This window comes from Corylus avellana, chromosome 7, assembly GCF_965113065.1.
Source record: "Corylus avellana chromosome 7, dhCorAvel1.hap1.2, whole genome shotgun sequence".
Taxonomy (NCBI): domain Eukaryota; kingdom Viridiplantae; phylum Streptophyta; class Magnoliopsida; order Fagales; family Betulaceae; genus Corylus; species Corylus avellana.
This window is the reverse complement of record NC_142496.1, coordinates 15,957,200-16,022,776: the sequence shown is the minus strand read 5'-3', so window position 1 is coordinate 16,022,776 and position 65,577 is coordinate 15,957,200. Positions and strand designations below refer to the sequence as shown.

Genomic DNA, 65,577 nt, shown 5'->3' with positions numbered 1-65,577 from the left:
AAGCAAGCTAGGGCGCGTAGAGGGAAGAGAAAGCTCGACAATTGGGAGAAGTTGTTGGGAAAGATGCGACCCGCCTTTTTCCCTCACAATTATCTCCGAACCATGTATCAACGGCTGCAAAATTGGAGTTAAGGTTCGAAGTCCGTGGATGAGTACACGGAGGAGTTCTACAAGTTATTGACACGAGTTGATTTGTCTGAATCGGAGGAACAATTAGTGTCCCGGTATATTGGGGGTTTGTGGCCATAAATCCAAGATACATTGAACCCCTTTGACCCCGCCAAGGTGTCAGAGGCATACCAAAGGGTGTTGCTAATTGAAAAGGCGTCGGCACGAGGTTCTTTAAAAACATTCGGGCGTGGCGGCGGTGGAAGCTACAACCTATCAAGGGGTCCGTTCACAGCTCGAGAGACCTCTCCTCAATTTACCAGTCTAAGTAAAAACCTCGCAACCGTGGGGCAGCCAAGCCGACCTGAGGCTACGACTGGGCCCAAGATTGTCGCAAGGGAGAGAAGTATGGTAAGGGCCTACTTGTAGATTCGGGAGAAGCCTTTGATGAGTAAGGCGATGGAGAAGAGCAAGAAGCAAATTTCGACGACTTCGGTAGTGTCGACGAAGAATTTGCTACTAGGAATGACACTCCTCTATTGATGGTTAGGAGGATATGTTATACACCTCGGAAGGTGGAGGGAGACGATGCGCAGCGCCATAATCTTTTCCACACAATTTGTACGGTTGGATGATTTGTTGGACCAATTGAGCGGGCCAACGATATTCACCAAATTGGATCTACGAAGTGGGTATCATCAAATTCGAGTACGGCCAATTGATGAGTGGAAAACAGCGTTTAAGATGCGGGAGGGGCTCTTTGAATGGTTGGTGATGCCATTCGGATTGTCTAATGCACCTAGCACATTCATGATAGTGATGAACCAAGCTTTTCGGCCATTTATAGGGAGGTTCGTAGTGGTATACTTTGATAACATACTTATTTACAGCCCCGATAGAGCGACACACATTCAACACGTGAGGGAAGTACTTCAAGTGCTCCGGAAAGAGAAGTTCTATTCATCGCCGGCCAAGTGCTCATTTATGACAGATTCGGTGCTTTTTCTTGACTAAGTGGTGTCTAAAGACGGGTTGGCGGTGGACGAGTCAAAACCGGCGGCCATTCGTGATTGGCCCATTCCTACTACATTACATGAGGTGAGAAGTTTCCATGGATTGGTTTCATTTTATAGGCATTTCATTCATGATTTTAGCACCACCATGGCACCTATCACGGAGTGCATGAAGGCGGAAAAATTCTCTTGGAGTGAGGCAGCTACTAAAGCATTTGAGTTGATTAAGCTCAAGTTGACATCGGCCACATTGCTTGTCCTTCCGGATTTTGAATTGCCATTCGAGGTGCATTGTGATGCTTTCAAAGTCAGCATTGGAGCGGTCTTGAGTCAAGGTGGAAGACCGGTTGCATTTTTTAGTGAAAAGTCGAGTGGCTCAAGGCTCAACTATAGCACCTAAGACGTAGATTTTTACGCATTGGTGCAATCATTGAGGCATTGGAGCTCTTACCTAGCCTACAATGATTTTATCTTGTACTCGGATCATGAGGTGTTGAAGCACCTCAATAGTCAAGATAAACTATCCTCCCGACATGCAAAGTGGGCTGCATATGTGCAACAATTCTCCTTCACCATCAAACACAAGTCGAAAGCTTTGAACAAGGTGGCCGACGCCTTTAACCGGAAGTCGACACTCTTGACCACTATGGCGAATGAGGTAATTGGTTTTGACCTTTTAAAGGATTCTTTAACAATTGACCCTCTTTTTGGCCCTATTGTTGATGATGTATCTTCGGGAGCTTGGACTGATTTTGGGCTACATAATGGGTTCCTCTTCAAAGGCACTCAGTTATGCATTCCCGACGGCAGTCTCCAGTTGCAGATTATTCAAGAGCGCCATAATGAAGGGCACACGGGGCGAGACAAAACTTTCCAGTTGGTGGCGGAGAAGTTTTATTGGCCAAGCATTAGGAAGGAGGTGGAGAAGTTGGTGCGCTGTTGTAGGGTGTGCCAAGTATCAAAAGGAGCGGCTACAAATGCCGGTTTATATATGCAGCTAGGAGGGCCCATGGACTAATGTGAGTATGGACTTTGTGTTGGGTTTACCTCAGACCCAAAAAGGTAATGATTTCATCTTCGTGGTAGTTGATCGATTTTCTAAGATGATTCATTTTATTGCGTGTAAAACGACTACCGATGCCATGAATGTGGCGTAATTGTATTTTTGAGAGGTTTACCGCCTCCATGGCCTACCATTGTCCATAGTTTTAGACCGCGAGACGCGATTCCTTAGCCACTTTTGGCGGTGCTTGTGGCAGTTATTTCACACAAGGCTTGATTTCAGTAACGCTTACCACCCACAAACGGACAGGCAAACGGAGGTTGTTAATCGGTCATTGGGGGCTTTCCTTAGGAGTTTGGTGGGTGAGCACCTCAAGAAATGGGACTAGTAGTTGCACCAAGCTGAGTTTTCTTACAATCGGTCCATCAATCGGAGCATCGACCTTAGTCCATTCACCATCATCTATGGGAGTAATCTGCGGGCACCATTGGATTTAGCACCTCTCCCTTATTTAAAAAGGATACACACCAAGGAGGAGGACCTTATTGCATATATACAAGAGGGCCACAAGTTAACCATCAAGAACCTACAAGAATCAATGGCAAAGTACAAGGCGGATGCGGACAAGAAGCGGCGTGCTTTGGAATTTGAAGCGATTTTGTATGGGCAGTGCTAATTAAAGATAGATTTCCTATTGGTGAGTACAATAAGTTAGCGGCTCGCAAGATTGGTCTGGTAGAGATTATGAAGAAGATCAACCCCAATGCTTATCAGTTGAAATTCTCCAGCCACATTAAGACGTCCAATGTTTTCATTGTCAAGCATCTTGTGCCGTTTATGGAAGACTCATTGGAGGAGGATGCGAATTCGAGGGCGAATTCTGTTCAACTTGGGGAGGATGATGTAGACTACAATGCCTGGGAGTATATGAGGAAGACCCGAATGGATGATTGTGTGAAGACGCCCTGAAAGATGGTGACACGATCCCAAACTCGCGTAGCAACAGAGGTAGCCCCTGGAACTGCGATCGATCGCACCTTGACTACGATCGAGTGCAGTGCACCTGATATGGAGAAGGCCGTCTCTGGAACTGCGATCTATCTACCCTTGGATCTGCGATCGAGCACACAAGTCCTTGGAAGTGCGACTAAACCTGTGAACGAGTGCACGATCGAGTGCACAAGTCCCTAATAGTGCGATCGATCATACTATACCTACGATTGAGCGCACTCGGGGAATTCTATGTTAATTTTCCGTTGTTATTTGCTTTAAAACTGACTTTGTTTACTTGTTTTGCTAGGATTAGGGTTGTGGGAGCCCTATTTCCGTCCTTTATTAGTATTAGGGGTCTTGGGGTTATAAATGCATGATTATAGCCTCTTGAAAAGACAGTTTATGTTATTTGATTAGTTTTCTCTCAATAAGAATTACTCAGAGGATTTTTTTTTTAATAATTTTCCTTGAAACCTTAGATAGACTCTATAGTTTTGAGAAGAATTCTCAGATCCTTGATAGACTCAAGATCTAAGAATTATTTATTCTTCTTCTTGTATTGTTTATTCGCTTCCACTTAGACAAGCTGCATCACCAACCCTACTGAGAATGGGTAATATCCCGGGTAGACCATACATGATAGTTACGACCTATTACAACGTTAGTTTTTATGCATTAAAATTTATAGGTGATTGCTGCTGGAATTACACTACTTATTATCAAAATAAAACTTTACTTCTATGGTATAATAATAGAGACAACATCTCATTCAATTTCTTACTCGAAAATGTACGTTTATTTTCATTCATAATAACTGGCTCATTTCATACTCGACTGTGAGATTTACTTACTAAGTCTTTAGATTTATGCAGTTATTACAGCTTGTAGGTTACTAAATTTGAGGGAACCTCTTTCACAAAAGGGGTCTGTGGCATGTTCACCACATCAGGTTATTTAAGATAAGCCAAAGGCCTACTTTGTATAATCAAGTTTGACTAGAATATTCGCATCTTGATTAGTAACTCCCTATATTTGCTCGATGATAATACATGCTTATGTTATGATTTTTAGATTCCTCAGATTTATTAATTTCACATTCCTATGCATTTACTTTGATTATGCTAGAGATGAGCGATTCCTCTATTAGCTACCAATTAGTTTTATTGGGGTAATTGCTAATAATCCTACCAAACTGGTCAATGCCATTTTTGGGGGCGTTAGTGTTAGGGCTTACGTGTAAGGATTATGACTTTTAGTGTGTTTATGCCTAATATTAGAATGAGATTGTAGTGACTTGGAGTTGAGATGTCCGAGATTGTGGATGAGTGATTGAGGTATGTAATTGAGTATGAAACTATTCATTTTTAACATGCGATATGTCAGCAAATTGAGCTTGTTTTATTCTATGAGCATGTTCTATATTAATGATACATGATGTTATAGAAGGAAATATGGATAGTTGTCTCACATAATTTATTTTCGCTTTTCGCTTGTTTTTACTTTTATATGTAAGTTGACATTTAGGGTAATATCACCGGTTAGTTACCCGTTAATTGGCCTAGAAGAATTATTAATTCAGTTAGAAGCCATGGTCCGCTGTGAAATGAGGTGAGTTTGTGGTTTTAAAAATTAAAAGAATATATTTTTTTTAACTTGATAATGCTCATTTGCAAATGTCTCAAATGGTAGTAGCGCCATGTGAAAATTCAGACATTTTCTACTATGTGGCTTTATTTAGCCAGACTCTCTCTACCCCCACCTCATGGTCCAAATCCACCCACCTTCGTGGGGTGGGGGATTGCTCACGAAGGTGGGTTGTTGAGGAACCCTACCACTACCCACAAAGACGATTTCCTCATGCAACCCTTTTTTTTTTTTTTTTTTGTTTGGTTAAGAGAAATGCTGATAAGGCAAGAATATTCATATGGCAATGTTTTACCACGTCTTACATGGGTTTTTGTACACGGGAGAAAAAATTTTGTTAGTTTTTTAAACATAAAAAGCAAGTGCACCAAGTATATCACTTTTAAAAACCAAAAATATTTTTGATAAAATGGAAAATGTTAGACCTACAACTAGTGTATAATTATTTTATAGCTTGTTGGCATATGTTAACAAACTTTTTTGGTTACTAATATGATTCAATCACATAATAATACATGTCAACAAGTTATAAAAAAATTGTAAACTAGTCAAGGACAAATATTACTAGAAATCGCTTTATTTTTGCTTTTTTAGTGAATCGGAGATGAGAATGTAGACTTGGAATAATTTTTTTTTTTAATAGACGTTGGAATAAGTTGAATTCTCAAAGGGTAGTTCAATTGGTTAGGAGCCCAATCTCGTTAAACGGAAGTTATTAGTTAGAATTCTGAATTCGAATTTAACAAAAGAACAAAAAAAGTTGGGTTCTTGTGGGGATTGGACAATAGAAGAGCCTTTGGGTTGGGGGATGTGCGAGTGTGGATAAATGTAGTCGCTGTTTTTTTTACTTGGCCTCGCTATGGAACAATGCATGAACACCTGGCGACATACCCACATACACAAATGTCAGGATATGTGTTGGAGGTCGCCAAGTTGGGGCTTCGCCATGTTTTCAGCGAGGGGAAGAGAAATGGGTCTTCCACTTTTCGTCCCAACTCCTACAATTCAATTTCACAACATGTTTGGAGCTCTACATTCTGTGTCGTAAAACTAAAGGCCAAAGCAGCAAAGTGCCGTTGTGCTTCATCGGCCAGAGCCGCCCAGCAAGAAGATGACAAAGAAGAAGAAAAGGAAGAAGAATTTCAAGTACTGTCGGCTTTGAGAAGCAGTTTCAACGATATTTTAATCATTGAAACTCCGAATTCCAGAATGCTGCTTCTCGACTCTACTCGTATGCTCTCTCTCTCTATCTCTCTCTCTTTAGACGACTCCTTTTGAGCCAGCTATTTATATGTATTTTTCTTTGTCGATATATGCAGAAAATGTCCATAGCATTCTTTACAAGGACCGGAAATGGACTGGTTCCTATTGGGTATGTCAGCTTCTCTTTTTTTCTTTTTCTTTTTTTTTGTTCTGTTTTCTCCCCGGTATATTGTTCTTGGAAAGTTCGCTATCTTGTGCAATTCATCTATGTAACATGATACTTGAAAGCACATAATTGCTGCGAAATAGGTACATTACTCGAATGAATTGTGGAACTTATGAGGTTGTGTCTCTTTCTGGTTTTGGTTTTACTGCTGTCACAGAAATATCTATAATATAGTTTATACCAAAAAGAAAGATGTCTTTAATGTGAAATGAGTACGTCTTATGTTAGATTTCTACCTTTTCATAGCTCTCACAACATGCTTGATTGTAATATTTTTATTTGAAATGTTAGTCTTGAGGAATGAGGATGATAAGCTGGATCCTGAGGCTTTTAAGCTTGCTTTTCTTGAGGCTTTAGCGCTCAAAACATAAAAGAAAAGAAAGAGGAGAAAAGGACAAGGTCCACCACTAATGAAGTCCTATGTCTCTTCTAAGAGATTTTATAACAACTTAGAAAAAAGCTCTATACACATTTACGCTATTACACTAAAAGAACTAGTCAATTTGGAGCTTTTCTAAAATCACTTATATAGCATAGTTTCACATGGTAAATATGGGTGTCTTTATAACCCATCCACTTTGTGTGGGTTATTAATCTTTCCAATATGGAAACAGGGCGTTACAAACTCTTTCCTTAAACCCTTAACGTCTTCATTAGGGCCACGCCATGCGGTGTCAACAGTACCACATGGCATTACTAGTGTCTCTGATACCATTTGTAACAACGTAGGGAAAAGCGTTAGCCACATTTGCGCTATCACCCCAAAATGACTAGTCAATTTAGATTTATCTTAGAATCACTTATACAACCAGTTTCACCTAGTAAATAAGCAATGTGAGACTTACCGCCCATAAGTATCTTTATAAACCATCTACTCTATGTGAGCTACTCATCTTCCCAATATAAAACCAAGGTGTTACAGATTGGTACTTGGAGAAAGTGGAAGGTTCTAGTGGATTATGTATTGGTTTCTATTGTTTATGATATTCTTATTATAAGTTCTCTTAATTATACCAATGATGCTTTTAACTAGATAGAAGTGTACGTTCAATAACAACAAGAAACTAGTCAACTACTGTCACCAAGCAACCGCGTTTAGTTGTTTGCAAAACATAGATCCATCATGAGTTGATAACATCGTGGCGTTTGTTCAGTCGTTCAACTGATGATGGATCTGCATAGATCCATCATCAGTTGCTCTTGTATTCTCCATTTTGAAATAATCAGGTAGATATTGTTGTCTCCATTCTGTTGCCTCTTCCTAGCATTAAGGTAAAGTTTAATTTTTAATTTTTTTTTTAAAGTTTGTGTCAAGCCATGGTTGTGGGTAAAAAGCTTAAGCATAGTCTGGAGAAAATCTTCTAAGTTAGTTTTCTGCTGCTCATTTGAGAATCTCTTCGTAGGTGTGTGTCTTTTGTCCCTCAGGAACTTTTTGGTGTGGTTAATGACTTGGCTATCTTGAGTGATGACAAATATGCATGTTTATTTTGAGAACTGATTGTGACAGTTGTTATGTGAAAATAATTCCAAAGTCCATGGAAGGTACTCAGGTCAGATACCTCATGAAGATTATAAATTGGGTAAAAAGAGTGGAGGACATGGGGAAGGGAGAGAATTGATAATGACCTGTTAACCATTTTTAGGCAGAGTGTTCACACAACTTATGTTTCTTCCTCTTGACACAGGCATTGATGAGCCATCAATCTTTATACAAATCTGATTGTGAATTATTACTCAAAGATTCCTCTGTCATAGCTTTTAGAGCCAACTATGCTATAGTATGATGATTTCATGCTATATGCCAAAACTTTTGGTGGAATAACTTCTTGTGATATCCTCTAGCTATTTTCTTGTTAACAATATTTTTTTCTGTATTGGTGAGTGGCAAAAATGTTCACATCTGAAGGTTGAAGACATGTTTGTTTCTCTTGTACTGACAGCTGACCTAGGAGAGACAATAAAGTCAGACTTAATGAATTTTCTATATGAAAACACTGGTCAGATTGATCAACACAAATGACTTTATTATATATGAACCTATAGCTATTTTTGTCAATCACAATGTAAAGATTTCTGTCCTTACTAATCAACTATCACATGGTTCTATGGTCATGCTTTCCTTGTCTTGAAACTTTCGTGGTATTGCATTATGCTGCAGAGACTTTGACTTTGCCATGCAGATGATAAGTGACTGGTAAATTTACATGGTTTTCTGCCTTAACTAATATGCATTTTCCTAGGGAAGATGAGGAAAGTTTAGAGTATGACAAAATCTATGCTTTTTATGCATTTTGGAGAGAAATGGAAATATTATATCATACTACTGACCTCAGATGTCCATTCATCATTCAATTGATTAAATTTCAAAGTTAACATTAGTTAGTCATTTTTCTCAAATTCTTTGTATTTCGAGAAAGAAAGGATAGAACTGTAAGGAAGTCACATCTTGCTCATCTTCTCTCACTTGCTGTGTAGATATGTAAAATATTTGCGTGTCTGTGTGTGTACTTTTGTATGTCCACATACTTGTTTGAATTAAAAATTGAAAAAAAATTTCATCCCTTCCACTTGTTCTTTAATATGTTGCATCATACAGGATGAGTTCGCTAGCTTGCCAGCTATTGTTCCAAAAGGTCCCATCGCAATCTTAGGTTTGGTAAGTCTTTGGAATGACATGGAAATCTTCTTTGAAATTATAGTAATATAATATTTTCTGAACTACACTTGCAATTTCATCTGCGAAGTAATATTATTCTGTTTTAGGGTGGTGGAACTACTGCTCGTCTAATGCTCGACTTGTGGCCTTCATTGCAACTTGATGGCTGGGAGATTGATGCAATTGTAAGGGACATTAAGTATCTTTCCAAATACAGTTATATATATATATAATTTGAAAATATGATGGTTTCTATCATGATCTGTTTTCTTCATGATAAATTAACTTTCATCTTGGATTATGGTGGTGTTTCTTTCTTTTTCCTTTTTTCCCTTTAGGATGTAGAGATGGCGGGCTATTTAAATCAACAACATAGGACACTTGTCAAGCAGTTAGTCAGTTGCTGTCAGGAATGCACTTTAGATTTTTAGACTTCATGGACTAGTGACCATTCAACCTGTCAGTTAAAAGTTGAGATGTAAGTATAAAGATCCTGGACCTACTTCGTGCTTGAATATGCCTGAAATTACGTTGATTCTCAACTAATTTTCAAAAAGGAAGCCAATAAGAAATCTCTTGTATGCAGCCCAAAATTTGTGATAATTGAAAGGCATTGCATTGGCCAATGGAGACAAGTGGTAGTAACCATATAAAGTTTATAAAAGACATGGAAAAGATGCTTTCAATGACCAAACTTAAATTTGGCATATCCTTGATGATGTAGGGCCTACTTGGGAGCTTGCATAATTTAATTAAAGTATAATTTGGTTTTATTTTGTATTTTGACTCACTATAGTATTGGGTTTCATTAGTTATCTTGTTTTGGGTTTAGCAGTTAAAGCATAAGGACTCCCAGTCTATTAGGGTTAGGCATTAGATGCCTATAAATAAGGATCTTGAGGTTTTCTTATGCGATGATGACTGAAAAGGACAAAAATTTCAGCAACTATTGCTATATGGATTTCGCTAGTTATTGTTCATACAGTGTCGCGGGTACTGTTCACACAGCACTTGTTCTACATCACTGACATACTTCATATATGTATAAACCTCCAAAACTTACTACCAACTAGAACTACTGTCATGTGAAAACAGAAAAAGAAGTTGGGACTAAGAGGTCTAAGGACTGGAACTCAGAATGCGTGAGATTGATTTTTGTCCTCTATATTCTACAAACTAAACCACCTAGTTATTCCTTCTAGGGTATTTCTCTAAAACAGTGAACAAGATATCGTAGAACTTCTCTCAAGAAGTATATGCTCTATTTCCATTTTATGCACGTTGTACCGGGCTGCACTTATATTTTTTTCAACTTACTGTATAAAAGTAATCGGTTGCATGTGATGTTGTGGACCAATTTTGTTTAGCATTCTTAATGTGCAATTTATCAGCCGTGGGAATTTATTAGTCATAGGATTTGAAAACCCCTTTGTGTGGCAACATTAGGATTTAACAGGGCTTTTCATTTTTTGGATGGTTATAATTGTTTGGGTTGTCTAGTTTTCTGTCAGCTCGTAAGGGATATTTTGGGTTTCACTACAGGATCAAATAAGATCACAATTTGCTAATTTCCTAACTCTGTAAGATGGGTAGAAAAATATGTCAGGTATGACTCCGACATCAGATGTTATCTGTATTACAGTGATCTTAATTGTTTTAACAAAATCTAAATGTTTTATTGCAATGATATCATATTTGCATTTGTTAATTGCTTGAAAGCTTTTTTTATTCACAGGTGACTGCATCTTTACCTGATTTTTGCATTTCAGTTGATTGATAAAGCAAGAGAATATCTTTGGCTGTCGGATCTTGAGAAACGCACTGTAGCTGGTGGCATACTCAATGTGCGTATTGGTGATGCGTTTTCACAGTCAGTTAATGTGTCTGGAGGATATGCTGGTGAGATCCTTGTGTGCATTGCTTTTTGTATTACTTATTTCACCTCATGTTCCTTTTGAATGGTTTGAATGTAGGAAATAGAATTGTGTTTTAGGGTATTTTATTATATGCTTCTGGATGGGTTGTTTGCCTTGTGGTAGCTTAGTGGACCTCTTTACCATTCTCAAAAGAAGCAAAAATAAATCAAATTAAAAAAAAAAGGGTGAAGCAGGGTTTCTATTGCAATACCAGGAAGATTTTAGTTAGCTTTCCTTTGTTTCAATAACTTGTGCTTGCAATGATTATCAGGCATTGTTGTTGACTTGTTTTCTGACGGAAAAGTATTGCCACAGTTGCAAGAGGTATGCATCTCGTTTCATTACATGTATAGTTGGGCTTTGGCTTTTGATGTGCTGTCTTGGTCTTTGAGGTTTGATGTTTCTGGTTCAAACAAGCATTTGTGTTTTCCAACACAATATTAGTGCACTTCTTGATTTAACCTTGCTGAAAGTTTCAATCATATCTTCAACTGTTTGGTATACTCCACTGCAATCATTTTGCATTTTGAGTTGAGGTTGTACACTGCAGCATCCTCTGTTGTATGATGTATATGATTACCTATATGTAATAAGTCAAGGTTTTCATCTTGTCATCTACAACCATTGCTTGGCATACTTGAATATGTTTCCACATTTACTTCTTTATTGAGTTTTCCTTGCTTTCTGAGTGTTCTGAGTGCTTTGGCAGGTCACAACTTGGTTAGAATTGAAAGATAAATTGATGCCCAATGGTCGTATCATGGTGAACTGTGGTGGCATTGATGAAGCATCTGTTGTGATGGATGAAACACTTAATCCTGAGACTTCTTCAATTGATGGAACCTGGGTGCAAAATTCTACTGTGAAGGCACTATCAAAAGCATTTCTTGGACAAGTAGGGATTCCTCTGCTGAAAATTTATTTTGTTCATTTGATTGCCAATGTTGTTGCATTCGATCTTTCTTCAAGAGTTTTACAATAATCTTGCATTTTTCAAATTAATATTATCGACAGAATATATGATCTTTTTTTACAAGTCATCTAATATCTTTAATTATTGCTTATCCATATATCTTAAATATGGAAAAGGTCTTCTCCTATTGCAAAAGAAATTTAAAAGGTTGCGCTACTTTTGGAATGTCCAACAAATTATTTAATGAATTTATTATGATTAAGTAAAAATAAGTTAGATTAGTGTGGAAAAATTACACTTAAAAAATTTAATAGAGAAAGTCTATTAATTTAATTTTTAGTGAAAGAATATTATGGGGTTAGTGGGGTAAAATAATATAAGTTGGTAATTTCTTATATTATGGGTTATAGTGTAAAGTCCAAATAAAAAGAGAATTAAACTACCCATGTTGGCCCAAGTATGAATTTCAAGCTTATGGCCCATTTTTTCTCATCTTCATTAAACTAGAAGGGCATTTCCGGAATTTTACACATGCAACTTATTCCCTTCTCTTGGCTCACGTGTACCCCTCATTCCTTTCCCCTCTTCTCTCAATTTTTTCAGCATGCATCCGGTTCTTCCCAAGAGAAAAGTGAGACCAAACCTCACTCTTGCAAGGAGAAAAGAAGGAACTCGTGTCTCCCTCTCCTCTCCTCTCCCTCATATCACGCCCAAAGCAGCCATTTTCTTCAACATTCTCTTGCTCTTTTCACCTTTCTATGGCTTGGGCTCTAGAAAGGTGAAAATGGGAATGTAGGAAATAGTATATGCAAAATGGGAATGTGGGTGAAAATGGGAATTTTCGAACAACGAATGCCCATTTTTGCATTCGTTAATTGCTTGAGCTCTAGAAACTAGAGAAAGGTTGATACTTGATTATAACTGTGGAGTATCTCTTTAGAGAGTGAAGAATCAATGGTTGGCAAGGTTAAAAAACTAAATAAGTGTACTTTAATTTGTGGTTAACAAGAAAATGGGATTCAACCCTCTTAAGGCAGTTAGTTTTTTCTAACTAGGAAGACTTGCTTCCTAGTTCGAAAATGGGATTCAACCCTCTAAGGCAGTTAGTTTTTCTAATTTTTCAACTCATCTAATTGCAGTTGAGCAAGAATTGCCTATTTTGCTCACTCATTTGGCTAGTTTCTAGGGAAATCTATTTTGAAAACAAAATATCTAGGTTGGTAAGATGTTGGATTTGGTTTGGGCCACCTATTTGCCATCCTCATCCTAAACCATCCTTGGGTTTTACCAGGAGGCTCCGTTCTTGCCTTATGCATTAAACTCATCCTTGTCCAGTGGCGCTCTGCACTCACCTGAAAAACTTTCTAGAAGTAATCCCAAACAGCCTAAAAATGGAGCTTACTGAATTGAAATTTGAAACAGCCTTAAAAGAAATAGGAAAAAAGAAAAATTCAAACTAAATAATTTTAACAAAAATTTCAAGAAATCAAAATTACTTATTGGGGATGTAGAAGTTAAGTAGGTGATAAAGTAGGCATGGAAACAAAACTAACAAGGGTATCATTTCAAAAAAATTGCCTATACAAGATATGCCTTATTTGTAAGATGGAGGACCTGTTGATTTGATTTTCAACCCATTAGGAGTACCTTCGACTGATCAAAGATCTGGGGAGAAAAACAATTCAGGGAAAAGATACTAGTTTTAGTTTTAGTAGGGTACCTCATACCTGCCCATATGCTTAACGTGCCAGGGAAAACCTATCCCATTAGAGGTGGGGCAAGACGATACCTCCAAGTGGAAGAAAGTTCCAATCCTACATCTGAACTGAAGTGTATAAATGCCCTAGAAGTCTCAGAGGGATTTTTTTTTTTAAAAAAAGGTTTAGAAGCTGTTAAGATCCAAGAAATTTAAGGGATCAGAAACAGGACACACAATTAGGATTGTAGAAGACCCATAGGTAATTTCTAATAATTAGGACTCAACCTTGCAAACCAGAATCCCAAGCTTCAATGGGCTAGCTTGTGGAGGGAAGATATAAGAATGCAGGAGGGTTCTTCATACCACATAATTCTCCACATCATAATGCTTAACTTATAAAAGTTCCCCAAATGTTAATATTCCCTAGGATTGTTAATATCTATTATTAAGGTGCATGTATGTTTCTGATTTTGTAACTTATGATGTGCTTTTGTTGTTGGCATTGTTTTTCTTAGAGGTCCGCATCGACCCCCTCAGGTGGTGGGGATATGAGATGTTGAACCTGACAGCTAGATCTGACGGCAGGGTCCCACCAATCTGACCCTACCGGCACCTAGTCTAGCGGTGGGGGTACAAGATGTTGCACCTGACTGCTGGGTCTGACGGCGGCTATTTTGTCCACCCCTGGTTTTTGTTCTTTGATAGTTACTAAATGTGTGGTGCAGCTCTAAGACAGACGAAGAAAGCTCACTGTTTGAAATTTGACTAATGCAGTTAACCTGGAAGGGAATGCCAAAAAGCTGTGGTGAAAATTATCTAGCACTGACAGGGCCCTTTGCCCGATTTGAGTTCATGGTCTGCTGCAGTGCCAGGTCCTCTGAATGTTAGTGTAAAGCAATGGAAGGTTTGACCCTAGAAAAAAAAGGTTGGCTGCCCAGAAAAACATTGATTTGTATTTGTTAGTGCATCTCCAGCAATGTTATTGATTTTAGCTAACAAAAAAGCACTCATCTTTATTTTATCTTTTAGTTTTTTCAATACAAACTCCAACAAGTTTTTTATGCAAATAGAGAGTAGTACATGGTAAAGGATCGATTAAATGATTAAATTTCATCTTCTTATTAGTTTAAGCTTTTCAGACAAGTGGTGGTTTAACATAATATCAAAGTCAAAGGTTTTGGGCTCAAACCTTTACTTCATTAATTCACTCAATTTCAATTAAATATTCTACTTGTTGTGCAGAAGTTTGAGCATACAAGTGAGGAAGAGTGTTAAAGCATTACTTATTAATTAAATGATTAAATTTGTCTCCTTTTTTTCAGCTTAAACTTTTTAGACAAGTGGTTGTTTAACAGTAAAAGTATCCTCAATGGTTTAGCCATTTTACTAAAATGGCAAATGAATAGGCCAAAATATACAGCTATCAGCTTATCTAAAAGCAAATGCAAAATATGTTCATGAATTGTGTCATCCCAGATGTCGCGTGACATTGCTCATGAACACATATTTATTTTATTTATTATTCTTTCCCCTGTAACGACTCTAAAATTAATTAACTAAAGTAATTAATTACGTGTAGTGCTCTCAAACTAATCAACTAAGTAGAAGTACTAGTTATAACAACAAATATTAAAATAAAATACAACGAAAAAGAAATATTGATCTGAACTGTAAACTATTACCTTAGGAGCATCTTTTACTCGAGTTTACAAACCAGAGCCTTTAAAGGGAAAACAACAAATATCTAACAACAAAACAAGTTTACAGGGATACAACAACTGAAAATACATCAACTATTGCATCTATGTGGCCCTAGCGAAAGAAACTCTAAGTCTCTAATATTCAACCTTGGCACTAGCACCTACTAAATTTTAAAATAAATAAATATTGTACAAGTGAAAAAATAACTACATAAGTACATGACCTAATAAGTAAATTACTCGAAAACTTTGCCCATGCTGTGAGCCTCATCTAGTTGAAAAAATATATTTATGAAAGGAATGTACATTTACAGAATATCGTTGAGTATAAAGTAAAATCATATTGAAGATCATTATTTCTGCAATCATGCCAACAGGAAAAATAGTAATAATTTTATAAAATCATTAAGGCACATTATAGAGATAATACATCGTTGTTTAAACTAGAATATAGTATCCATAAATAATAATGGTTAATAACCATCCTCCATATGTCCTATTTGTAGCCTTAACCATTTTGGTTTGCATGCTTCGTTGAACCTATGATGCCACCCTGATGCCCCGATCGAGGTGTACAGCAAGCCATCACTAGTAGTCTAATTAGGTCCGACCCCAGGAGATTTACATTCAGGGTGTGACCGCTATCCGGATATTTACATCTAGGGTGTGACTGCTATCCGTGGATTTGCTGTGTTGGTCACTCTGGTAAAATCAAACTAACATCTTTAACTTTAGGATATAGGGTCAAGTCCATATAGTGTGTATGCACCATATATTCTTCACTTCTTTTTTCCATGGCAGTACAACACACAACAATATATTTTCAAGTGGGGTACATAATTTATTTCATTAGTAAACAGTGAATATCAATGTATGTGTAAAACATCATTCATAAAGTATTAAGCTCATAACATATTTTTTTTATAAAGAGCATAAGCAACTTGTTGTGCAAATTTATTTAACTCGCAAGTGTACGAATCGATTGTAGTTTAATGGATTGCAAATGCGAGGTCGAACCCATAAAGAATTGTATTTTTGAAAGAGCAGTTTATATCTAAACTAATTAAATCCTAATCTAGCTCCAAAAGGGAAAATACTAAGGTTTGAGAATTCACACTCACCGAATCATAACAACATACTTCCATGTTTATCGATATTAATATGAAGTTCTCACAATTAAAATCTTAGATATGTTTTACTATGCTTCAAAGAATTAATCAAAACCATCACATGTATCCATTCCTTGACCAAATCACAAGAGGAATCTAATATCAATTAAATTATCAGATATATCTGTAAATCACAAAAGATATCTAATCTTAATTGAAACATCAAATGTATCCGTAGAACAAATCACAAGGGATATACAATTATTTAGGCAAATAAAATCAAGCAATCAATTATGTGAAATTATCTTAAATCATCAAGTGTATCCTTGAATCACAAAAGATATCTAAGAATCACTCCACACAATAAAAAGAAGTAAAACAATTGAAATATTAAACCCAATAAAATCAAATAAATAAAGACTTACATGAAAATATTAATGTTCTTCATCGGTGAAGCTTCATCCCCAACCTTAGTTGGGAATTTAGCTCCACATAAAAATAAAACCTAAATCTAAAGAAAACCTAAATTAAAAAGAGAAAAACTGAAGAATTTTGCTCTCTGAAATTCTATATATTTTCTTGAATGCAAAGAAGTCTATTTATAGGCTTAGAAAAGTCTTAAAAGCCCTATTAAACCTAGATAATTCGGAAGTCTGTCTCCCAGTCAAAATAGAAGTCTGAAATCGGAATAGGATTTATGCAGATTTGTGTCCTTCAATTGCAAGGCCATTTTGGCATAGTAACCGTCTGAATTAGGAAAATCATATTTCATAACGAATTGTATATGAACAGTGCTGTATTTGGGAACAGTGTTTGCTGTATTTTGGAACAATGATTGCTGTATTTGGGCTTCTCTAAGTCCCAATCTTCACCAAGATGATAGAGGTCTTGGGCTTCCTGGTAAATGGACTGTACTTGGTTTGTTGAAGAGGAGGACGAAGCTGGGCTTTGTTCTCCTTGTTCTTCAATGCCTTCAACTTTAAGGAGAAGGCTTCTACAAAGGTCTTTGAAGTCTTCTTTACATTGGACCTGGGCCATGGCTGCTACAATTTCTGCCTGTAGATGTTATTTGCTTGCCAGGAATTGGCTTTGAGTGGTGAAGGAAGGGAATTCTCTCTGTATTGATGAAAGCATTTTCTGAATGTTGAATTTGTCCCACCAGCGGACATATCTGTTTCTTCTACAAATTCCTTGATCAATAGCATAATCCCATTTGAAGAGCCATGGAATTTTATATTTCTTTGCCATATGGAGCAAGCAATGAAATTGACTTTATGCTTCATTACTGTAATGCATCTGCAAGTTCTGGGGGTAAAATCTTAGGAATAATCTCATGACTTTGGCACCATCTATTGAACCAAATAGGGAGCTAACTGCTGAAGTTGTTATGAAAACAAAGATACCAAAAATGATTGTTATTATTGTTTTGATAAAGAAGTATTTTTGACCATGCTTCAATGTAATCATAGTAGCTATATTGAACTTGGTGGCCTTGCAGGACTTTGAGATTAGATGGGTGACCCCATTCTTTTGCTGAAATGATCTTTGTGATATACATTTTATCAAAGATTATCCTTTTCTGTTCTGGATCAAATTTGTCTGGAACAGAGTCTTTGGTAATTGATGTTGTTTGGAGTAAAATGTCTTTGTAGAAATTGATGGATTTAGACGGGTGAAATGGAATGAAATTCTATTTAGGGGGGAAATAATTCTTTACAAGATCTAAAGGATTCTTGAGATGATGCTGGTCATGTTCTACAAAAAACAGGCTTTCTATATAGGTTTTTTGGACAAACCTAGATCTATTGGTATGGGTAATTGGCTGGTTGGTATAGGACTTTTGCTACTGTATGAGTTTTGAAGAGTTCTGTTGGGTAGGGATAACGGTTGCTATAGGACATTTTACTAACTGGTAGGGTTCGGATGACTTGGGGATGCTAAAGTGGATGAAAAAGTAGGTCTTGGGGAACCAAGAACCTGAAACTTGTTTAACATGTTAATGGGTGAACATGTGTCATAGGGGTTTACATTTCTTGGGCTCAGGACTATATGGTGATTTGGTTGTGACTTGATGGAAGGTATTTTATTTTTGTTTTTACTGGATTGTGACTTTTCAGCCATCTTTTCCCTGCAAAAATTCACCGAGTGAGGAAATAAGGTATAGAATTTTGATCTCCTTTGATGTATTCAATATCAAAATCAAAGATGCTTAAAATTGATTGCCATCTAGTAAAAATCTGTTTACTTGCTATATTTTGAACATCTTTTTCTAAAACATGTTTTGCACTTTTGCAATCGACTCGAATTAAAAAATTTTGGTTTAACAAATCACTTTGAAACTTTGAGATGCATAATACTATAGATAAAATCTCTTTTTTAATAGTACTATAATTACTTTGTGCTGAATTCCAAATTTCTGAATGGAAACAAACAATTTGTTCAGGAGAATCTAAAGAGATTTTCTGTTTGAGAATACCCCTATATCCAATGTTGGAGGCGTCTTTTTCTACAATTTTGAAAGCTTTTACATCAGGAATGCCAAGACAGGGCAAAGTCTTGACATATTTTTTGACTTCTCGGACAATTGAAGTATAAAGATCTATCCAAGGTGGAGGATTGCTTTTAAGACGATCATACAATGGTTTACAATGTTTTCTAAGATTTTAATAAAATTCAGCAATATAATTTAAAGATCCTAGGAACCTCTGAAGCTAATTTTTATCAATGATGATATCAGGAAATTTGTCTGCAAATTGAATGGCCTGATCAATGGGTTTAACCATTCCTTGGCTGATGTTGAATCCTAGAAATCTAACTTTTGTTTGAAACAAGTTGATTTTTGTAGCTGAAACAATTAAACCACTAACTTTGATGATACTAAGAAACGAATAAAAATGTTTACAATGTTCATCAATTGACTTTGAAAATATGAGGACATCATCTATATAAACAATTGAGAAATGTGCTATAGGGTCAAAGATTTCATTCATGATGTTTTGAAATTCACTTGGGGCATTTTTTAACCCAAAGGGCATGACATTCCATTCATAGTGGCCAAATGGTGTAACAAATGCTGTTTTATATCTATCTTGTTCATGGATTTGGATCTGCCAGAATCCACTTCATATCAAATTTTGAAAAAACATTAGCTTGACCTATTTTGTTTATCCGGTCATTTTGGTTTGGAATAGGATATCTTATCCACTGTAAAACTTTATTAAGAAGTTTGTAATTTATTACTAATCTTGGTGCTCCTCTTTCTAATTCTGCATTTTTTTGTACGTAAAAAGCTGAATAGGACCAAGGGGACTTGCTTTTTCTAATTATTCCCTTGTTAACCAATTCTTTAATTTCAATTTTACAAAGTTCCATTAAATCTTGATTCATTTGGATAGGTCTAGCTTTAGTAGGAATATTTCTCTCACTGAAATCTTTTACATACGAAAGTTTTACAATATGCTTTTTCCTATGCCAAAAGCCATTGGAGAGATCAGAACAAACTCCATTTTCTATTTTTTTTCTTTGAATCTTTCAATTTTCTGTAAAAAGAAGTCACTTGATAGTTGTTGTTCGATTCTTTTATTTTTAATTTCTTCTTTTAGGGAGTTCAAATGCTTGCTCTTATTCTGTAAAATGTTAATTGTTTTAAAAATTGAAACTTCTTTTAACATATTGAGATCTATGGGGTCTTTTGAAGAATTTAAATTTTACTTTCTCTCCTAAAACTTCTGTGTTAATTCCTTTGTGGTCTGTAATAAAAGGGTACAGAAGACATAAAAATGGATTCCCTAATATGACCTTTGAATCAGGCATGTTTTTTATTAAGACAAATTAAGTTTTGAAACAAACATGATCTTGACAGACATGTGCTTTAGGTAACTTGTAATCTATCTGCATGTCACTGCCATTGGCTGATGATAAATGTTCTGTAGTTTTTAAATAATATTTAGTAGGTATCATTCCTTCCTGAATACAGTTTAAATCTGCACCTAAATCTATCAAAGCTATAACTTCAAATTCGAATTCACCATTAATAATTATTGTTACTCTAGAGCGCCATTTTTGGAAAAGAATTCTATCAATTATGTTTAAATATTTTTCATTTGTAGTTTCTTTGAAGATTAAACTTTTGGTTGAAGATTTTGTAGATTTTTCGTCTTCTGATTCTTGTTCACTTTCAGATTGACTCTGTTCAAAATTTTTCTTATTAATCTTTAAAATCATTACTTCTTGTTCCAATTCTTTGTTTCTGGCTTTTAAATCTTTTATTTCTATTTTGATTTGATTGACTTCATGCTATAAGTCTTGGAGGGTTACTTCCCTTTGTTTTGATTTAAATCTGTTTAGGATTTTATCAATACTAATTTGTGGTTCTGTAATTTTCGCTGGTCCATTTTTTGTTTCATTTTTTTATTAAATTACTCTTTAATTTTTTAAGGTATTTGGCTTTAGTTTCTGGGTCTTCTATTCCTTCTATCAAATCAATTAGCATTTCTTCATGTTTAGTTAGTACATTTATCTTAAGTTTTGTTTTACAACATGAATCTTTGCAACCTAGTTCTATCTCTAAATTACTAGAATTTTAACTTGATTCATAATCTGTTGAGGTGTTAAAAATCTATCTTCATTGTCACTAGAATCTAAATTTCTAAGTTCTAAGATTTTATACAAATCTTCTTTTTCTTTGTTGGAAATTTTTAATTGGTTGATTTTATCTTTTATTTTGCACTCATTTTTGTAATGGCCTGCTTTTCCACATTTGAAGCATTTTACTTTCTTCTTATCCTATTTTTCGTTTTTTGGTTATTTGTAATATTTTCTTGCTGTTTTATTTTTCTTGTAATATTCATTTGGTTCAAAGTTTTTGTTTTTTCTATAACATTTTTTGTAGGGTTTTCTAGTTTTTGCGTATTTATCCTTATGTTTTCATCTAGAGGGTGGTATAGGGGGTAAGCCATATTGTTCACAAAAATTTTTCATTTCATATTTTGCTTCTCTTTTTTCTTTGTTCAACTTTTTATTTATTTTCATGTCTATACACATTTTTAATCCTATTTTACTTATTGTACTTATGATGTCTCTGTAGGTGAGATTATCGTATTCTATAATTCTAGTTTTATTACTTAAATCTTCACGAATTTTATGGGCAAATAGGTTGGGTAAACCATTGATAAATTTCTCTTTCTAAAAAGCATTTTTACAATCATCTCTTAACATTACTCTTGATATAAAGACATCTTTATACCATCTAAAATCACTTAAGGTTGGGCACCAAAGGTTACTTAGTTGGTCATGAATTCTGGATGTAACATTACTAGGGATTCCTGTAAAATGTTTCATAATGGTGTAAATTAAAACATTAATTCCATCGGGGATTCCTCTGTTATGTGCTTCATCATAAATTGGGATTCCTTCTTCATCTTTTTGAACTGTATATTTTATTTCACTACGATTTGTTCCAGTTAGGTATTTTTCCCACCAAGCTTTTAATGTTCTCGTAAATCTTGATGTTAAAATGTCTAGAACTTCTGCATTAGCTTTTTCTGAATTTGTAAGATAATTATTAGTAATCATTGACATGTGTTATAGTTTATTTAAAATTTCTTGTTTAGACAAACCATCAATATTCCATTCATAAGTTTTGTTAGTAGAGACTGAGAATTGGTTAAAAACATTGCATTCTTCATATTGAATGTCTGGTGGTGTAGGTCTAGAGTACCAATTAGGGGTGTTAGACATTGGTCTAATCATTCTATTAACTTGGAATTCGTTGAATTGGTGTTCAATTTGTTGTATTTCTTGATCTGTAGTTTGTTCAGATTCTGAACTTTGTGTTTCACTTGTTGTTTCAAATGTGATTATTTGTTTGTCTTTTTTAATGACCTAGACAGTTTTAGAGGGCGAGGTTTCATCTTTGACATTTTCAAGTTGTTTTAGCATGTTATTGACCTTTTCAAGACAGGTTTCGTCTTTTTCTTTTAATTTTAATGTTTTCGGTTGTGAAATTTTCAAGAGAGGTTGTTCGTAATGGGGTTTTTTCTTTTTAGTTTGAGTTTTAGTTGGGGTTGTAGTTACCTTAATTCTGTTTTCTATTCAGTCTAATTGTTTTCCTATAGTTATGAGGCTTTGGTTTGTATAATTGTTTTGTTCCATGATCTTTTTTATTTCGTCATCTTTGGAAGTTTGAAAAGGTCAGGCTAAAATTTTTGATCCTTTAAAGTTTACAAAGATCAGTTCTTTTGGAGGGTGACTTGCTTCTATTATTGTTTTATCTTCCGCTTTTTCCCACTAGGCTAACATGTTTAATTTTTTATTTTCATAAATTTTTATAAAGTCAAAGAATTTTATATGTAACTTATGTTCATTCATAAATTTTTCCCATTTTGCAAAGATTTTTATTTTTTGTTCTTTTGTATATTTTAACTTATATTTTTCTCTTTTTTCTGTATTCTTGGTAGAATTATAGTTTTTTATTAAGGGTTGGAGGTCTAAAGTAAATGGTTTACTTATAGTCATTAATTGTGGGTGTAAAGGAGGTTCTTCTCTATGTGTTTGTTTTGGGAAATTTGGTTCTTCTTCTTCAAAATTTTCTTGATTAGCTGTATAACATGGGGAGCTTATTACAAATTCTACTTTTATACCTTTTAACTTTAAATTTTTATCTCTTCTTAAAGGTTCAACATTAACGGAGGAAGAGGCAGAATTTCTACGGCTTGTATCTTGTGGATTTCTATGGCTTGTTGGTGTATCTTGGAAAGCTGTTTCTTTTATCATGAAGGGTGGTTTGCTGAGTCTTAGTCTATCAAAACTTAACCTAACAATACCATCTAAGTATTGTTGTAAACAATTTAGATCAAATGCTGTATTTTCTGTTTTTGCTGGAATGTTTTCATTTTCTAATAACCATTCTGATGGAAGTTCTACTTTAGACCAAACTACTGATTTTGGTACTCTAACGTTTGCATCACAAGAATGTGTCTATATAAGTAAAGTTTTATCTTTGGGACTTTTAACAAGAGCAAGCACATTAAGATTTGTTTTCATTGACTTATAATAAAATTTGTAAATTAATGCTAAAGGTTGGCTTCCTTCTAACATATCATAACCTGCTGTTTTAAAGTTCAAAGTTAAAGCTTTTAAGATCTGTGGATCACTTAAACTTAAAGTGAAGTCAGGGAAACAGTCAAAATGAATTGGTCCTTTATGAAGACTAGATTCAATGACTCATAACATGCTAGTGCTATAATCTTTATGTCTTGAATCTCTTAAACACAAAAGTACAGAGGCATTAATTCCTAGACGAACTAGGGGTTTTACCGCAACTTGGATTAATCCTACGTGAAGGAAATTCATTTTCTTTTCTCTAAGTTTTTTAATTACTTCTTTAGAAAGTAATTGACATGTATCATGATGTTTATTTAAAGCATAGACTTGTTCAACTGTTTTTACGTTGTAATCATTGCTAAAAGACAAGGGTGAAAAACTTGATTTATAAATTTCTTTGGTTGAGACCTTGGGTATGTTCTAATCATGTGAATCTATATTTGCTTCAAGAATATTATATTCTTCTTCATTAACTATATTAGGTAAATAAGGCAAACTAGATCTAGAGCTCATAGAAGATGTGGATCTAAACAACCTAGACATAATTCAAAATATTTGTTAAGGACAAGACAACAAAATTGAAGACTTTCTACTCCCAAATGCTTCACTTTAACGGGTCTTTAAGTATTCTGGAATAACTATTTGTGTGTCCTACTGTGTGTCCTCCCGAATTACAAGCCTACCCAGCCTAACTGCACTGACGGCACATTGACGGCACAAAGTGTACATCCCATAGAACTTAAAGGTTTTGCTAAAGATAACATCTGAAAATATACTTGTTTTACAATTCTGTTTTCTGGAGTTAACAAATATATAAATAGACATCAAGATGAACAGATCTACACTAGGCTCTGATACCAAGAGGGGACTCGCAATTGTCCACCTTGGACAACCCTCCATCTTGGACAGATCTTCATACTTCAATTGTCCAAGAAGTCAAAAAATATGTCAAGACTTTGCCTTGTCTTGGCATTCTTGACGTAAAAGCTTTCAAAATTGTAGAAACAGACGCTTCCAACATTGGATATGAGGGTATTCTTAAACATAAAATCTCTCCAGATTCTCCTGAACAAATTGTTTGTTTCCATTCAAAAATTAGGAATTCAGCATAAAGTAATTATAGTACTATTAAAAAAGAAATTTTATCTATAGTATTATGTATCTCAAAGTTTCAAAGTGATTTGTTAAATTAAAAATTTTTAATTCGAGTCAATTGCAAAAGTGCAAAAAATGTTTTAGAAAAAGATGTTCAAAATATAACAAATAAACAGATTTTTGCCAGATGGCAATCAATTTTAAGCATCTTTGATTTTGATATTGAAAACATCAAAGGAGATCAAAATTCTATACCTGATTTCCTCACTCATGAAATTTTGCAGGGAAAAGATGGCTGAAAAGCCACAATCCAGTAAAAACAAAAATAAAACACCTTCCATCAAGTCACAACCAAGTCACCATATTGTCCTGAGCCCAGGAAATGTAAACCCCTATGACACATGTTCACCCATTAACATGTTAAACAAATTTCAGGTTCTTGGTTCCCCAAGACCTACTTTTTCATTGACTTTAGCATCTCGAAGTCATCCGGACCCTTACCAGTTGGTAGAGTGTCCTACAACAACCGTTATCCCTGTCCAACAAAACTCTTCAAAACTCATACAACAACAAAAATTCTATACCAACCAGCCAATTACCCATACCAATAGATCTAGGTTTGTCCAAAAAACCTATATAGAAAACCTGTTTTTTATAGAACATGACCAGCGTCATCTCAAAAATCCTTTGGATCTTGTAAAGAATTATTTCCCTCCTAAATGGAATTTCATTTCATTTCACCCATCTAAATCTATCAATTTCTACAGAGACATTTTACTCCAAACAGCATCAATTACCAAAGGCTCTGTCCCAGACAAATTTGATCAAGAACAGAAAAGAATAATCTTTGATAAAATGTATATTACAAAGATCATTTCAGCAAAAGAATGGGGTCACCCATCTAATCTCAAAGTCCTGCTAGGCCATCAAGTTCAATACAGCTACTATGATTACATTGAAGCATGGTCAAAAGTACTTCTTTATCAAAACAATAATAACAATCATTCTTGGTATCTTTGTTTTGATAACAACTTCAGCAGTCAGCTCTCTATTTGGTTCAACAGATGGTGGCAAAGTTATGGGATTATTCCTGAGATTTTACCCCCAGAACTTGTAGATGCATTATAGCAGTTCTCTGCAGCCTTCAAAGTTAATGAAGCAGAAAGTTAATTTCCTTCTTTGCTCCATATGGCAAAGAAATATAAAATCCCATGGCTTTTCAAATGGGATTATGCCATTGATCAATGAATTTGCAGAAGAAACAGATATGTCCGCTGGTGGGACAAATTCAACATTCAGAAAATACTTTCATCAATACAGAGAGAATTCCCTTCCTTCACCACTCAAAGCCAATTCCTGGCAAGCAAATCACATCTACAATGCCTAACAATTCCTACTATGAGCTCTAGAAAACAAATGATGAAAATATGATTCTGTAAAATTTGCTTGAAGAAGCTTTCATTGAATGAAACATTCTGTAATACATAGATGAAACTCTGACATACATATTGTGAGATGATTGCTTAGTTTGTTCTGTAACTATTTTCCTAACGTGGGTTTGCCCCATTGGCAGACCAAAAATGAAGGTGACTCCAATGCTGGACATGGAAGCATTCAGTGTTGCAATAAATCTATCAAGAAGGTTGGCAACAAACTAAATTTGAAGTTATGGGTCATTCCTAGGAAACACATTCTATCTTTTCGTTTAACCTGTGCATGAATCGATGCTCATTTCATTGTAGAGCAGGTTGTCAATCATGGCTCCAGTTGGTTACCTAACGAACGAGAAAAAACTCCCTCTAGCCATTTAGAATCCTCCCCATCAGGTGAGGTTTCTTACCTTGCCAGACATATGCAGTCCTCATTGCTAGAACTATCAGCATTTATGTTGAATACGATTCATTCTAACTTGGTAACAATGTAAAGACTAGTCACAGTTTGTGGTTCCTCATATGCTGATCACAATGAGCAACTATGTTCATCTCTTCCTTTCAGAATATGCTCATCGCAGACATATTTCTGCCACTAATATGACTGGAACTGGCCTTTGGGCACGACCCACAGGTGTGTTATCCCACTCCCACCACAGTGGAAGGCCGCGTGGTAGTGTTTGGGATAGACTGGGCAAGCCATGCGATGGCACACCTGAAGGGAGCAAGACTGTTGATGTGAGTGGCGTTGGTCTTATGAAGCAAGATGAGCAAGTAATTACTCAGCGACCATCAGTGCTTCCTGTGCCAAATGGTGAACGTAGTAGGACTGTGACAGGGGAAGTTCCAGGGCTTGGTAACAACAACCTTGCTGAGAGTAGAAAGTTCGATCATGTCTTGGGTACAATTTGTGAACCTTATGCTGTGAGTAACATCGGACGAAAGAGACACTTTGGTGAAGTTGGTGCTGGCCTTGGTTCCGGTCTAGTTCCTTTGGTGGTTAAGAGAAATGTGGGTCTTCCATGCGAAGAAAATTCTCAGGATTTCAAGAAATCCAACTTGACCAAGGATTCCAAAACTACTACTCCAAATCTGGCTTTGGTATGTTTTCTGCCTGCCAAACCATGGTCATTTAACAAGAATAAAAGCATAGTTGCTAATTGTAGCAAGCACAAATTGTGGGAAGTACCATGATATGAGGGTTAACTTGTAAAAGGAATTTATTTGTTGTTTTCCTGACGTATATGTCTTTTATTTGCATATTGGGAGAAGGTTTTACCTTATTCAATGTTTTCATGCATACAGGAAGTTTTACATGTGAAACAAAGACTGCATCAAATTGAGATGGAAATGTCTACGCTGCGATCAAGACAGGTGACGATTGAAAAAGATGGAAAGCCCAACTTATTGTTGAATTCTAGTAAGTCAATTCGAATAAATGCAGCAAGTTTCTAAAGCATTGGATTTATTTGTGGTTTTATAGTTTTTCAGTTTTCTTCAGAATTTGGAGCGGTTGTGGGAACGGGGAGGATGAAGTTACAGTCAGAGGTTCACACTTGTGACCTCTGCAGGGGAAATTTTGTTGGGGGTGTATTTTCTAATTTCTCTTGTTCTTTAACTCCTGAGCCTCGACATAATACTTTGTCTTACTTGTAAGTTCTGTGCTGACAATGAAGCATTTCTATAAATTGATAGTGTGTTCACATGTTGGTCTCCCTTGGGCTTTGGGTACCTGTTTGTAGGATGAGAGAATGGAATTGTATGTTTTGAGTGTAGTACCAAAATACAGCTGTTTATGTAGTGAGCTTAACTAGTTGACGGTTGAAAATCAGTGAGTTTATTGTATTGTACCAAATGGTCAAGATCATGAGGGATTTTTTTTCACTCGTCTGTTTGCAGGTCCATCGAAGCTTCCAGAAGAAGATAGTGAATCAAGAACGGTGCTTGTGACAAATGTAAACGCAGAGAAACTTTTTATATGCCCTTTTTCAGTATTAAATCCTCTTAATTGCTTCCTAGATAGTTATACATCGTAGTCTGGTTTAGCTGTCCATTTGAGTCAGACTTATTGATGCATGTTCTTTGGTAACTGTTATTTAGGCCTATCCCTGGCCTTTCGTTCCTAAGTTCAATCTAGAAAAAACATCATGAAACTATTTGACAAATGGAGTGGCCGAAATGTTGTTTGAGGATTTGTTGCATAACACTTTTTCTTAAATGGCTACTAAAAATCAATTGAAAACTAGCTATCTTATCCTTTACTATCCAGAGCAAGATCATATTGATTACATTCCCACACATTTAGGCCTATTTGGTGCAAATGATCAGGTAGAAGAAAGAAACAAGGCCCCTACTATGGTTTTTGTGGACAACTGCTTAACTCTTTTGTATCATAATCTGAACCAAAATTAATGATACTAATTGGAAAGGCATATTATGATTGTAGGGAAAGATCCGAAAATATTGAAACTTTCAACCATTGCCATATGAGATGTCAAGAAAGTAATTAACATTTAAGCATTGAGGAGACTAACAGGAAATCAAGAGGCCAAGTTTATAGGCTTTTCAGCTATGCTGATAAACAATGCAACAGTGTAGCCAGCTTGGCACAAAATAATTTGTTAGTAATGTTTTTGTTTTGGTCCAGTACCAGATCGGCATTGGATGGATGCTTGTTGTCTGGAGATGGCGCCAGAGTGACATAGGGCAGCAAAGGAAAATATCTGGCAGCAGCAAATGAGAGGTTTCTTTATTTAATTTGTAAAAGAGATTAGGAAAACATTGGGGTCAAAACTTTCTGAAGGTTGGGAAAGGGAAATAGAGGGTTTCATGGGTTGTAAATTGCTGGAAGCAAGAAGGGTTGCAGGATTTTCTTGCAGCAGGTTATTTAAGGGATCTTAGGGTGGCTAGGGATTGAAATTAATTGTAGGGAAAGGATTTGGGTTGTGGGTGAATGGTTATGAAATTCTAAAGAAATTTGTAGCTGGTCTCGAAGCCCCGTACATTTAAGCTGGGGCAGGTGGCAAAGGCTGCCAGTTAGTGGGGTGCAGGACAGAAGGAAATATTCTATTTGATATCGCTTGATTAACAATAGGTGGAGCAGAATTAGCTGGTGCAACATTAGGACCAAGCCAGCTTGCTGGGAGTCCATGCGAAGCACCTTTAACTCGCAACGATAGAAATTTTACACCCAACAAACTACAATGGCGAAGGGCATCCACCTCTGATCCATCAGAACCATCAGTGCCATCAACTGTTACAGTGAATGTATATGCATCTTCTGCAACCCAACAACAGCTTCCTAGTTCACCTGCATCACTTGGAACCAGAGAAGTGAATTCTTTGTCTGGAGAGCACCCTGTCACTTCCTAATTTTTTAGATAATCACATTTACTAATTGGTTGCAAAGCCTTGAATCTTTTTTTTGGTGGGGAGGATGGGGGGAACAAATCTCGTCAATGGGGGAGGGATACTATTGATCTTAGTAGATGTTGCCCATAATGTGGTGTTAGTTGGATGTATGGAGTTTGATCAGCAGTAGCTTGATTTGAAAAATCTACTTATCCTTCGAAATTATTAGATTAATGATTTTCTTTCATATGCACTATGTTATATTGACTTTGTTGGTAGTTGGGTAGGAGCAACAATTCTCTTTTTAATTTTTTGATGGTTTGAAGATGATTTGATAGATTTTGATTGATTCGTAAATCGTAACAGTTGCTGCCCTGTGTGCTTCATTTGAAGGCAATATTATTGATAATCGGTTGATTTCTCTATCTCTCAATTGGTGGCGTTGCCTTTGTGTAGAAACCCTGTCACAACTTTTTTGGTAAGCCATCCAGTCACTTGTAACCTTCAATATTGACTCTCTGAAATCCCACCATATCGGTGCTTTGCCCCACTTGTACTTCAAATCAAATACCTTTGTTGCGTGGAAACGAAAGGACAACAATTCAACCACGCAAACTCATTTGAACATCCAAACACCTCATTAACTTCCAAGGAAGATATTTTCCTCCTTTCACTGATTTTGGATAAGATAGTGATCGTACATACAACATGCACAAGTTGGTCTCCTTGCCTTCAATAAAATACAACATCAAATTGAATACACGAAAATGGCAGTCCCTCTACACACCAAGTCTCAGCCATAGCAACCATGGATTATCCATGGACAGCTTCATGACATGAATTTCATCGAATTACCCATCTCTCTGTCTCTCTCTTCCTTAGTCCAAACCATGGCTTTGCTCTCTGTTTGGTAGCTGAGAAAGTCCTTTATGTGGCCCTAGGAATCCTACAGGAAAAAACATTTATTTGACACATGCTGAAAGTTGAAGGTAAATGATGAAACTTAAAGCATAAGAAAGAGATTAAGGTCAGCAAATGTGATAAAAAGCCAACGTTCCTGTCTTCCTAATTAAACTTTTCTGCATTCCATACACATCAAACATTTCTTTCTGTATAATATATCAATAGACACTTCCTAAAAAGCAATTAAACAGGAAAAACAAAATGTAGAAGATAGAGAGTATATATATGCTTGCTACTACTTGGGTTCGACTTTTGCCGAAATTGTGTATCCACCACTGTAATCAAACACATCGCTGTCACTGACATCCTTTCTTGGCAAAGAGTCATTGTAAGGATGCTTAAAAGCAGCCTTTGAAGCTCCAAAGTCTGTGGCAGATGATGATGCAGAAGTAGTAGAGTCTGTAGCCAAGCCGTCATTCTGTAAGATAGTCTCAATGGCCTTTACCACTTCACTCATTGTTGGACGGTCTGCAGCTGTATCTTCAAGGCATTGCATGGCCAGCTCCAAGAACGTTCCAAACCCTATAAGATTGGGTGTGTTTCTGATGGACGAATCCATCATGTCCTTCAAGCCATAGTGTTCTTCATTGTTCTTATCCATCGCCATTCGCACCTCCCGGACGATGTACTTTCCCTTCTCGATCGGTTGCTTTGCCGTTACCAATTCAAGCATAACCACTCCAAAACTATACACATCACTCTTCTCAGTTAATTGTTGAGTCAAGTAGTATTCTGGATCTAGGTAACCCTGCAAGCACAAACCATTTTGCAAATGAAATTCAATAGAGATTCCTGTTAATGGAGAATCTACTTTGAATTTTAATAAAAGCATGCATGAAAATGAAAAATGAAAAATGAAGCTGTTGTTAATATGTGTTGGATTTGGGCCGAGGAGGCTACATCGCCCACAAAACACACCTATGAAGGCCCAAAACTGGTTAGTAAGTAAAAAGCAGCTTCAAAGGCGTAGTTCCACTATGCCATGAGCAACAGGAGATCCGCTCTGATAGTAATGAAGTGCACACCAAGCCAAGTAACCACATTCAAACCCATTATGCAAAATACAATCCTAAATAAGGGATGTAGGGTGCTTAAGCCTAAGCCATCGTGGAGGAAAATCCCACGACCAGGCTTGAACATGGCATGGAAGCAGTCATACTCATAATACTATAAATGATAAGCTCCAACAAAGTAAGACGGACTTTTGGCCCTAAGCTCAAAACTTAGACTTTAAGTGCATTTTTGTTTCTTTTTAAACACCATACCGACTTATGCATCAAAGCTATCCCAGCTGGTACCAACCGGAGGGCTCTCATGCTTACATTCTCTCTTTTTACAAATGTGAATTAATCGAGCGTCTGGCACTAAGAAACTGTTCTAGCAATATGAAAATTAATCTTTGCTTGAATAGCTAGATTAATTTTGTTTGTCTCCCCTACATTTTTGAAATGCAGGAAGACAAGGTAACTGCTCACTGAAACATATCAGATTGAAGAACGGTATAAAGTAAGAGATTCTGTGGTATTACTTACCAGTGTGCCTTTAACTTGAGTGGAAACATGCCCTTTGGAAGTGTCCGATACCAGTTTAGACAAGCCAAAATCTGAAACTTTTGCTGTTAAATTTTCATCCAATAGAATATTGGTGGACTTAACATCTCTGTGGATTATGGGAGGATTAGCAAGCTCATGTAGGTAAGCTAGTCCTCTAGCTGAGCCAAGTGCAACGCGGAGTCTTCTCTTCCAATCAAGATGAATGTTAGATCTCCCTACAACTCATATTTATGCAAATAGTTTCCTATTAGACTTTGAAAAGAAGTATTTGACTGTTACCAAAGAACTAAGCTCTCATAGATTGTGGATATACAGTGCAGATTATTCAAATAACCTTTTGGTTGATTGAAATAAAGTGAATTGTACCTGCCAAGCTCTCCCTAAGCGTCCCATTAGGCATATATTCATAGACTAGCATCTGCTCTCCTTGTTCAAAACAAAAACCCACAAGGGCAACAAGATTCTTGTGATGAACTCGCGAAAGCAACTCAATTTCAGTCTTGAACTCGAGTCCACCCTGCATTGATCCTTGCTGAGCTCTTTTGATTGCCAAAACTTGTCCATCAGAGAGTATCCCTCTATAAACCTAGGGAGAACCATAAAAACATCAGCAAGCAGTGACTGGTGTTGATTAAATACTAGGATGGTCAGAAAAAATAGAAAAGAACAGATTAAATACTGGGAAATTTACCTTGCCATACCCTCCATAGCCTATCTCATTACTGTCAGAGAAATTGTTGGTGCACTTTTTGAGTTCATCATAAGAGAACCATCTTGCTCCCTTTAATTGTGGTGCACCGCCACTGTCTTTGCCACTTGGTACCCAGGAAGCTGGAAGAGAGTGAAGATTAACCACACAAGCCAACAATTTGTCTGATGTATAATCTCCCTACAACATATAGATGCCTGAATCTTGGACTACACAATAAGAAATATTTTATGGAGTAATTACCGAATGGTCTACTCATTCCAATGGCTTTTTCTGCACGTTTCTTTTGCCGAACAGCGTATGTCCCTACGCCCAGAAGGACCAGAACCAAAATGGCACTTCCAACTGCTATCCCAACAATCAAACCAGTGCTAATGGAAGTTCCTCTGTCTGAGTCTGGAGAAAAATATAACTTTGTCAGAGAAGAAGAGAGAGAGAGAGAGAGAGAGAGAGAGAGAGATGAGAGTATAAGGAGATGTGATTTGAACAACCTTGAAAAACATAAGGAGATGCTATAAAATAGTAGGGTCCGAACTCTGGAGGCGGTTTGTAAGTTTGATTACTCAGATCAAACCCAATTCTCTGAATCTCTGATCTATTAAAATATTTTCCTTCTGCTGGAAAGAGAGCCAGCTGCACTTGAAGATAGTCATCAACATTGAAGAAGGGGTTTTGAAGAGAAACAGAGCCGGGAGTGAGGCCCAGTTTAATCCACATGGTCATTTCAAGTGAATGAAACATAGTTACATTGGACAATTCCCTGAAACGGGGTCCTCTGAAGTATAATGTTCCTTCATATGGATAAGCACATTCACAACTCTGAGGGCTGAGCTTCTGATCAAGTGGGCATAATTTGCTTCCACAATTAGCAAGGCTGGTAGAATAGGGCTTTGTAGTTTGTTCCTGAAGCTGGCAGTATTTGCTATTCAAGAGAATAGGGGAAAAACACGCTGGATTTCCAATCAATCTGAAGTATGTAAAATTTACAAATAAGGTTGATGACTAGGAGAAAATACAAATATCATTCAAGCTGAAGATTAAAGGCCATAAGCTCTCTCACATTAATATCTTTGTGTAGCCAGCTCCGCCAAACGTTACTGCGGCTATTTGGTTGTTTTGCAAATCAACAAACTGCAATTGTGGGCTGATGTCTTCATCCATGTTCAATGTCTCATTAAATTCATTGTTCCTCAATTTCCTGAGAATGTAAAGGAATTGAATTGTCAAACTTACAGTTTCTCTTTATTGTCAAATTCTAATGCTCCCTCCTGTACAAATCAGAACTTACACTTGCTGTATATGTGGAAAGCTGAAGAGTTTTTGCGGGACAGGCCCTTGAAGTTTTCCATATTCCATAACCCTGTGCCACAAATCACACATTAGCATATGCTATAAGTCAAGAAAGTTATTAGATCTTTTATTTGCATGATCTTTTTGAGAGATGCAGGAAGAGTTTCGGGGCTCGTTCGCTAACACTTTTTAGAATGTCTTTTTAGCTTTTTTATTGTGTGACATAAATATAAAAGTAGTTTTTAGTATTTTGTGTGTTGAATTGTTTGTTATGCTTTTGCTTTTTTCTTAAAAAGCAAAAAGCAGTCTTAAAAAGCATTAGCAAACGAGCTCGGATCTTCGACCTACTAAAGACTTACAGAGTGGTGAGTGATGGTAAGGTTGAGAACCAAGCTGGAGCTTCGGATGGGTCAAAGGAGTTGTTACTAAGGTCCCTGTAAAAATAAGCCATCGAGTAAGGTTCTTTAGTTCATGAAAAGACCAAGTTAGAGAAATGAAATGGCAACCCCATGTCATCCACTTACACATAATTGAGGGTGGTCATTTTACTCAAGTCTGGAAAAGGGCCAGTCAGATGATTTCGGGCTAAATTCCTAAGGAAGACACAACAGCATGAACAAGAAAGCTAAGTAACCTCCAATATGATTATGCTAAAACAACATCACTACATACTGCTAAGAAGTAAATACCCACAATTCATAGATGTGTGTAAGGTTGTTGAGATTTGATGGGACATCTCCTGTCAGAGCATTTCTGTCGAGCCGACTGTTGCAATTTGGAACAGTTTAACTCCAATGAATGTGAGGGAATTAGGATATTTAGTGAAGAAAAGGTGTAGCTGAAAAAGGTTGAATTAAGGTGGGTTTTACTCACAGAACCTCAAGAGTCTGTACAAGTCCCAATGTTGATGGGATACTTCCAGAAAGTTGGTTGCTATCAAATAATCTGCCATTCAACCACAAACATTTCGAAGGAGAAAAACATAAAAACATTGAATATAAACAGATGGGTGGTATCAGCAGCTTACACGTGTATCAGTACCATCTTAGAGCTGAAGAGTTCGGCTGGAATGGGACCTGAAAGCTGGTTCTTGTTGAAATGGCTGCAAGTTTGTAGGAATCAAGCTATTGTTTGAGCCAAAATCAATGTTCTAAATATATTAAAAAAATAAATTAAAAAAAAACTCACAAGTGTTTAATCTTCAGAAGGAGGTCCAAGCCTGGGGTAGTGGGGGTTGATATTGGGAGGTGTCCTGTCAACTGATTATCTGCCAGGTCCAGCCAGTAGAGTTTGGAGAGATTCCCCAAAGATGGAGGTATGTTTCCAGTGAAGTTGTTTGAATTGAGAGCCCTGGGAGGGAGTGTAGTGCTGAATAAAGAAGACAAAGGAAAAAAAAAATGCACTGCCATATTCATTCATGAAGTACTATGAGATAACTTTGGCAGATCTTACAGGAAGGACAGCTCTGCAAGCTTCCCCAACTCATCTGGAATATCACCACTGAAGCCACAGCCAGCTAGGATTCTGAAAGATGAAAAACAAAAAAGTACATGCTTGCCTCAGTGTATTGAAATATATAAATTACTTAAAAGAGTTGGATGGAGGGGTGATAGGAAAATGAGTCTGCTTATTATTGGATCTTACAAGATGTTCAAATTTTGTAGATCTCCCAGCCGTGGAGTCAGGGAACCTGTGAGGCCTCGGTTAAATGACAGGTCCCTGGAAATTGAATAATATCACCACTTCAATGAACAGAACAGAACAGACATGCTAATTAAGAATGAGACATGCCCAAAAAAAACAGAGCAGAAGAATCTGTTTTGTTGTACAACTTGTTATCTGTTGGAAACTTGATGCAGGTATTTGCAATGGTTCAAAGAAGAAGAAGAAGAAGAATGCTCACAAGGATCTCAGTTCAGAGAGCTCTCCAATGTCACCACTGAGTTGCCCTTTGAGGCCCATGGTTGATAATCCCCTGAGAATAATTGAAAACAAAAAAATCGACAATGAAAAAAAAAAAAAAAAAAAGGACAAGGAAGATTAAATGTTCAAGAAAAACTAAGAAATGGAGGCAGTAAGTAATAGAAAGATATTTACAATGCAGTCACCCGAGTATTGTTGCAAGTAACTCCTTCCCAGGGTGTTCCACAAGGATCATATGAATTTCGCCAGCTTGGTGGTGTGTGCTCCCACGACTCCTTCAGGGATTGGAGTGCAGAGGCTGCACCAATATAAATTTAATCATATGCTTGATACAAGGAAACTATATGTAGGATAAATTTGACAGTAGAAAGTATAGATGGGAGTTAGCAGTACTAGCTATAGATAATACAAAGTAAACACTACCGCTACCATTGCCTTACGTTACAATCACAAGTGTCTCAAATGGTTTAAGTATAATTTTAATCATATGCATATAAAGTTTTGGACATCCACTTGTTTTAAATCGGTTTTCAAGGGTGATGAGTTCTATACAACGTTTGTATCATTTGGCATTAGAGCCAGCCATCACGTCAAGTATGGAATCAAACGCAGTTCGTCGAGTATGAAATTGAATGACTTTTACACAAAATTTGTATCACATTACTCTCACTACTCTCTTACACTACTACGAAGTAGCTACCCCCAAATGAAAATATCATCACCATTTCAAATTTTTCATATAAGATCGTGAATTTTGACATGTGCAAAGTTCTTCTAGTTTAGCATATTCCCATTTTTCGTCAAAAAAAAAAAAAAAAAAAATCAATTTCAAAATGTATTTTATTCGATTTTTTTTTTTAAAATTTTTTTTATGACAAGGAATATCCTTCAAGGTAGGGTCACTTCATGTACCCACTTATATTGGGCAAACCTCATACCTATGCAAAGCACTCTTTTCATACGGATCAGCTAAAACTCTAACTTCTCAAACGGGCGTGGCCCTAAAGAATAATTTGCACCTAAAAGAATTCAAACCTTAAACCTAATATACTTGACCAACCCCTTGAGGTTTACAATTCATCATGTATTTTCTTAACTCATTATCATTTTGTCAAATTATCAGTTATCCCAAAAACTTAAACAGATAGAAATAGGTAAATTTAGTTACTTAATCATTACTTTTAACAATTTTTACAATTCTAGCTATGAGATTGTTTGTCAGTAAACTCCTTAAAAATGTTGTACACAGTAGAGCTATAGCAGATCATGCAATTTCTAGTAACCTTTAGCCTCTAATCGAAGAGTACCTCAACAACAATGACAAATAATATATTTTTTATCATACAGACAACATCGTGCTGGTAAGACAATTCTACAGAGAAAGAAAGGCAAACATTTTACAAATCAGGGCGACAGATCAAAATGAAAGAACATATCTCTCTCTCTCTCTCTCTCTCTCTCTCTCTCTCTATATATATATATATATATATATATATATATAGAGAGAGAGAGAGAGAGAGAGAGAGAGAAACATAAAAAATGGTGTGCACAAAGAATACAAAAACAACAACAAACATGGTGTGTACTTACTATCACGAGCATCTGTAAGCGAGTTAATAAGGTGCATTCCAGCAGAAAAGAAAGCAAGAAAGAGCAGCAACTGGGTGCCTCCCATGGCGGCTTCTGCAAACTAATATCTCCAGGGATTACAACAAGAAGAAACAACTACAGAAGACAATTCTTCCTTGAAAAAGATGGCATGGCTAGCATGTGCTTGACCAGCTACCTTAGGAATGCGTGATTAGCTGATGAGGCTGAGGACGCTGACCCTTGCTATAAGAAAACAAAAAAAGAAAATATCTCATGAGCAGAAAGGAGAATACGTGTCCTTTTCTGCATTTTTTTTCTTCTTCTTTTTCTTTTTGGAAGCAATTGATTTCCCTTGTCTTTGAAGCCAATCTAGCTATTAATTCCTTCCCACTAGTCCACTGACCATGGAGGCATGCCATTATACAGAATTCCTCTCTCTCTCTCTCTCTCTCTCTCTCTGTGTTGGCAACTTGGCATGCCGACTAACCACGACCACAAACATCATCATCATTAATTGCTTAGTTAAGTAACGTATAGTTTGGGCAGTTGGGTGTTGGGTGATATGGGTCCCATTTCCACATTATAGTTTTTTTTTTTTTTTTAATCAAATGCGGGAAAAGGTTACAAGGGATTTCCACATTATAGTTAAGATATGATAGTTTGCACTCACCAGGCGACATTTTTGTGTTTTTTTTTTTTTTTAATAAAAAATTGTTTGTTATCTTAAATTATTATAATGTTGGACATGTCATATTATATACGTGTAGTCTAATTTACATTAAATATAATTTAGGTTTGTTAATGAGATTTATGCAGAAGATTTAAGTCACGTATAATGATGATATGTCATGATTATGGGAATTGAGACTTCTTAGTGATATGTTGATGTAGTTACAATGCACTAAAGTGGACCACGTGAATTGTTATTTTATGAAATATTGTTAATAAGAATAAATTGAACTCACGATGACCTTTTCATATATAGACATGTACTTTGAATTCGATTTATTTTTCCTATTTTAGTGTTGCTTGTGCTTGATCAAAAACATGTCAGGCTGACATGGCGATGTAACAGTTACTAATAAAAAACATTTAGGAGAAACTTCACTTTGACCCCCTAAACTTTCACCCAATTTTACAAATCTCTCCTGAACTTCTAAATCTCTCATTTTGGACCCCTGAACTTTCAATTACTCTCAATTAGAACCCTTCTGTTAATTTTAGCCATTAAAAAAAAAGAAAAAAAGATCAAAATGTCCTTGATTTTCATTTTTTTTTAAATAAAAAAACCGTTTTGAAAGTTGAAATCTTATACAAAAGTTAGAGGTATAAACGTCATGTAACGTTTGAAATCAGACGGAGGGGTCCACATTGAGACTACCTTCACTAGACGAGCGCTCGTCCAAAGGACCACACTGAGCGCTCGTCTGAGCCTCATGCCACCCTCGTGAAATTGTACTCTGAACACTTTTGGCCTTTTGTGAATAGTACACGAGCGCTTGACTGGGGACCACACAAGTACTCATTGACCATTTTTAGACCGCTAGTTTTTACCCGCGACTCTGATCCCTCTGAGCTACAGTACACGAGCACTCAACACTGTAGTACACACGAGCGCTCACCCCTTTTCAAAAGTTTTTCCATTTTACCCCCAGCTTCTTCCCCTATAAATACCCCATACCCCCATTCAACCCAGCCTTCAATATGCCCTCTGGAGCCTTGGGGAAACCCTGCTACTTTGATATTTGAGAGTGTGTGAGCTTTGTGAGTGACTTGGGAGAAGGGAGGAGCACTCTTGAGAGACTTACTTGTTGAGGTAATTTCTATACTTTCTTGTTATTGTGTTGTAAAGTTTCTTGTTTTACAATAGCCTAAACATTTTCTTGAAGTGATGATTTCTCCTTTCAATGTTTTAAGCATTTTAGTGCTAAGGCAAGTCTTTGCACCATTTCTTTGTTTAACAAAACTTGTTTCAAAAGGTGTTTCAAGAGACGCTCTATTAGGAACACTTATAATATGTTTTGGTGCTTAAAACGAACCTATTTCTTAAGAATGATTTCGAAAGGGTTTTCCAAACCACCTTTGTATCCTTTTAAAGTTGCGTGATAATATGTTTTGCACTTAGATGTGCCTATTTCTTAAAAAGAAAGAGAAGTGTTTTCAAAAGGCTTTTAAACACCTCCTTGATTCTTTGTGCTGTGTTTTTCCTGTGATGCATGCGTTATTTTGAGCCTAGACACCAACCCATTGCTTTAGATAGAGGCCTAGAAGCATTTTAGGGGCTTCTAGCCAAAACCCTAGCCCTTGGCCGAACGCTCACCCTAGGGAACGAGTGCTCAACCAAACGCTGGCTCTTGTGCTCCTTAGCCCCTTAAATGTCTCAAAGTCTTAGCATCCCTTTTTAGTTAGTTGGAGCCTCGTAGAGTTCTCTAGTACTGCTTATAATGATAGGTCTTGTTTCGTTATAGTAGGGATTCATGATGTCGGAAGACTCGAGCAAGCGTACGAGGTAAGTAACCACTCACGAACACTTTCCTTAAAAACGTCGTATATGTCAGTTGACTGATCATGCGTATGATATGAGCATGTATACATTTTTGAAATAACTTGGCAACTGCTTTAAGAATTGGTTGATAAGATGCATCGTATAACATGGTACACTGGTACATGCAAAATAATGGCCATGGGCTTACTATATAGACTTCATTCTATGGTCAAATGTGTGTGTTGTTGTATAGGCTTTGGATCCAATGGTTTTCATGACCGGCGCAACGATTCCCTAATAGTTGGTCACTACAAGATGGACATCATTGTTAAGTGTCAAAATATCCATATTTTAGCCCTTAAACTTATGTGTGTTAATTCCTTAATATTGTTAATTTGTGTTATTTTAGTTCCTTTTTGTGTTTTCCATGCTTTTGTATGCTTTTGGAAGAAAATGAAGTAAATCTAGAATATTTGGGCTCAAAGAGAGAAATTGGGAAAAGATGGAGCCCCTGACAGTACGATCAAGCGCACTACCAGAGAAGACAAGCAGCGAATCGGCCATGGGCGATCAAGCGTACAATAGATGAGGCTCGATCGTAGACTTGCGATCGAGCGCACACAGGTTGCGATCGATCGCACCCGTGTGCAGGAGACACATCAAGAGTACGGCCAGACTGTAATTCTTTCCTTATTAGGGTTTTCCAACTCCCATTTGTAATAAAAGTAAAACCCTACGAATTTCTTAGGTTTACTAGTGCAACAAGGACTTCGAAAGCCTATAAATAGACCTCTTAGCCTCTAGGAATAGGTATGGAGAAAAGAGACACAACCTCTGGAAAGGAACTGAAGGCCAAATCAAGAGGAGTTTGGGTTTTTCTTCTCTTCTACCTTTTATCTTTATTATGTAGTTTATATTTTATCTAGGGTTAGATTGAAGCCCTAGTCATGTCTTTTTAAGATTGCAATATTGGCGCATTTGCTACAATTATATTTTGGTGTATTTAAATGGATTAATACCTGTTTCCATGAATTCTTCATATGTGTATGCTTGATCAACATATGCATGTGGTATGAACTAGTTAGTTAAATCAATTTGGATGACCGAGTCCTAGGTTTAACAAGAGTAACAAAAGATATCCACGCCGGATTCTTGGATTAATCAACATGAAGAACCAGAAGTATGCACCCATGCCCTAGGCCTCATGTGTTTGCCGATTTCCACAGATTTATGCTTTCTTAAAGAACAACTTAGTATACACCCTTGCTAAATCCTTTAAGAAAGAAAAGAGTTAGAGTATACACCCATGCCTAACTCGTTGCTTAGGGAGATCAATAACTTAAGGAGTATACACCCATGCCCTTAGGTTGGCAAACATTAATTATACTGGTATAATTGGTGCTTTAGCATATTGTTATCCTAATTAGTCTGATTAGTGGTGGATATCAAAACCCTAATCCTTTTTAGTTTTAGTTTATCTTTTATTTTATTTCTTTATATTAAAATCAATAGTGACAATTGAATTTTATATGTTTAATTAAATAGGAATTTACTTCTAAGCATAATTTACTAATCCTCGTGGGAATGACTCCATACTTACACATTATATACTATGTTGCCCTCGTGCACTTGCGGGTAAAATATACAATTATTTGCCTATTAACTTAGGTAGATATTTGTGACAAAAATCATTAGCGGTGTAGGCCACTCAAGGTCGGACTCGGTCGTGCCACTAGTGGTGGACGACAGCGTACAATGGTCGGGGCACCAGCATTGTATTATAGGTCCCTCAAGACAGCGCCAACCTTGCTAAGAATGAATAATATCTCTAGTAGACCATACATGAGAGTTATGACCTATAAACCATTAGTTTTTATGCATTAAAATACTTAAGCGCTTGCCACCTAGAGTACACCACCTTTTATCAAACCAAACGATATTTTCAAGGTGTATTAACGGAGACAATACCTCTTTTAAAAGTTTACCAAAACTGTAGGTTTACTTCTGCTTATTAATGAGCTCATGTTATACCTAATTGTGAGGTTTACTTACTAAGTCGTTAGACTTACCCTGTTATTACCCTTTTAGGAAGCTTGTCACTAGGATCCATGAGTAGCGCGATTGCCACCACGGCTTTTATATTAAGATTCTATACAGTTCTTAGGTTTGCCTTTTATTATTGATTAGTTGCTCCATGTCTTTATTTTAGGAATATACTTGTACTGTAATGTTTATAGTTTTTCTCAGATTTATTTTGTCTTCCTATACATTAACTCTGATAATGCTTAAATTGGCGATTTCCTCATTGAGCCACTAGTTTGTTTAAGTGGCATAATTGCCAATAACCCTGCCAGGTTAGCCAAGGAATATTTTGGGGGCGTTACATTTCTCCTTAGAAGGAAAAATGGTTTTTCAAATGTTCTAGAAACACTCATTGTTTTCCTTAGTTTTCAATATATATCATATTAAACTATATTTGCATGAACTTATTTAGAGCCTAAGATGTAGTTTGCTATGTGGTGACTTGAGGTTAGAAGCCCAAGCATGCATTTCAGTCTCTGATCGAACGTTCTCTCTATTCTGGTCCAACGTTTGCCCTCAAGCTCAAACGTTTGCTCCTTGGACAAAACTTTCGACCAGAGCCTAGAATGTGTAGAAGTAGGGTTTTGTGATCTTTTAGTTAGTTGTATTCGATTAGGACTTTATGTGTCTTTAGTAAATCCTCTAGTACTGTCATGTTTCATTATAGCAGATATTCGAAATGTCGGAGGATTCGAGCGAGCATACGAAGTAAGTAAATACTTACGACTACTTTCCTTAAAAACGTATGATAGGTCAATTAACTGAACATGCGTATGATATGAGCATATTTACCTTGTACACACTTGGTAATTGTCTTTTTCCCTTTTCCGCCTCTCCCACTTTGATTAAGAAAAAAAACTTGGTAATTGTCTTAATAATTGATTAATGAGATGCATCGTATGACATGACACGCTGATACGTGCGGTATAATAGCCATAGGCTTACTATATATACTTGATTTTATGGTCAAATGTGTGCGGGTGTGTTATATAAGCCTTAGATTCAATGGTTGTTTCGTGACCGGCACAGCCATGTTTGATTGATGGGTCACTATAGGATGAATATTATTAGTAGCGTGGCCACTCGAGGTCAAACTCGATCAGGCTGCTAGTTATGGACGATAGCGTACAATGACCAGTGCATTGGCATTGTATTAAAGGTCCCTCTGGACAACACCAACTGATGTAGGCTACAATGCCTAGGAGTATATGAGGAAGAACTGAATGGATGATTGTGTGAAGACACCCCAAAAGATGGTGACACGATCCCAGACTTGCCCAGCAATGGAGGTAGTCTCTGGAACTGCGATCGAGTATAGTGCACCTAATATAGAGAAGGTCGTCTCTAGAACTGCGATTGATCCACTCCTGCATTTACGATTAAGCTCATGATCGAGCGCACAAGTCCCTGGAAGTGCGATCGAGACTGTGAACAAGCGCACGGTCAAGCGCACAAGTCCCTAGTAGTGCGATCGATCGCATTGTACCTACGATTGAGCACACTCAAGGAAATCTATGTTAATTTTCCTCTGTTATTTGCTTTAAAACCGACTTTGTTTACTTGTTTTGATAGGATTAGGGTTGTGGGAGCCCTATTTTCGTCCTTTATTAGTATTAGGGGTCTTGGGGCTATAAATTCATGATTATAGCCTCTTGAAAAGACAGTTTATGTTATTTGATCAGTTTTCTCTCAATAAGAATTACTCAAAGGAGTTTTCTTCATAATTTTCCTTGAAACTTTAGATATACTCAATAGTTTTGAGAAGAATTCTCAGATCATTGATAGACTCAAGATCTAAGAATTATTTATCCTTCTTCTTGTATTGTTTTATTCGCTTCCACTTAGTCAGGCCGCATCAGTTGGTATCAAAGTGCAGTCACTTTCTATGGCTCCAAACACAAGAGGAAGGAAGGGCAATCGCTTTGGAAGCTTGCACTACATGTATGAACGCGATGATTCAATTCATGAAGAATAAGAGGTGACACCGGGAAGGCGCGAGGAAGGGTAGATTGCGGCTATGAGGGATCAGATTGAATTCCTCACCACCCAACTAGTCGACGCACGCCTCCATGACTAGCGTCAACGTTTACCCCCACCACACGTGCCGGAGGAGGAAGACGAAGGCGAAGACAGGTATGGATCTGCAAACCCTTTTACGGAGTGCTGAACGCAGGCCCGTCAATCCCCTGTGCAATCTCATGCTAATTGGTGGGAGAGCGGATTCAAACTTGAGATTGCATAATTCCAAGGGGGTCTTCAACCCGAGGAATTCCTGAATTGGGTGGTGGCAGTTTGAAGAGATTCTCGACTTCAAAGTGGTACCGGAAGATCAGCGAGTTTCTTTGGTCGCAACCAAGTTTCGGGGAAGGGCTGTGGCATGGTGGCAACAATTGAAGCAAGCTAGGGCTCGGAAAGGGAAAAGAAAACTCGACTATTGGGAGAAGTTGTTGGGAAAGATGCGACCCGCCTTTTTGCCTCACAATTATCTCCGAACCATGTATCAACGGCTGCAAAATTGGAGTTAAGGTTCGAAGTCCGTGGATGAGTACACAGAGGAGTTATACAAGTTATTGACACAAGTTGATTTTTCCGAATTGGAGGAACAATTAGTGTCCTAGTATATTGGGGGTTTGTGGCCACAAATCCAAGATACATTGAACCCCTTTGAACCTGCCAAGGTGTCGGAGGATACCAAAGGGCATTGCTAATTGAGAAGGCATCGGCACGAGGTTCTTTAAACACATTCGGGCGTGGTGGCAGTGGAAGCTACAACCTATCAAGGGGTCCGTTCACAGCTCGGGAGACCTCACCTCAATTGACCGGTCCAAGTAAAAATCCCGCAACCGTGGGGTAGCCAAGCCGACCCGGGGCTACAAGCGGGCCCAAGTGTTTTCGATGTGGGGAGTCAGGTCACCGAATGCCGGATTGTCGCAAGGGAGAGAAGTATGGTAAGGGCCTACTTGTAGATTCGGGAGAAGCCTTTGATGAGTAAGGCGATGGAGAAGAGCAAGAAGCAAATTTCGACAACTTCGGTGGTGTCGACGAATTTTTGCTACTAGGGATGACACTCCTCTATTGATGGTTAGGAGGATATGTTATACACCTCAGAAGGTGGAGGGAGACGACGGGCAGCACCATAATCTTTTCCACACAATTTGCACGGTTGAAGGTAAGGGATGCAAACTTGTTATTGATGGGGGCAGCTGTGAGAACGTCGTGGCTGAAGAAGATGTTCAAAAGTTGGGTCTTGAGACAAAGAAGCACCCTACACCACATCGTTTGGAGTGGCTCAAGAAAGGGAACGAGGTAATTGTATCTAAACGTTGCCTTATGAATTTTTCCATTAGGAAGAGATATAAGAATAAGGTGTGGTGTGACGTGGTGGTGATGGATGCATGCCACATACTACTCGGGAGACCATGGCAATATGATTGGAATGCACATCATGACGGAAGGAAGAACACCTACAGTTTTTTGGTGGACAATGTGAAGCCCACTCTCCTACCTAATCAGGGAGAAGGGCCCAAACCTTCAATAGGGACGGGTCAAACTTTGTTGGCCAAACATGAGTTCATAAAAGAGATGCTAGAATCGGATTGTGGGTATCTACTAGCGGGTAAAGAAAGCAATAAAATATAAGAGGTTCCGAACGAAGCCAAGGGATTAGTAGAAGAATTTGTAGACGTATTCCTGTTAAATTACCCGATGAGCTACCCCCTCTTCGTGACATACAACACCAAATTGATTTGGTGCCGGGGTCGAGTCTACCTAACCAACCACACTATCGCATGAGCCCTAAAGAGAATGAAGAGTTGAGGTGACAAGTAGAAGGGTTATTGGCCAAAGGGCATATTCGAGAGAGTTTGAGTCCATGTGCGATACCGGCTTTACTCACTCCCAAGAATGATGGTTCATGGAGGATGTGTGTGGATAGTAGGGCCATCAACATGATCACTGTGAGGTATTGGTTTCCTATTCCCCGGTTGGATGATTTGTTGGACCAATTGAGCGGGGCAACAATATTCACCAAACTGGATCTACAAAGTGGGTATCATCAAATTCAAGTACGGCCAAGTGATGAGTGGAAAATAGCATTTAAGACGGGGGAGGGGCTCTTTGAATGGTTGGTGATGCCATTTGGATTGTCTAATGCACCTAGTACATTTATGAGAGTGATGAACCAAGCTTTTCGGCCTTCTATAGGGAGGTTTGTAGTAGTATACTTCGATGACATACTTATTTACAGCCCCGATAGAGCGACACACATTCAACATGTGAGGGAAGTACTTCAAGTACTCCGGAAAGAGAAGTTCTACGCATCGCCAGCCAAGTTCTCATTTATGACAGATTTGGTGCTTTTTCTTGGCTATGTGGTGTCTAAAGACGGGTTGGCGGTGGACGAGTCGAAACTGGCGGCCGTTCGTGATTGGCCCATTCCTACTACATTACTTGAGGTGAAAAGTTTACATGGATTGGTTTCATTTTATAGGCATTTCATTCATGATTTTAGCACCACCATGGCACCTATCACGGAGTGCATGAAGGGGGGAAAATACTCTTGGAGTGAGGTAGCTACTGAAGCATTTGAGTTGATTAAGCTCAAGTTGACATCGGCCCCATTGCTTGTCCTTCCGGATTTGAATTGCCATTCGAGTTGCATTGTGACGCTTCCAAAGTCAGCATTGGAGCGGTCTTGAGTCAAGGTGGAAGACCAGTGGCATTCTTTAGCAAAAAGTCGAGTGGCTCAACGCTCAACTATAGCACCTATGGCGTAGAGTTTTACGCATTGGTGCAATCATTGAGGCATTGGAGCTCTTACCTAGCCTACAATGATTTTATCTTGTACTCGGATCATGAGGCGTTGAAGCACCTCAATAGTCAAGATAAACTATCCTCCCGGCATGCAAAGTGGGCTGCATATGTGCAACAATTCTCCTTCACCATCAAACACAAGTCGGGAGCTTTGAACAAGGTGGTCAACACCCTTAGCCAGAAGTCGACACTCTTGACCACTATGGCGAATGAGGTAATTGGTTTTGACCTTTTAAAGGATTCTTTATCAATTGACCCTCTTTTTGGCCCTATTGTTGATGATGTATCTTCGGGAGCTCTGATTGATTTTGGGCTTCATAATGGGTTCATCTTCAAGGGCACTCAGCTATGCATTCCCGACGGTAGTCTCCGGTTGCGGATTATTCAAGAGTGCCATAATGAATGGCACATGGGGCAGGACAAAACTTTTCAGCTCGTAGCGGAGAAGTTTTATTGGCCAAGCATGAGGAAGGAGGTGGAGAAATCGGTGCCCTGTTGTAGGGTGTGCCAAGTATTAAAAGGAGCGGCTACAAATGCCGGTTTATATATACCGCTACCTATTCCGGAGGGCCCATGGACTAATGTGAGCATGGACTTTGTGTTGGGTTTACCTCGAACCCAAAAAGGTAATGATTCCATCTTTGTGGTAGTTGATCGATTTTCTAAGATGGTTCATTTTATTGCGTGTAAAAAGACTGCAGATACCATGAACGTGGTGCAATTGTATTTTCAAGACGTCTACCGCCTCCATGGCTTACCATTGTCCATAGTTTTAGACCACGACACGCAATTCCTTAGCCACTTTTGGCAGTACTTGTGGTAGTTATCTCACACAAGGCTTGATTTCAGTAACGCTTACCACCCACAAATGAACAGGCAAATGGAGGTTGTTAATAGGTCATTGGGGGCGTTGCTTAGGAGTTTGGTGGGTGAGCACCTCAAGTCATGGGACTAGTAGTTGTACCAAGCTGAGTTTGCTTACAATCGGTCCATCAACCGGAGCACTGGCTTTAGTCCATTCACCATCATCTATGGGAGTAATCTGCAGGCACCATTGGATTTAGCACCTCTCCCTGATTTAAAAAGGATACACACCAAGGATGAGGACCTTATTGCACATATACAAGTGGGCCACAAGTTAACCATCAAGAACCTACAAGAATCAATCGCAAAGTACAAGGCGGATGTGGACAAGAAGCGGCGTGCTTTGGAATTTGAAGAAGGTGATTTTGTATGGGTGGTGCTAATTAAAGATAGATTTTCTATTGGTGAGTACAATAAGTTAGCGGCTCGCAAGATTGGTCCGGTAGAGATTGTGAAGAAGATCAACCCCAATGCTTATCAGTTGAAATTGCCCAGCCACATTAAGACATCCGATGTTTTCAATGTCAAGCAACTTGTGCCATTTATGGAAGACTCATTGGAGGAGGATGCGAATTCGAGGGTAAATTCTGTTCAACCTGGGGAGGATGATGTAGACTACAAAGCCTGGGAGTATATGACGAAGACCCGAATGGATGATTGTGTGAAGACGCCCTGAAAGATGGTGACACGATCCCAAACTCGCGCAGCAACGGAGGTAGTCCCTGGAACTGCGATCAATCGTACCTTGATTGCGATCGAGCGCAGTGCACTTGATATGGAGAAGGTCGTCTCTGGAACTGCAATCGATCCACCCCTGCATCTGCCATCGAGCGCACAAGTCCCTAGAAGTGCGACTGAGCCTGCGAACGAGTTCACGGTCGAGCGCACAAGTCCCTACTAGTGCGATCGATCGCACTATACCTGCGATCGAGCGCACTCAGGGAATTCTATGTTAATTTTCCGTTGTTATTTGCTTTAAAACGGACTTTGTTTACTTGTTTTACTAGGATTAGGGTTTTGGGAGCCCTATTTCCGTCCTTTATTAGTATTAGGGGTCTTGGGGCTATAAATACATGATTATAGCCTCTTATAAAGACAATTTATATTTTTTGATCAGTTTTCTCTTAATAAGAATTACTTAGAGGATTTTTAATAATTTTCCTTGAAGCTTTAGATAGACTCTATAGTTTTGAGAAGAATTCTCAGATCCTTGATAGACTCAAGATCTAAGAATTATTTATCCTTCTTCTTGTATTGTTTTATTCGCTTCCACTTAGGCAGGCTGCATCACCAACCCTACTGAGAATGGATAATATCCCGGGTAGACCATACATGATAGTTACGACCTATTACAACATTAGTTTTTATGCATTAAAATTTATAGGTGATTGCCGCTGGAATTACACTACTTATTATCAAAATAAAACTTTACTTTTATGGTATAATAATAGAGACAACATCTCATTCAATTTCTTACTAAAAAATGCACGTTTATTTTCATTCATAAATAACTGGCTCATTTTATGCTCGATTGTGAGATTTACTTACTACATCTTTAGACTTACGCAGTTATTACGGCTTGTAGGTTACTAAATTTGAGGGAACATCTTTCACAGAAGGGGTTTGTGGCATGTTCACCACATCAGATTATTTAAGATAAGCCGGAGGCCTACTTTGTATAATCAAGTTTAACTAGAATATTCGCATCTTGATTAGTAACTCCATATCTTTGCTTAATGATAATACATGCTTATGTTATGATTTTTAGATTCCTCAGGTTTATTAATTTCACATTCCAATGCATTTACTTTGATTATGCTAGAGATGGGGCGATTCCTCTGTTAGCTACCAATTAGTTTTATTATGGTAATTGCCAGTAATCCTACCAAACTGGTCAATGCCATTTTTGGGGGCATTACTGTTAGGGCTTACATGTAAGGATTATGACTTTTAGTGTGTTTATGCCTAATATTAGAATGAGATTGTAGTGACTTGGAGTTGAGATGTCCGAGATTGTGGATGAGTGATTGAGGTATGTAATTGAATGAAACTATTCATTTTTAACATGCGATATGTCAGCAAATTGAGCTTGTTTTATTCTATGAGCATGTTTTATATTAATAATACATGATGTTATAGAAGGAAATATGGACAGTTGTCTCACATAATTTATTTTCGCTTTTCGCTTGTTTTTACTTTTATATATATAAATTAACGTTTAGGGTAATACCACCGGTCAGTTACCAGTTAATTGGCCTAGAAGAATTATTAGTAACACTCCAAATTAATCAAAATTATTTGATTTAATTTTGGAGGTGTTACAAAAATATAATTCAGTTAGAAGCCGTGGTCAGCTGTGAAATGAGGTGAGTTTGTGGTTTTAAAAATTAAAAGAATTTTTTTTTTTTACTTGATAATGCTCATTTGCAAATGTCTTAAATGGTAGTAGCGCCATGTGAAAATTCAGACATTTTCTACTATGTGGCTTTATTTAGCCAGACTCTCTCTACCCCCACCTCATGGTCCAAATCCACCCACCTTCGTGGGGTGGGGGATGGCTCACGAAGGTGGGTTATTGAGGAACCCTACCACTACCCACAAAGACGATTTCCTCATGCCAACCTCTTTTCTTTTTTTTTTCTTTTTTGTCTTTTTTCTTTTTGTTTTAAGAGAAATGCTGATAAGGCAAGAATATTCACATGGTAATGTTTTACCACGTCTTACATGGTTTTTTTAAAACGGGAGAAAAATTTTTGTTAGTTTTTTAAACATCAAAGGGATGGAAGGAGTATTTTGATAAACATAAAAAGCAAGTGCATCAAGTTTATCACTTTTAAAAACCAAAAATATTTTTGATAAAATGGAAAATGTTAGCCCTACAACTAGTGTATAATTATTTTATAACTTGTTGGCATATGTTAACAAACTTTTTTGGTTACTAATATGATTCTAATCACATAATAATAATACATGTCAACAAGTTATAAAAAAATTATAAATTAGTCAAGGAAAAATATTACTAGTAAGTATTTAGCCTTTATATTTTTTTAGAATAGGGAAAAAAAAATCGCTTTATTTTTGTTTTTTTTAGTGAATCGGAGATGAGAATGTAGACTTGGAATAATTTTCTTCTTTTAATAGACGTTGGAATAAGTTGAATTCTCAAAGGGGAGCCGAACCTCGTTAAACGGAAATTATTAGTTCGAATTCTGAATTCGAATTTAGGTTCTTGTGGGGATTTGACAGAGCCTTTGGGTTGGGGATGTGCGAGTGTGGATAAGTGTTACAGACTTACTGTGTAGTCGCTTTTGTCTACTTGGCCTCGTTATGTAACAATGCATGAACACCTGGCGACATACACACATACACAAATGTCAGGATCTGTGTTGGAGGTCGCCAAGTTGGGGCTTCGCCATGTTTTCAGCGAGGGGAAGAGAAATGGGTCTTCCACTTTTCGTCCCAACTCCTACAATTCAATTTCACAACATGTTTGGAGCTCTACATTCTCTGTCGGAAAACTAAAGGCCAAAGCAGCAAAGTGCCGTTGTGCTTCATCGGTCAGAGCCGCCCAGCAAGAAGATGAAAAAGAAGAAGAAAAAGAAGAAGAATTTCAAGTACTGTCGGCTTTGAGAACCAATTTCAACGATATTTTAATCATTGAAACTCCGAATTCCAGGATGCTGCTTCTCGACTCTACTCGTATGCTCTATCTCTCTCTCTCTCTCTTTAGACGACTCCTTTTGAGCCAGCTATTTGTATGTATTTTTCTTTGTCGATATATGCAGAAAATGTCCATAGCATTCTTTACAAGGACCGGAAATGGACTGGTTCCTATTGGGTATGTCAGCTTCTCTTTTTTTTTTTTTTTTTTTTTTTTTTTTTTTTTTCTGTTTTCTCCCCGGTCTATTGTTCTTGGAAAGTTCGCTATCTTGTGCAATTCATCTATGTAACATGATACTTGAAAGCAAATAATTGCTGCGAAATAGGTACATTACTCGAATGAATTTTGGAACTTATAAGGTTGTGTCCCTTTCTGGTTTTGGTTTTACTGCTGTCACAGAAATATCTATAATATAGTTTATACCAAAAAGAAAGATGTCTGTAATGTGAAATGAGTACGTCTTATGTTAGATTTCTACCTTTTCATAGCTCTCACAACATGCTTGATTGTAATATTTTTATTTGAAATGTTGGTCTTGAGGAATGAGGATGATAAGCTGGATCCTGAGGCTTTTAAGCTTGCTTTTCTTGACGCTTTAGCGCTCAAAACATAAAAGAAAAGGAAGAGGAGAAAAGGACAAGGTCCACCACTAATGAAGTCCAATTTCTCTTCTAAGAGATTTTATAACGACTTAGAAAAAAGCGCTATACACATTTACGCTATTACTCTAAAAGAACTAGTAAATTTGGAGCTTTCCTAAAATCACTTATATAGCCTAGTTTAACATAGCAAATATGGGTGTCTTTATAACCCATCCACTTTGTGTGGGTTATTAATCTTTCCAATATGGAATTAGGGTGTTACAAACTCTTTCCTTAAACCCTTAACGTCTTCATTAGGGCCACGCCATGCGGTGTCAACAGTACCAAATGGCATTACTAGGGTCTCTGATACCATTTGTATCAATGCACGGAAAAGCGTTATCCACATTTGCGCTATCACTTATACAACCAGTTTCACCTAGTAAATAAGCAATGTGAGACTTACTGCCCATAAGTATCTTTATAAACCATCTACTTTATGTAGGCTACTCATTTTCCCAATATAAAACCAAGGTGTTACAGATTGGTACTTGGAGAAAGTGGAAGGGTCCAGTGGATTATGCATTAGTTTCTATTGTTTATGATATTCTCATTATAAATTCTCTTAATTCTACCAATGATGCTTTTAACTAGATAGAAGTGTACTTTCAATAACAAGAAACTAGTCAAGTACTGTCACCAAGCAACCGTGTTTAGTTGTCTGGACAACATAGATCCATCATGAGTTGATAACCTCGTGGCGTTTGTTCAGTTGTTCAACTGATGATGGATCTGCATAGATCCATCATCAGTTGCTCTTGTATTCTCCATTTTGAAATAATCAGGTAGATATAAATTGTTGTCTCCATTCTGTTGCCTCTTTCTAGCATTAAGGTAAAGTTTAATTTTTTACTTTTTTTTTTAAAAGTTTGTGTCAAGGTGGATAAAAAGCTTAAGCATAGTCTGGAGAAAATCTTCTAAGTTAGTTTTCCGCTGCTCATTTGAGAATCTCTTCGTAGGTGTGTGTCTTTTGTCCCTCAAGAACTTTTTGGTGTGGTTAATGACTTGGCTATCTTGAGTGATGAAAAATATGCATGTTTATTTTGAGAACTGATTGTGACAGTCGTTATATGAAAATAATTCCAAAGTCCATGGAAGGTACTCAGGTCAGATACCTCATGAAGATTATAAATTGGGTAAAAAGAGCAGAGGACATGGGGAAGGGAGAGAATTGATAATTACCAGTTAACCATTTTTAGGCAGAGTGTTCACACAACTTATGTTTCTTCCTCTTGAAACAGGCATTGATGAGCCATCCATCTTTATACAAATCTGATTGTGAATTATTACTCAAAGATTCCTCTGTCATAGGTTTTAGAGCCAACCATGCTATAGTATGATGATTTCATGCTATATGCCAAAACTTTAGGTGGAATAACTTCTTGTGATATCCTCTAGCTATTTTCTTGTTAACAATATTTTTTTCTGTATTGGTGAGTGGCAAAAATGTTCACATCTGAAGGTTGAAGACGTGTTTGTTTCTCTTGTACTGACAGCTGACCTAGGAGAGACAATAAAGTCAGACTTAATGAATTTTCTATATGAAAACACCGGTCAGATTGATCAACACAAATGACTTTATTATGTATGAACCTATAGCTATTTTTGTCAATCACAATGTAAAGATTTCTGTCCTTACTAATCAACTATCACATGGTTCTATGGTCATGCTTTCCTTGTCTTGAAACTTTCGTGGTATTGCATTATGCTGCAGGGACTTTGACTTTGCCATGCAGATGATAAGTGACTGGTAAATTTACCTGGTTTTCTGCCTTAACTAATATGCATTTTCCTAGGGAAGATGAGGAAAGTTTAGAGTATGACAAAATCTATGCTTTTTATGCATTTTGGAGGGAAATGGAAATATTATATCATACTACTGATCTCAGATGTCCATTCATCATTCAATTGATTAAATTTCAAAGTTAACTTTAGTTAGTCATTATTCTCAAATTCTTTGTATTGCGAGAAAGAAAGGATAGAACTGTAAGGAAGTCACATCTTGCTCATCCTCTCTCACTTGCTGTGTATATATGTAAAATTTTTGCGTGTCTGTGTGTGTACTTTTGTATGTCCACATACTTGTTTGAATTAAAAATTGAAAAAAAATTTCATCCCTTCCACTTGTTCTTTAATATGTTGCATCATACAGGATGAGTTCGCTAGCTTGCCGGCTATTGTTCCAAAAGGTCCCATCGCAATCTTAGGTTTGGTAAGTCTTTGGAATGACATGGAAATCTTCTTTGAAATTATAGTAATATAATATTTTCTGAACTACACTTGCAATTTCATCTGTGAAGTAATATTATTCTGTTTTAGGGTGGTGGAACTACTGCTCGTCTAATGCTCGACTTGTGGCCTTCATTGCAACTTGATGGCTGGGAGATTGATGCAATTGTAAGGGACATTAAGTATCTTTCCAAATACAGTTATATATATATATATATATATATATATATATATAATTTGAAAATATGATGGTTTCTATCATGATCTGTTTTCTTCATGATAAATTAACTTTCATCTTGGATTATGGTGGTGTTTCTTTCTTTTTCTTTTTTTCCCTTTAGGATGTAGAGATGGTGGGCTATTTAAATCAACAACATAGGACACTTGTCAAGCAGTTAGTCAGTTGCTGTCAGGAGTGCAATTTAGATTTTTAGACTTCATGGACGAGTGACCATCCAACCTGTCAGTTAAAAGTTGAGATGTATGTATAAAGATCCTGGACCTACTTCGTGCTTGAATATGCCAGAAATTACATTGATTCTCAACTAATTTTCAAAAGGAAGCCTATAAAAAATCTCTTGTATGCAGCCCAAAATTTGTGATAATTGAAAGGCATTGCATTGACCAATGGAGACAAGTGGTAGTAACCATATAAAGTTTATAAAAGACATGGAAAAGATGCTTCCAATGACCAAACTTAAATTTGGCATATCCTTGATGATGTAGGGCCTACTTGGGAGCTCGCATAATTTAATTGAAGTATAATTTGGTTTTATTTTGTATTTTGACTCACTATAGTACTGGGTTTCACTAGTTATCTTTTTTTTGGGTTTAGCAATTAAAGCATAAGGAGTCCCAGTCTATTAGGGTTAGGCATTAGATGCCTATAAATAAGGATCTATAGGTTTTCTTATGCGATGATGACTGAAAAGGACAAAAATTTCAGCAACTATTGCTATATGGATTTCGCTAGTTATTGTTCATACAGTGTCGCGGGTACTGTTCACACAGCACTTGTTCTACATCACTGACATACTTCATATATGTATAAACCTCTAAAACTTACTACCAACTTGAACTACTGTCATGTGAAAACACAAAAAGAAGTTGGGACTAAGAGGTCTAAGGACTGGAACTCAGAATGCGTGAGATTGATTTTTGTCCTCTATATTCTACAAACCAAACCACCTAGTTATTCCTACTAGTGTATTTCTCTAAAACAGTGAACAAGATATCATAGAACTTCTCTCAAGAAGTATATGCTCTATTTCCATTTTATGCACATTGTACCGGGCTGCATTTATATTTTTTTCAACTTACTGTATAAAAGTAATCAGTTGCATGTGATGTTGTGGACCAATTTTGTATAGTATTCTTAATGTGCAATTTATCAGCTGTGGGAATTTATTAGTCATAGGATTTGAAACCCCCTTTGTGTGGCAACATTAGGATTTAACAGGGCTTTTCATTTTTTGGATGGTTATAATTGTTTGGGTTGTCTAGTTTTCTGTCAGCTCCGAAGGGATATTTTGGGTTTCACTACAGGATCAAATAAGATCACAATTTGCTAATTTCCTAACTCTGTAAGATGGGTAGAAAAATATGTCAGGTATGACTCCGACATCAGATGTTATCTGTATTACAGTGATCTTAATTGTTTTAACAAAATCTAAATGTTTTATTGCAATGATATCATATTTGCATTTGTTAATTGCTTGAAAGCTTTTTTTATTCACAGGTGACTGCATCTTTACCTGATTTTTGCATTTCAGTTGATTGATAAAGCAAGAGAATATCTTTGGCTGTCGGATCTTGAGAAACGCACTGTAGCTGGTGGCATACTCAATGTGCGTATTGGTGATGCGTTTTCACAGTCAGTTAATGTGTCTGGAGGATATGCTGGTGAGATCCTTGTGTGCATTGCTTTTTGTATTACTTATTTCACCTCATGTTCCTTTTGAATGGTTTGAATGTAGGAAATAGAATTGTGTTTTAGGGTATTTTATTATATGCTTCTGGATGGGTTGTTTGCCTTGTGGTAGCTTAGTGGACCTCTTTACCATTCTCAAAAGAAGCAAAAATAAATCAAATTAAAAAAAAAAAGGGTGAAGCAGGGTTTCTATTGCAATACCAGGAAGATTTTAGTTAGCTTTCCTTTGTTTCAATAACTTGTGCTTGCAATGATTATCAGGCATTGTTGTTGACTTGTTTTCTGACGGAAAAGTATTGCCACAGTTGCAAGAGGTATGCATCTCGTTTCATTACATGTATAGTTGGGCTTTGGCTTTTGATGTGCTGTCTTGGTCTTTGAGGTTTGATGTTTCTGGTTCAAACAAGCATTTGTGTTTTCCAACACAATATTAGTGCACTTCTTGATTTAACCTTGCTGAAAGTTTCAATCATATCTTCAACTGTTTGGTATACTCCACTGCAATCATTTTGCATTTTGAGTTGAGGTTGTACACTGCAGCATCCTCTGTTGTATGATGTATATGATTACCTATATGTAATAAGTCAAGGTTTTCATCTTGTCATCTACAACCATTGCTTGGCATACTTGAATATGTTTCCACATTTACTTCTTTATTGAGTTTTCCTTGCTTTCTGAGTGTTCTGAGTTTTGGCAGGTCACAACTTGGTTAGAATTGAAAGATAAATTGATGCCCAATGGTCGTATCATGGTGAACTGTGGTGGCATTGATGAAGCATCTCTTGTGATGGATGAAACACTTAATACTGAGACTTCTTCAATTGATGGAACCTGGGTGCAAAATTCTACCGTGAAGGCACTATCAAAAGCATTTCCTGGACAAGTAGGGATTCCTCTGCTGAAAATTTATTTTGTTCATTTGATTGCCAATGTTGCTGCATTCGATCTTTCTTCAAGAGTTCTACAATAATCTTGCATTGTTCAAATTAATATTATCGACAGAATGTATGATCTTTTTTTACAAGTCATCTAATATCTTTAATTATTGCTTATCCATATATCTTAAATATGGAAAAGGTCTTCTCCTATTGCAAAAGAAATTTAAAAGGTTGAGCTACTTTTGGAATGTCCAACAAATTATTTAATGAATTTATTATGATTAAATTAAAATAAGTTAGATTAGTGTGGAAAAATTACACTTAAAAAATTAATAGAGAAAGTCTATTAATTTAATTTTTAGTGAAAGAATATTATGGGGTTAGTGGGGTAAAATAATATAAGATGGTAATTTCTTATATTATGGGTCATAGTGTAAAGCCCAAATAAAAAGAGAATTAAACTACCCATGTTGGCCCAAATATGAATTTCAAGCTTATGGCCCATTTTTTCTTATCTTCATTAAACTTGAAGGGCATTTCTGGAATTTTACACATGCAACTTATTCCCTCCTCTTGGCTCATGTGTACTCCTCATTCCTTTCCCCTCTTCTCTCATTTTTCCAGCACACATCCGGTTCTTCCCAAGAGAAAAGTGAGACCAAACCTCACTCTTGCAAGGAGAAAAGAAGGAACCCGTGTCCCCCTCTCCTCTCCTCTCCCTCATATCACGCCCAAAGCAGCCATTTTCTTCAGCATTCTCTTGCTCCTTTCACCTTTCTATGGCTTGGGCTCTAGAAAGGTGAAAATGGGAATGTAGGTGAAAAAGGGAATTTTCGAACATCGAATGCCCATTTTTGCATTCGTTAATTGCTTGAGCTCTAGAAACTAGAGAAAGGTTGATACTTGATTATAACTGTGGAGTATCTCTTTAGAGAGTGAAGAATCAATGGTTGGCAAGGCTAAAAAACTAAATAAGTGTACTTTAATTTGTGGTTAACAAGAAAATGGGATTCAACCCTCTTAAGGCAGTTAGTTTTTCTCTTGCTTCCTAGTTCGAAAATGGGATTCAACCCTCTAAGGCAGTTAGTTTTTCTAATTTTTCAACTCATCTAATTGCAGTTGAGCAAGAATTGCCTATTTTGCTCACTCATTTGGCTAGTTTTTAGGGAAATCTATTTTGAAAACAAAATATTCTGTCAATGTTGGTAACAGAAAATTAATGACATAGTATATCTGTTGTATGTGTCGCAAACCTCACAGCTGAGTTTCAAAAGTGAATGTAGGAAGTCCACTATGTTGATTTTAATTTGAACTTTTTAAAAAAAAAAAAAAAAAAAAAAAACACTAGGAGTAAACTAGAGGGTCTGCCATAAAGTGTTGGCTAGTAGATGTCCAAAAGTGAATTTTTTAAAGTTTATTTGATGACAGATTAGGGGCATCAAGTATGAAAGTGTTGTAGAATTAGAGTCTGGTTAGGTTGGTAAGATGTTGGATTTGGTTTGGGTCACCTATTTGCCATCCTCATCCTAAACCGTCCTTGGGTTTTACCTGGAGGCTCCATTCTTGCCTTATGCATTAAACTCATCCTTGTCCAGTTGCGCTCTGCACCCACCTGAAAAATTTTCTAGAAGTAATCCCAAATAGCCTAAAAATGGAGCTTATTGAATTGAAATTTGAAACAGCCTTAAAAGAAATAGGAAAAAAGAAAAATTCAAACTAAATAATTTTAACAAAAATTTCAAGAAATCAAAATTACTTATTGGGGATGTAGAAGTTAAGTAGGTGATAAAGTAGGCATGGAAACAAAACTAACAAGGGTATCATTTCAAAAAAATTGCCTATACTAGATATGCCTTAATTTGTAAGATGGAAGACCTGTTGATATGATTTTCAACCCATTAGGAGTACCTTCGACTGGTCAAAGATCTGGGGACAAAAACAATTCAGGGAAAATTTTAGTTTTAGTAGGGTACCCCATACCTGCCCATATGCTTAACGTAGCGGGGAAAACCGATCCCATTAGAGGTGGGGCAAGACGATACCTCCAAGTGGAAGAAAGTTCCAATCCTACATCTGAACTAGAGTGTATAAATGCCCTAGAAGTCTCAGAGGTGTTTTTTTTTTCAAAAAAAAAAAAAAAGGTTTAGAAGCTGTTAAGATCCAAGAAATTTAAGGGATCAGAAACAGGACACACAATTAGGATTGTAGAAGACCCATAGGTAATTTCTAATAATTAGGACTCAACCTTGCAAACCAGAATCCCAAGCTTCAATGGGCTAGCTTGTGGAGAGAAAATATAAGAATGCAGGAGGGTTCTTCATACCTCATAATTCTCCACATCATAATGCTTAACTTATAAAAGTTCCCCAAATGTCAGAGACTGAAGCTTGCAAGTTTCCTGCTTAAGCTGGTGCAAGTTTGCATAACGCTACTTTATCATTCCCTAGGATTGTTAATATCGATTATTAAGGCGCGTGTATCTTTCTGATTTTGTAACTTATGATGTGCTTTTGTTGTTGGCATTGTTTTTCTTAGAGGTCTGCATCGACCCCCTCAGGTGGTGGGGATATGAGATGTTGAACCTGACCGCTAGATCTGGCGGCAGGGTCCCACCAATCTGACCCTACCGGCACCTAGTCTGGTGGTGGGGGTACGAGATGTTGCACCGGACCGCTGGGTCTGACGGCGGCTATTTTGTCCACCCCTGGTTTTTGTTCTTTGATAGTTACTAAATGTGTGGTGCAGCTCTAAGACAGACGAAGAAAGCTCAATGTTTGAAATTTGACTAATGCAGTTAAGCTGGAAGAGAATGCCAAAAAGCTGTGGTGAAAATTATCTAGCATTGACAGGAGCTTTGCCAGATTTGAGTTCATGGTCTGCTGCAGTGCCAGGTCCTCTGAGTGTGAGTGTAAAGCAATGGAAGGCTTGACCCTAGAAAAAAAGGTTGGCTGCCCAGAAAAACATTGATTTGTATTTGTTAGTGCATCTCCAGCAATGTTCTTGATTTTAGCTAACTAAAAGGCACTCATTTTTATTTTATCTATTACTTTTTCAATACAAACACCACAAGGTTTTTTATGCAAATAGAGAGTAGTAAATGGTAAAGTATCGATTAAATGATTAAACTTGCATCTTCCTATTAGTTTAAGCTTTTCAGACAAGTGGTAGTTTAACATGATATCAAAGTCAAAGGTTTGAGTTCAAACCTTTACTCCATCAATTCACTCAATTTCAATTAAATATTTCACTTGTTGGGCAGAAGTTTGAGCGTACAAGTGAGGGGGAGTGTTAAAGTATTACTTATTAATTAAATGATTAAATTTGCCTCTTTTTTTCAGCTTAAACTTTTTCAACAAGTGATTGTTTAACGGAAAAAGCATCCTCGATGGTTTAGCCATTTTACTAAAATGGCAGATGAATAGGCCAAAATATACAGCTATCAGCTTATCTAAAAGCAAATGCAAAATATATTCATGAATTGTGTCATCCCACATGTCGCGTGACATTGCTCACGAACACATATTTATTTTATATATTATTCTTTCCCCTGTAACGACTCTAAAATTAATTAACTAAAGTAATTAATTACGTGTAGTGCTCTCAAACTAATCAACTTATAATTAAGTAGAAGTACTATTTATAACAACAAATATTAAAATAAAATACAACGAAAAAGAAATATTGATCTGAACTGTAAACTATTACCTTAGGAGCATCTTTTACTCGAGTTTACAAACCAGAGCCTTTAAAGGAAAAACAACAAATATCTAACAACAAAACAAGTTTACAGGGATACGACAACTGAAAATACATCAACTATTGCCTCTATGTGGCCCTAGCGAAAGAAACTCTAAGTCTCTAATATTCAACCTTCGCACTAGCACCTGCTAAATTTTAAAATAAATAAATATTGTATAAGTGAAAAAATAACTGCATAAGTACATGACTTAAGAAATTACTCGAAAACTTTGCCCATGCTGTGAGCCTCATTTAGTTGAAAAAATATATATATGAAAGGAATGTACATTTACAGAATATCGTTGAGTATAAAGTAAAATCATATTGAAGATTATTATTTCTGCAATCATGCCAACAGGAAAAATAGTACTTTTATAAAATCATTAAGGCACATTATAGAGATAATACATCACTGTTTAAAGTAGAAACCATACTAATGAGAAGTACAGTATAATATAATATCCATAAATAATAACGGTTAATAACCATCCTCCATATGTCCTGTTTGTAGCCTTAACCATTTTGGTTTGCATGCTTCGTTGAACATATGATGCCGCCCTGATGCCTCGATCGAGGTGTACAGCAAGCCATCACTAGTAGTCTAATTAGGTCCGACCCGAGGAGATTTACATTCAGGGTGTGATCGCTATCCATGGATTTGCTGTGTTGGTCACTCTGATAAAAGCAAACTAACATCTTTAACTCTAGGATATATATATAGGTCAAGTCCATATAGTGTGTACGCACCATATATTCTTCACTTCTTATTTGTACAACACACAACATTATATTTTCAAGTGGGGGACATAATTTATTTCGTTAGTAAACAGTGAATATCAATGTATGTGTAAAACATCATTCATAAAAGTATTAAGCTCATAACATATTTTTTTATAAAAAGCATAAGCAACAAAATGCACAGTTTATAAATAAAATAATCATATTTAATGGCATAGCATCTCAACCTAACCAAACCCACTTGTACTAGGGAGTCCTAAAGCCCCAAAAGCAAACACTTTACAAACTTAAAGCATATTTAGGTATCAAAAGGTTCATCTTTAATACAAAACCCTTAAAGGTGTGCCTTTATTACCAACATGGTCTCAAACAATATCAACATTCGAAAACAATGTGTATGAGTGAGTAAGGGCCTATTTGGAATTGCGTTTGAAGGGTCTAAATGTGCTTTTAACACTCAAAAAGTCCGTTTGAAAAAAAAAAAAAAAAAAAAAAAAAAAGGTACTTCTTTGGTAAAAAAAATTAAAAACACTTTTAAGGGTCCTAAAAGCCTAAAAATGGTCAAAACGCACTTTTGGCAAAAGCTTCAAAATGAAGCTTTTGCCCAAAAGCTCTTTTTGACTTAAAAACTATATTTCTCAAATGCAATCCCAAACAGGCTCTAAAGCGCTAGTTCAAATTAATGCTTGCACAAACAAGCCACAAAACTTAATAATACATAAAATCATGAATAACTTATTTTGCAAACAACACAACTTACAATCCAATCTAAATCCATACTTTAAAAAACCGATTGATGTGTTTACACGGAAGCAAACCAACTAATAATAACAAAAGAGTAGGATTTTGGATTATACAAGAAAAGATGGAGGTTTCTTTCTTCAAAATACAAGAAACCCTAAAATTGGCCCTTCTTTCTCAATCTCGCTCTCTCTGTCCCTCTCTAGGTAGCTGAGAATATGGATGTACAAGCGGGGCGATTAATAACCGCTAACAACTGTATATTAACCGTATAACCGCATAACAATAAATCACCGCAATCGGATAACTGGATAATCGCCTAAGCTGGTTGTGGTTACCTGTTTTATAATATATATTATATATAATAAAAATAAATTAAAATTATTAATAAAATATTATAAACTTTCGTGCAATACATAGATAAACAGTGAAACTTTTTAATTTGATTTTTTGTATTGAAGATACGAAAGGTCATTTCATTATTTTTAACGTCCAGCAACTGATTGAGGGGGTACATTGCATCATATTGAAAGTTCACAAGGTGAAATTGAGAGTTTGAAATTTGGGAGTGTCTTTTCAAAACACGTGGTAATTTAGGGTTCATGGATCTTAAGTAAAGCTATAAAAAAAAAATTAAAAAAAAAATGTTTACAGTGGTCGAATCGAAGGGAGTGAGGATCGAGTTTCTGGTGTTTTAAATGCACAAAAATTGTCTACCAATGAGCAGTGATCAATCACGTGTGGAATGATTGATCACATTTTTTTTTTACAAACAAGTTTAATTTATAGAAAAACTTTTACAACATGATTGGATTTCTCCAAAATTAAATTTATCTCATTTTCAATTATGTTGTAAAAATTTATTTGTAAACCTTAAAAAGAGTTTGAATTTGTAGGGTATTACACCCTCCCTCTTTCTTTAACATATTTTGTTCTAATTTCTCACTTTCTCTAAAGAAGGAAAGAGTATATGCCAAATCAAAAACCCATCACCCTATTCTTGCTCCTTTTTCTCGCCACGAAGCCCCTCTTGAAAGCGATCTCACCCTTGCCTGAAGGCCATGCACGACTTTCACGACGTTCTTGTAGGTGATCCGATGGAGGTTCACGGGGAGGCATCATGAGGAGGAGGCATTACTAGCTGACGGCCACAACTTTCATAACGATTTGTGATATTTGCAGTTGCAGGTCGAAAATGGCCAGTCAATTTGAAAGAACACGTCTGATTTTCGTGTGGATAAAATTTTTTTAAAGATGCTTATTTTAATAAAATAAAGAAATTTAGATAGAGCGTTGGATTGACATTTAGAAAAGTGAGTAGCTAAACTATTAAAAAAAAAAAAAAAATTTAATTAACCATTTTGCATAGAAATGTAGATAGACAATTGTGAATGCTCTAAGCCAATAAATTATTGAAATGAATCATAGATATATATACAATCTACAACTCTTCCTCATTCCTCTTTTCCTCCTCTCCCACTTTGAATAGACAAATATATATATAGTCTACAACTCATCTCTCAACACAGGATCCGGCTTCCATGCTGTTGGGAAAAGTGCCGCAAATTCTTCTCCAGTATATTTTAAGTTAAACGTGAAACGACATCGTATAGTAACGTTTAACACATCTTGACGCCGTTTCAAAGGGAAGGAAAAAACACATCTACCTTGCCTGCTTCAGTTCCCTTGTCGATAGAGCTTTTCACAGAATTCCCCCTTAATACCAGGGCAAAAAGCCCTCAATATTTGGTTTTTTTTTTTTGATGAATAAGATAACAAACTTCAATTACTGTGATGCAGAATCAAAGAAGATGAAATAGAAAAAGAAATCTGTCTACGTATGAACAGCTAGCTCTTGGGTCTCAACTCTGAACGCCTCTCTCATTCTATCTGTCACTCACCAATATGAACCATTTATTGTTTTTATACAGTAGAAATCAAGGATCATGTATATTTATGTAATTAATATGTACAATTAATAAGCAGGCATAGGATTCCCAATATCTCTCATTAAGCCACAAAGTTAATGTTGTGTGTAGTGTTCGTAAAGGCAACGGCACCAGACGCCAGTTGTGTTTTGTAAATAAATACATATATGTATCTCCCATTGCATTACGTTGAAGCAATATGCATATATGGGTGCGTTATTATTTCTTCTTTCTGGGTAATAATTATAATATATAAAATATGGTGTTTTAATTTCTTCAGCGTGTTTGACCAGGAATGGAGAGACAGAGAGAGAGAGAGAGAGAGAGAGAGAGGGGGGTGATTGGGAGAGATTGCGTGGGAATCCCTTCGCGGAGGCCGGAAACAAAGCCAGCCTCATCCGGGGTTTTGTATATTTGATTAAGAGAACCGAGACCTTGATTTGTGTACACCGTTGTATCACCACGTGTAAATCCCACGGACTTTAAGGATTTTTGCTTTCTCTTCCCATACGTACCCTCCTCACGTGCCAAACCCACCAATCTCAATTTCTCCATCCACTTTTTTGCTTTTCCACGCCTGTAACGACTTTAAGGATTTTTTTTTTCCTTTTCTTTTTCTTTTTAATGCCATAGAATTACAACATGATAGTGAAATCAACCATTTTTATTTTTATTTTTTTACAAATGCTAGTCAAAAGATTAATTTTTATTGTCACATTATTAGATTGTATGACTGTTATATAGCAGTTTGCTAAAATATAGAATTATTATTTTTTTGCAATGAGTAATGCTATTTAGGGCAGCCTATTTGAAATTATGTTTGAGGAGCCTAAAAGTGCTTTTAACACTCAAAAAGTCTGTTTCAAGAAAAAAGTATTCGTTTGATAAAAAAATTAAAAACCCTTTAATTTTAAAGGTACAAAAAAAACTTAAAAATGACAAAAACACACTTTTGGCAAAAGCTTAAAAATGAAGCTTTTGCCCAAAAGCGTTTTTTTTACTTAAAAGCTCTATTTTTCAAACGCAATCCCAAACAAACTCTATCATATGACTGTGGTATGACGTGACAGTAAAAATTAGCCAAAATTTTTCTCTTTTCTTTGTAAATTAAAATGTTGATCAAATGAATAATTTTTTATGGTCACATTATCTAATTCATTTATAATCAACTTCATTTGCAGCATCTTATATATTATCATGATTTATTGAATATGATCTTTGTGGGGTTCATGGTATATTTGGTAATATATAAAGGTACACCTAGGATCCGGAATCATGATTCATCATTCTCAGCACCCATCACCAAAATATTGCAATGGGTGTTTAATAAGTAATATGTTTTGAATTTCTAAAACAACTCCCGTGTTTCACACACTTGCACTGAATTTGATGCAATTTCCAACTTGGGTGAACATGATTCAAGGAAGCACTTACTGTACGTATCATATATCATCCTCTCAAAGTTTGACTTTACCTCACATTCTTACAAAGAGAAACCAAAGAAAAAGAAATTTCAATTTTAATTTGGTAATATGTTTGTAGAACACCACTTTTCTTTTCTTTTCTTTTCTTTTTATTTATTTATTTATTTTTATTTTTAAAGAATATTGCTATATTTCTTAAATATTGTCTCACAATGCTAATAGAGTAGTTCTAACA

At 36.6% G+C, this 65,577-nt stretch overlaps 4 protein-coding genes across 4 annotated transcripts; 3 read left to right on the top strand and 1 right to left on the bottom strand.

The window, feature by feature from the left end:
* The first annotated feature begins 5,605 nt into the window (after positions 1-5,605).
* LOC148584551 (uncharacterized) lies at positions 5,606-14,416 on the top strand. The gene is given in 10 exon segments (XM_088518280.1): positions 5,606-5,666; positions 5,669-5,992; positions 6,081-6,133; positions 8,787-8,846; positions 8,954-9,031; positions 10,616-10,745; positions 11,034-11,086; positions 11,472-11,657; positions 14,149-14,202; positions 14,204-14,416. Coding segments are annotated over 10 exon segments (1,065 nt in total). The 5' UTR covers positions 5,606-5,620; the 3' UTR covers positions 14,285-14,416.
* Positions 14,417-25,237: 10,821 nt separating this feature from the next.
* On the top strand, positions 25,238-29,184 carry LOC148584550 (uncharacterized). Its single transcript, XM_088518498.1, has 8 exons — positions 25,238-25,354; positions 25,956-26,024; positions 26,130-26,208; positions 26,378-26,913; positions 27,118-27,232; positions 27,712-27,767; positions 28,796-28,847; positions 28,907-29,184. The coding sequence occupies exons 1-8, from the start codon at positions 25,238-25,240 to the stop codon at positions 29,182-29,184; spliced, it is 1,302 nt and encodes a 433-aa protein (XP_088374624.1).
* A 1,017-nt stretch (positions 29,185-30,201) lies between these two features.
* LOC132183769 (leucine-rich repeat receptor protein kinase HPCA1) lies at positions 30,202-37,466 on the bottom strand. The gene is made up of 19 exons (XM_088518071.1): positions 37,192-37,466; positions 35,776-35,899; positions 35,582-35,653; positions 35,323-35,397; positions 35,131-35,202; positions 34,867-35,028; positions 34,706-34,780; positions 34,552-34,623; positions 34,372-34,443; positions 34,203-34,271; positions 34,038-34,112; positions 33,677-33,748; positions 33,449-33,586; positions 32,880-33,355; positions 32,632-32,784; positions 32,371-32,510; positions 32,046-32,265; positions 31,659-31,894; positions 30,202-30,874 (listed from the first exon to the last, which is right to left on the bottom strand). The coding sequence occupies exons 1-19, from the start codon at positions 37,274-37,276 to the stop codon at positions 30,362-30,364; spliced, it is 2,901 nt and encodes a 966-aa protein (XP_088374197.1). The 5' UTR covers positions 37,277-37,466; the 3' UTR covers positions 30,202-30,361.
* Positions 37,467-50,662: 13,196 nt separating this feature from the next.
* LOC132184619 (uncharacterized) lies at positions 50,663-59,844 on the top strand. Its single transcript, XM_059598313.2, has 8 exons — positions 50,663-51,133; positions 51,220-51,272; positions 53,889-53,948; positions 54,056-54,133; positions 55,738-55,867; positions 56,157-56,209; positions 56,593-56,778; positions 59,568-59,844. The coding sequence occupies exons 1-8, from the start codon at positions 50,770-50,772 to the stop codon at positions 59,700-59,702; spliced, it is 1,059 nt and encodes a 352-aa protein (XP_059454296.2). The 5' UTR covers positions 50,663-50,769; the 3' UTR covers positions 59,703-59,844.
* Positions 59,845-65,577: the final 5,733 nt, after the last annotated feature.

Bases quoted from the DNA above. Each gene is read 5' to 3' on its own strand.
- LOC132183769 (XM_088518071.1), bottom strand. From the start codon at position 37,276: ATGGGAGGCACCCAGTTGCTGCTCTTTCTTGCTTTCTTTTCTGCTGGA. The intron at 35,203-35,322 runs GTAAGATCCAAT...TTCATCTTTCAG, and splicing joins CTACAAAATTTGAACATCTT to AATCCTAGCTGGCTGTGGCT. The intron at 34,781-34,866 runs GTGAGTTTTTTT...ACAAACTTGCAG, and splicing joins CTTCTGAAGATTAAACACTT to CCATTTCAACAAGAACCAGC.
- LOC148584550 (XM_088518498.1), top strand. From the start codon at position 25,238: ATGTATATTACAAAGATCATTTCAGCAAAAGAATGGGGTCACCCATCT. The intron at 25,355-25,955 runs GTACTTCTTTAT...CCCCATTGGCAG, and splicing joins ACATTGAAGCATGGTCAAAA to ACCAAAAATGAAGGTGACTC. The intron at 28,848-28,906 runs GTTAGTGGGGTG...GATTAACAATAG, and splicing joins GCAGGTGGCAAAGGCTGCCA to GTGGAGCAGAATTAGCTGGT.
- LOC132184619 (XM_059598313.2), top strand. From the start codon at position 50,770: ATGCATGAACACCTGGCGACATACACACATACACAAATGTCAGGATCT. The intron at 55,868-56,156 runs GTGAGATCCTTG...AATGATTATCAG, and splicing joins TGTGTCTGGAGGATATGCTG to GCATTGTTGTTGACTTGTTT. The intron at 56,210-56,592 runs GTATGCATCTCG...GAGTTTTGGCAG, and splicing joins TATTGCCACAGTTGCAAGAG to GTCACAACTTGGTTAGAATT.